The sequence below is a fragment of the Rhinolophus ferrumequinum genome, chromosome 3 (assembly GCF_004115265.2).
Source record: "Rhinolophus ferrumequinum isolate MPI-CBG mRhiFer1 chromosome 3, mRhiFer1_v1.p, whole genome shotgun sequence".
NCBI lineage: Eukaryota > Metazoa > Chordata > Mammalia > Chiroptera > Rhinolophidae > Rhinolophus > Rhinolophus ferrumequinum.
The window spans coordinates 100,537,967-100,610,055 of NC_046286.1; the positions used below are offsets into that span (position 1 = coordinate 100,537,967).

The following is a 72,089-nucleotide window of genomic DNA, read 5'->3' on the forward strand; positions in this document are numbered from 1 at the left end:
TTAATTTATTTGTGTTTTTCCAGGACCCATCAGCTCCAAGACAAGTACTGCCTTTCCCGAAAATAAGACCTAGCCAGAAAATAAGCTCTAACGTGTCTTTTGGAACAAAAATTAATATAAGACCCATTCTTATTTTACTGTAAGACCGGGTATACTATACTATACTATACTATACTATACTATACTATACTACTGGGTATAATATAATATAATATAATATAATATAATATAATATAATATAATATAATACCGGTCTTATATTAATTTTTGCTCCAAAAGACGCATTAGCGCTGATTGTCTGGCTAGGTCTTATTTTCGGGGAAACGCGGTAGTTGTTTCAGTCTAGTTGTGGAGGGCGCAGCTTAGTGGCCCATGTGAGGATCGAATTGGCAACCTTGTTAAGAGCACCGCAGTCTAACCAACTGAGCTAATCGTCTGCCCCCCAGTTTTGGCAATTATTAATAAAGCTGATACACACATCCATGTGCAGGTTTTTGTGTGGACATAAGTTTTCATCTCCTTTGGGTAAATATCAAGGAGTATGATTACTGGGTCACATGTTAAGAGTATGTCTAGTTCTGGAAAAAAATCAACAAACTGTCCTGCAAAGTGTCCGTATCATTTGCAGTCCCATCAGCAATGAAGGAGAGTTCTCGTTGCTCCACATTCTCACCAGCACTTGGTGCTGTCTATGTTCTGGATTCGGGTCATTCTAGTAGGTGTGTAGTGGTAGGTAGGCTGTTGTTTTAGTTTGCATTTCCCTGATGATATACGATGTGGAACATCTTTTCATATGCTTATTTGCTGTCTGTTTATCTTCTTTGATGAGGTGCCTTATAAGATCTTTGGCCTATTTATTAATCGGATTGTTTGTTTTCTTATTGTTTAAAGAGTCTTTTATGTATTTTGGGTAACAGTCCTTTATCAGACATGTCTTTTGCAAAATATTTTCTCCCAGCCTGTGGCTTATTTTTCCATTCTCAACTGTGTTTTGCAGAGCAGAAATATTTAATTTTAATGAAGTCCAGCTTACCAACTCTTTCTCTCATGGAATGTGCCTTTGGTGTTGTATTAAACATTATCACCAAACTCAAGGTCAACTAGATTTTCTCCTATGTTACAGAAAAGCTTTATAGTTTTGCAATTTACATCTAGGTCTGTGATGAACTTGGAGTTAATTTTTGTAAAAGGTGTAAGGTCTAGATTCATTTTTTGCATGTGGATGTACAGTTGTTCCCACACCATTTGCTGAAAAGGCTAGGCATCCTCCGCTGTGTTGCCTTTGCTCTTTATCAGGATAAGTTGACTGTACTTATATGGCTTTATTTCTGGGCTCTCAATTCTGCTCCATTGATCTATTCTGTCACCAATACCACACTACCTTGATCACTGTAGCTTTCTGGTAAGTCTTGAAGTCAGGTAGTGCCAACTTTAGTCTCATCCTTCAATATTGTATTGGCTTTGCTGGGTCTTTCGCCTCTCCATATAAACTTTAGAATCAGTTTGTTGATATACACAAAATAATTTGCTGGGATTTTAATTGGGATTACATTGAATCTCTAGATCAAGTTGGGAAGAACGGACATCTTGACAAAATTGAGTCTTCCTCTCCATCAAAATGGAATGTCTCTCTGTGTATTGAGTTCTTTGGTTTTATTCATCAGAGTTTTGTCATTTTCCTCATCTCGATTTTGTACATATTTTGTTACATTTTTACCTAAGTATTTCATTTTTGGGGGTGCTAATGTAAATGGCATTGTGTTTTCAATTTTGAATTCCACTTGTTAAATGCTGGTATATAGAAAAGTGACTGACTTTTGTATATTAACCTTGCATCTTGCAACCTTGCTATCATTGCTTATTAATTCTGGTCTGGGATTTTTGTTGTTGCTGATTTTTTTCAGATTTTCTACATAGACAATCATGTCATCTATAAACAAAGGTAGTTTTATTTCTTCATTTCCAGTCTGTATACTTTTTATTTCCTTTTCTTTTCTTATTGCATTAGGACTTCCAGTATGATATTGAAAGAGGTGACATCCTAATCTTGTACCTGATCTTAGTGGGAAAGATTTCTAATTTCTTCCAATTTCTCACAATTAAGTGTGTCACCATAATGTTAGCTCTAAGTTTTTTGTAGATTCTCTTTATCAAGTTGATGAATTCCCCTCTATTTCTAATTCACTGAGCATTTTTTTTAATAATCATGAGTGGGTGTTGAATTTTGTCAAATGAGTGGGTGTTGAAGTTTATCAAATGTTTTTCCTGCATCTATTGCTATGATAATGTGACTTTTCTTTTTTAGCCTGTTGATGTGATGGAGTACATTAATTTATTTTCAAATGTTAAACTAGCCTTGCATACCTGGATAAATCCCACTAAATCAAAATAAATAATTCTTTGACTATATTGTTGGATTCAATTTGCTAATATTTTGTTGCAGATTTTTGCTCATGAGAGATACTGGTCTGTACTTTTATTTTCTTGTAATGTCTGTGTCTGATTTTGGTATTTGGGTAATGCTGACCTCATAAAATGAATTAGGAAGTATTCCCACTGCTTCTATTCCATCATCTGAAAGAAATTGTAGAGAACTGGTATAATTTCTGTCTTATGTTTGGTATAATTGAACCCATCTGGGCTTGGAGCTGCTGTTTTATTATTAATTATTGATTCAATTTCTTTGATTTAGGCCTATTCAGCTTGTCTATTTCCTCCATTTTAAATAACAGTTTTGTTGGATATAGAATTCTTGAATGGCAGCCTTTTTCTTTTAGCACTTTAAATATATAAACCCGTTGCCTTCTAGCCTCCTCTGATGAGAAGTGAGCTGTTAATCTTATTGAGGAGTTATTTTTGTCTTGCTGCTCTCAAGAGTCTCTTTATCTTTGTCTCTTGACAATTTGACTATGATGTGTATAGTTGTGGGTCTCTTAAGTTTATCTTACATGGAACATTTTTCTTCAAATTGAGGAAGTTTTCAGCATAGTTTCTTTGAGTATTCTTTTTGCCCCTTTCTTCTCTCACCTTCTGGGATTCCCATTATTTGTCTGTTAGTATGCTTATGATATCCCACTCATCTCTGAGGCTTTGTTCATTTTCTTTTTATCACTCATTTTTCTTTCTGTTCCTTTGAGTGGATAATCTCAATTGACTTAACTTCAATTTCATGGATTCTTTCTTCTACCAGATCAAATCTGCCTTTGAGGTTTGTAGTGAAATTTTCATTTATTTTACTTTCCAACAGCAGAATTTCTGTGGTTTGTTTTTATGATATCTATTCTTGATATTCATTATTTGGTGACACATCATTCTCATACTTTAATTCTGTAGACATGGTTTCCTTTAGTTCTTTGAACATATTTATAATACATGATTAATGTCTTTGTCTAGTAAGGTCAAAATCTGTATTTCCTCAGGAATAGTTTCTATTGACTGCCTTTTTCTTTTGCATGGACTTTCCTATTTTTTGTATGTCTTGCATTTTTCTGGGTTAAAATGTGGACAGTTTAAAGAATTAAAATGTATGGGGCCGGCCCGGTGGCTCAGGCTGTTAGATCTCCATGCTCCCAACTCCGAAGGCTGCCGGTTCGATTCCCAGATGGGCCAGTGGGCTCTCAACCACAAGGTTGCCAGTTCAATTCCTCAAGTTCTGCAAGGGATGGTGGGCTCTGCCCCCTGCAACTAGCAACGACAACTGGACCTGGAGCTGAGCTGCGCCCAACACAACTAAGACTGAAAGGACAACAACTTGAAGCTGAACGGCACCCTCCACAACTAAGATTGAAAGGACAAAAACTTAACTTGGAAAACAGGCCTGGAAGTACACACTGTTCCCCAATAAAAGTCCTGTTCCCCTTCCCCAATAAAAAAAAAATTTAAAAAAAAATGTAGTAAGTCTGGACATCAGATTCTTGCTCCACCCTCCAACCTGGGTTTTTTGCTTCTGTTTGTTGTTGTTGCTGCTTGTCTGTTTCATGGTCTTCCTGACCAAATTCTGTAAAGTCTGTATTCTTTGTTGTGTGCTGCCACTGAAGTCTCTGTTCAGTTAGCTTAGTTACCAGCTAATGATTAGACAGAGATTTCCTTAAATGCCCTGAATCAGTAAGTTTTTCACACTTTGCTGACAGGCTGTATGTGTGTTGGGACATGCCTTCAATTTCAGGCAGTTTACAACTCTGACTTAGCTTTCAATTCCTGCTTATGAAGAGCCTTAAGGTCATCTAGAAATGAGAAATTAGGGTCTTCTCTGGTCTTTCCTGGGCATGCACACAGACCTACAAAGCACTCTACATATAGATTCCCAGGCCTGTATTAAAGCTTTTCAAAGCCCCCTCATGAACATCTCATTCCCGATTTCCCTTTGAAGGTTTTTGGCCAGACTCTTCTTTGTTCCAACTGGTAGTTATCCCTCAGGCAGTTGTGATGTTAAACAATTGCTGGATTTATTTTTTATTTTATTTATTTTTTTTAATAAATGCCCTAGTGTTAGGACTTTCCTCACTGAACAAGATCTGAGTCAGGTCAAATAAAGATAAGCCCTGTAAATGAACTTTCCCAGGGAGCTGCCAGATAGGTCAAATAGTGATAATTTTCTGGGGATGTGGCTTTTTGGGGGAGCTCTAAGCCTATTTTGCTTTCTCTAACAGCTGTTACACTGCTGAAACCTCAATTACTATGGTTCTCAGTCTGTTGTTTTTCAAGGTTATCATGGAGCTGGAAAGACTGAGATAGAAATAGCGTGAGTTAAAATACCACAAAGCTTATTGTTCTTACTGAGATTTAGCTATTTTTCTTGAATAAGTGCTTTTCATTGTTGCAAACCTTTGGTTAATTTCCAGAGTTCTGAAAATGTTGATTTTTGACAATTTTGGTGTTCTTATTGCTTTTATGGAGGAGCAGATATTCAGAGGTCCCTACTCCACCACTCTAGGAGTGCTCCTCCATAAACATTAATTTCTGTACTGTGCTATAAAATAATGTATTCAGGACCTGATGAGAAATATTCAATTTTGGCCTCAGACTGCTGTGCTTTTTGAATATCTATTTTTACCTGCTTGTTTTCTGCCTTTTTGTTTAGAAATGTTAGCTTATGGGTCTTCCCATAGCAGTCTCTCTCCTTGTTAATGTGCTACTTCTAATATGCTGTGGGGTTAATAATCAAATAGCTAAACTGGTTAGCAATATGTTAGAATAGGATTGGATGGTCCGCTGCAAAGCATGTGAACTTTGTGACACTGTGACTGCTCAGAAGTGTTTTGGCTTCTTCTCTCCTATGTTCTGAAGTTTCTATATATCTGAATTTACAGGAAGTGAGTTAATGATGAACAATGACAGTCCAACAATATTCCTTGCTGAGTCAGATTACATCTATAGAAGTATACCTAATTCTGGGAAATGTTTCAAGATGACTTTGACCAAATAGGAGTTTCAAGGTAACAGTAACCAGGATAGAGAATGCGGAAGTTCTGAAACTATGCCATATAAGGAATAATTGGGAAGAGTGGTGATATTTCATTGGGAAAAAGAAAAACTTAGAAAAAAGGAAAAACTTATTGGAGTATAGGACAGGGCTATTATAGTAATAAAATTATTCTGTCTCCCTCCACCATAATCACGATTATGACTACAAAACATAAGTTATAATGGGACAGATTTTGACTCGGTGTAAAAGAAATTTCTAATAATGGGGACTGTCCAACAATGGAATTGATTAAGCATTTACCACAGCCCAGGCCTGGGAGACAAAACTAAAGATAGAATCGCTATTCTAGAGTAGCTCATGAAGTCAAAGCTCTGTCCTTAAAGGAATTAGACAAAGACTAAATGATCACCTGTTAAGGATCCTATATTGGATGAAAGACTGAAGAATATGACAGGTAAGGTCCATTCTGAGTTACAGGCTGGAGTCCACTAGCACCTCTATGGAGCTGCAGATGACTTTAGGGAAAGATAAAATATTCAGTGTGAGGCTAGAGACTCCCAGGAGTACAATCTATTTTTGAACTCTTTGTCTACCACGGTCTCTCTATGGTCATTGAATTATGTGTGAAGTTGGAGGCAAGTTAACTTTACTCTAGGGTTTTACTGACACCTAGTGGTAAATATGGCTATCAATGTAATCTAAAATGTTAGAAGATAATATATACAATTATGAAATAAAATGTTCAATATTTATAAAAGTTATAAATGCATATAGTGATACAAATTTATTCATTTTGAACTCTATTTTCAAAAGGATTTAAAATTGTTGAAATGTTATCTTTAAGATATCTTTATCCTTCAACAAACAAGTGTTCGCAAGGATGTGGAAAAAAGGGAACTCTTATGTACTGTTGGTGGAATTGCAAGTTGGTGCAGCCACTATGGAAAACATTATGGAGGTTCCTCAAAAAATTAAAAATACAAATACCTTATGGCCCACCAATTCCACTCCTGGGTATTTATCCAAAGAAATCCGAAACACTAATTTGAAAAAATATATGCACCCCTATGTTTACTTCAGCACTATTCACAATAGCGAAGATATAGAAACAACCAAAATACCCATCAGTATACGACTGGATAAAGAAATTGTGGTACAATGGAGTATTACTCTGACTTAAAATAAATAAATAAATAAATCTTATCATTTGCAACAACATGGATGGACCTAGAAGGTATTATGTTAAGTGAAATAAGTCAGGCTGAGAAAGACAAATATATGATCTCACTTGTATATGTGGAATCTAAAGAACAGAATAAATGAACAAACAAAACAGAAATATACTCATACATACAGAGAACAAACTAATGGCTGCTAGATGGAAGGGAGGTTGGGGGGATGGGTGAGAAAGGTAAAGAGATTAGGAAGTACACATTGGTAGTCACAAAATAGTCATGTGAAATAGAGTATGAGGAATATAATCAATAATGTAAAAACTATGTATGGTGTCAGATGGGCACTAGACTTATTAAGGGGATCACTTCATAAATTATATAAATGCCTAACCACTGTGCTGTACACCTGAAATTAATATCAAATAATATTGAATGTCAAGTATAATTAATATACGAGGTCAGACAATTAAGTTTGCGAACTCATCCTAGAAAAAATGCTACATATACCATTGCTGAATGTCACTACGGTGAGGACTCAAGCCCAGGTGGTCTGGCTCAGGTGTCTGTGCTTTTGATCACCTGTGCCGCTCTCAGGGACTTCTCGGGCCACGCCAACAGAAGTCAGAAGGGCTTAGGTGCCATGATGCCCACACCACAGAAAATTACTTCTATCTCTCTGATTGATTTTAGTGACATGGGAATTTATGTCAGGGATGACAAGCTATAAATTTATTACATTTTATTACTATTTAGTTTCTGTTAGCTTAGTGTTAAACAACAGAAAGGGACAGTAAGAAGAATATTAGCAAATGAGGGCAAAGGCAATAAAAATATGAAGATTTTTATGCATTCAACCCATTTGCAGTTGCTTAGTTACAAAGGATCTAGACATATGGTACCTAAGCATATTGCCTTATGATTCACCATACAATCTTTCATATGCTTGAAGAAATTCTTCATAAACTTTGATAAAATTTAAAGTTTCTATTCAATATATATTTTCTCCAGATAATAATAATAATAATATATATATGTATATGTATATATATATGTGTGTGTGTGTATATATATATATACACACACACACATATATATATCCTATTTATTTCAAGTTTTTTCACAGGGACAGTGCCTTAACCTCTCAATAACTTTTGTTTCTCTCTAGAATGGAATAGGATGGCAGTTAGGCTTAACCAATTTCAGTGTGGAGTCTACAGATTTCTGCATATTTTAACAAATTGAGTTAACTCATGGAATTAGAGAGCACAGGTCTGGATGTTTAGCAAAGCATCCACGAAGTGCTTAATGGACTGGATTATTGCAAAGAAGAATTAGAAGATAATCTCAAATCGATTTTGAAAGCATTCTTAAAATTGTAGGTATCTTTAAAATCAATCATAATGATCAGCAACAATCTTAATTTTAAAAAGTTTTGGTCTTCTTGCCAAAATTAGTATCTTATAAATTTTAGGCTTATCATAAAGATTGATTAACAAGATGGAACTCAACCAACAATGGATAACAGGTGCAATTCCATTTTTTAAAATGCTGTTAATGCAATTTACTGAAAGTTATTCTTTAGCGTTAGTCAGGAAGACTCCAAGCCTGTTAGTTAGATGCCCCTGTGTCCCACTGTTTGAGCTGCCCAGCAAGAGTTTCCCTGCCATGTATGTTCAGCTCTTCCTCAACCACCTGTAAGTCGCTCACTCTCACTTTTGAAATCTAATACCTCGTCCCCCTACTTTTTTCCTTTGTCCAAAAATGTCTTATATACCCAATGTTGCCTCACTGGTTTTGGAATTTGCATGCTTCTGTGAATTCCTCACGCACATGTATTAAAATTTTGTCTTTTTCCCATTAAAAAAAAGTTATTCTTTGTGCCTTGCAAGGGCTCAAGGGTGTTTAGAAGATAGTACACTAGATTAGAAGAAAATTTGGGTTCCAGCTTTCATCCTATTAGCAGGCTTGCCACCTATGGCAAATCACTTTAAATCTCTGGGCTGTGGTTTCCTCATTTACACCCCTACTTCTGTATCTGCAGCCTCGTGCATGACCTGACACAGAGCAGGCACTCAGTTAATGCTCGCGGGCTAACTGAACTAATGACTGATTGAGAATAAAAATTAAAATATTGTCACACATACCTCAGAAGGGGTGCCATGAGGTGCAAATGATACCGTGATATGATATATGGAAAAATGGTTTGGAACCGTATAATGCTATATTATCATACAGTACAAGTCCTTTTTGGACTGGAGAAAAGATATTCTTTCTCCATTGTTAAAATGTGGATACATTTTTGTTACCTAACTTAAAAAGAAATTAAGGTAAAAGTGTTAACAATGGCAAGTTATTTCAAATTACTACAGTTTATGTATCTAGAAATATTCTGAGACAAATAGGCTACATCAACCTAAAGTGTCAGATTCCGTGATTGCTTAAGATTAACATGACTTTAGAGATAAATATCTGTGATTTTCAATAGTGCAAGTAAATCCTCCAAACAAGTTCAGATTAAAAAGTCAAATGTGAATTCCCTATACTATAATATAGTCACAATATAAAACATCTTACCACATTTTTAAAAGATATTTAAATGTACGAATGTTGAAACGTCTAAGATATACCGTTAGGTGAAAAATGCAAACAATACATTTTATATTTATATAAAGAAAAGTCAACTCATGCATTTCTAGGTGTTCAAATATATACATATATAAATATCTTCCAAAAGGCATAAAAGGTACTCAACTAATTATTAACAGTGGTTATCTTTGTGGAAGGGAGTGGACTTGCATAGGGTGAGTATGGATTTTAGCTTTATTGGCATTGCCTGAAATTTTTTAATAGCAGAAATGTGAAAAAATAGATGAGAGCATATTACTAAGTCACAGAATCTCTTGTGCTTTATTTGAATATTGGAGATGGAAGGGGTAACTATTTGTTTAATGTTATACAAATACAAGTATATTTTTCTTGGCCCTTAAAAGAGGGTGCACTACATACAGCTTTCAGTAACTATGTTTAGGAATTCTTTCATAGAGTGAGTTACGCAGTTTTCCTATAGAGAAGAAAAGCTCAGTGGCTGATAGCACTGATAACAAAAAAAAAATAACTAACCCACAAATTAGAAAGATTAAGGAAAAATATATTTGTTAGTTGTATATAGTGATAATGGGAAGCGTGTAATTAAGCATAATTCTCAGAGTTACAATATAGCGTCTAGATATTCTATTAAATAAACGAAGTACGTAAGTTTCACTTTTTATTAGTTTTATTATTTCAAACTATTTGATTTGCCCAGTCCATGACACAAAAAAGACATGTTGACTAAATACAACCTAATTTCCGTAGCCTGAGGGGATTCATGCATCATTACCTGATTGCCGGCAATACTGTTGATAGGTTTCATGGCTCCCAAGCTTCCCTCAGTTGTGATAGTTCTTCCCTCCCTGAGAATTTCTTCATTTCTATTGTTCCTCATCTTCTTCTTCCATAAGCATCCTTTCTTGGGGTGACATTTTCTCTATATAACTTTCGTCATATAGTGTTCTTTGCAGAGGGTCTCTATCCGGAAGTGATCTCTGTGACTGGGATGCATTTTGTTCTGGGAATTCATAACCCACCAGTGGATCTCTCATCGCTCCAGGACCACCGAGCCCACTCTCAGGTTTTGGAGGCTGGCGCTTCTCGTTATGCTCATACATAGTCAGTCTCCTCTCAATCACCTCACGAATTAACACTGAAAAATTGTATTACAGAAGTCACTGTGATTTTGGTTTTGTAGTTTAGTAGTTATAATGCTGACTTATAGATGAGTATAAAACATTCACCAGACCTCACCCCTCCCCTATATCATAACCTTTTATATAAAGTCAGCATACTTGACTTCTGTGCCACTTAATGAATATGAATTATAGTCAATGCCTGTTTTAACAAGATATCATTTATGAAGTAATGACAAAAGATATTAATTCTGATCAAATTATAGAAGATCCAAAAATAATATTGAGGATAAAAATCTGCACCTTTGTTAATGTAATTGATATATTGGAAAATTAAGAACTAAAACTGTAAAATTAACATGTTTCTTCTATTCTTTCTACTGAAAAATTTTAGAGATGACTTTTAAATAAAATAAAAGAACATACTGTCAAGGACTGTTCTTCCCACCATGGTGTATTCCATCGTTTTGTCAACTTCATTCATTAGCCATGGAAGGAATCCTATCTCAATATCTATGATAAATAAAAAGTTAATTTTAATCATTATGTAATTTTTATGAATCATTATAGACAGGAAGAATCTGTGATGTCCCCCTAATGTTACAGATACATCAACAATTGTTTTCTTAACACAAAATGCTAAATAGACTCATGCAGCATTACTTTTGCTATATTCTCTATATATGTTCCGGTCCATTTCCTTTCTATTGCAGTAGAAATAGTATTTTAAAAACTGGCCTTCGTTGGAGCCAAAGCCTTTAGAGCTGACTTTATAGGTGCAATCCGCGATGGGTCAAGGAGGTGGGGGGTGGGGTGGGGATGTGCAATCTAAATGCATTGCCAACCTGGGATTGAGTGATGCCTGCAAAAAGAATGCCCCCACCTGAAGCCTGGGCCTTAACAACAGCTGATCAAGACTCAGGATACAGGTCAGAGGGCATCTGAGAGCAAGGCTATCCAGAAATGGGTCAGAAACCAGGTGTTTCCGTTACTGATAAAATTTGTTCAAACTGAACTAGAAATCTACTCTACTACTGTACAAGCCTTTTAAAGATATGGTCCATTACAATATACATTTTAATGTTCCCATAAAAATGGCTTTTTTTGGGGCAAGCATCTAATTTTTATTTTTCAACAGGTGACACAGTGTGATAGAATATTATATTCACTACTATAAATAATTTTTAGCTACTGTGTTTCCCCGAAAATACGACCGGGTTTTATATTAATTTTTGCTCCATTAGGGCTTATTTTCATGGGATGTCTTCTTTTTTCATGTACAACAATCTACATTTATTCAAACACAGTCACGTCATCTTCTTCTGGAACATCGTCATAATGTACTAAATGCGTCCGTCGGGCTGAGATCTTAATTGGGGTTATTTTCAGGGTAGGTCTTATTTTGGGGGAAACAGGGTAGGCATGAATCTCATTTACAGTCTTTTAAATGATCTATAACTTTCAAAAATTCATGAGAACAAAAGGTTCCTGGTGTCTGTGACTAAAACAGCAAGAAAGTGTTCAGGCAGCACGGCAACAGCACTGGGCCTGAGTCCAAGTTCTGGTCGGTCTGAGAACTAAAGGCTTCCCTGCCTGAGTGAGCGTTCAGGAGCAAGGCGTTTAACTTCTCTAAGCTTCCATTTCTACTTCTGAAAAATGGGCATTAATCTGTCCTATCCACTCCTCAGGGTTACTGGGAGGGCCAAATGGCATCATGTACGAAAAACACTATATAAATTAGGAAGTACAATATAATATAAACTAATAATATTTGTCTGTAATCTGACCTCTATGTATTGAATTGAATACGTAATCAGTGAAAATTAACATTACTAACATCTGCCCCCAACTACAATAGGACCGCCTGAAATAGGACCCGTGCACAAAGCATTGTGGATTTAAGCACTTTTGAGTCCGACAAAGGAGGGTGGCAATGAGAAAATGGCAACCCTTACCCTTCATTTGGCCAGACTAGCTGAGGAGAGGTGGCTCTGAGGGCACGCTAACAGGCAGCTAACAGGCAGCTAACAGGTGTGGTGTGGGTTCTGTAAAGGCAGAGATCAGCTCTCCAACAGCTAGAACAGCCCATGGATCACGTAAGCCTAATTACTAAAAACAACCTTGCTGGCTGCCCCCAGAGGGTTTTTTATTAGAATAGTTAATCAGCTTAGAAAAAGTCACAACTGACACATAATAGTGCTTTACAGCTTACAAAAGTTTCCTATATAGTATGACAGTTAATTCCTTAAATAATCCTCATTTCACACATAAGGAAACTGAAGGTCATAAAGCTTGTTAATGATGAAAGTAGGACCCAAACTCAAAGTTTTTGACATGAAGTCCATATTTCTTTCTACTATCCAATGTTGCTTCTCAATAAAGACAAACTAACATCCTAAAATCAAGATCTTTATAATACACTTATTAGTAATAGCATTTACTTAAAACAACTATAATTGGCTTTTTAATTTGCTTCAGAGACAGAAAGATTCCAATTCAAAATAAAAAAGGTCATGAGATAAATTTGAACTGTTAAGAGGATGCTTATTTTAACAGAGTTAATCTAATTAAAAACCTCCACAAACCTCTTTCAATGGGATCAAAAAAGTAGCCACCATCCCTGAGGCTGCCAAAGACAGAAGGGAGCAGGTCGGCCAGGTACCACTGCGCGAACGCTCGGGCTGCGATTTTCTGTGAGGTCTCGCTATGCTTGTGCACTGTGTCCCACTGCTGCTGTTTCCGACGTTCCTGCCCAGAGAAAAACACCCTTACCGATGGTTACTGAGCTATGACGTCCTCCCAACTACTGACGCTAGTGAGTGGAAGGCCTTTCACTGGCATTTGTATCAAAAAATGGACAGCAAGGTGTCTATCTATTAAAGATTCATATTTTTCATCAAGATTTTAATGAATTCCAACAACTAGTCAGTACTGAACTCAGGAAAGAGCTGGAGCTTAAGGTAGAATGCATCTCCTGATCCATTTTCAAGTAAAACAATTTCAAGGTATACATGTTTGACTATAAGGATGGTAGCAAAGGATTATAATAGTTATATATGTTTTTACTTAGCATCATAAACTATTGCTGATAAGAAAATTATAGTTGCTTAGACGTCTTCAGTAAAGAACTTGGGCCAGTGAATTGTCTCATTTGTAACGATTCTTTAAATTCAGAAAGTCCTGAAAATTATAAAACCTCTCTTTTTTTGTCGTTTCTTCTTGTAGACCATATATATCTATAAAGCTAATGAACCATCTTCTCTACTCCCATGTAGAAGTGGGAGCATTAATATATTTTCTAATTAAGTCTATTTTCAAATTTTAAGCAAATATAAATCTAGATGATTTGTATTCTTTTTTTCATAATATATTTCCTAAAAGTAAATATACTAACAAATAAGTATTGTTTCATAAAGATTTCACTGATTAATTCAACAAAGCTAATTTTGTCAGTGTTCATTTTATATTGTAAATAAATAGTCCTGCATTTGTACCATCTTTACCATAAGCTTTATGCTCTTTACACAATTATTCATTTTGGAGGAAAACTGAAAGTCCATTTGAGTAGATATTGAGTAGGATATCCCAACAACTAAGACTTTCTGTGTAGTAAGTTGGACTCTTTGGGAAGTTATTTTAATTCTTTTAGGTATTCAGGCACTTCTTTATAATTTATTATTTCAGTGTAGAAGATAGGGTGACAGTTATTGCCAGACTTAGAAAGACCCTTAAAGATGACTGAGCCTAGTGGTTCCTAATTAGACGTTATTGGTATATTTAAAAACTGGATTCTAAAACTTTTCTTATTAAACATTCTAAAAACGTATAATCTAAAAAATATTCTATAAAAACCCAAGTGGTTCTGGTGTATCCTTACGGGTATAGAGAAAGGCCCGGCCACTGAGAAAAGACCCAGGATTCTATCCAGACCCTCTTCTGCTTATCCCTCACCTCTCTCAGATTTATTCCACTTTTTCCTTCCACCTTTCCTCTCTTTTCTTTCCACTCATGGCAAACTGATGCATTTCTTTCAGTAGGACTCTTGATATTTAAGAGTCCTTTTCAGTTGGGACATATGTAATTTAAATTATTCCATTTAGGAACTTTTGGGAACTCTGGGTACATTTATATATGCTGGAATTTAAAAGATGTAATTCGTTTCATGAAATATCTATGATCTATAGAACAGGAGAGACCTGAACAACAAACACTATAGGTCTTTTCTAACATCTTTCCAAAGATCATTAGCTCTATGACATGCCACATGTAATTTTGAATACAATCTGTTAAATACCCAAATGACTGTCTAAAAAAGAAAAATAGAATTCTATACTTTTTCCTCTCGGTGTCGTCTCTCTTGCTCTTCAAGTCTCTGAATTTCAGCAAGTTCGATATTGTATAACTCTTCATACACAAACTGACTGATCCGCAGATTAGCCAACTCTTCCTCTTCCATTACTTCCAGAAGAGACTGCTCAATAGTCTTTCCCACCAAAACTTCTAACATTGGTCTAACTTCAAGGTCAAAGTCAAAGAGCTTAAATGCACAAAACAAAGCAAATTTCAAATTATAATCATGAACCGAATGCTCAATGAAAAAATATCCAGAACAGTAGCAATAACAAGATACTATATATTCAGTGTCTTTTGTGTATGAAACACCATGCGGGTGCTTTATTTATGGTTTCCAATCCTCAAAACAGCCCTGCAAAGCACACAGAATAGTATTTTGTTTACAGGTAAAAATTGTCAGTTATAAAAAGACTTACACAGTCATCAAATAAACCCTGATATTCAACAATTTTAAGATCAAATTCTGAAACCCAAGGGAAATGTCCTTGTCTTTCTTATTCCTTGCCTTTCCTGCTCAATTTTTACTCGCTGTTTTTGGTAACAGTTTGAAAAAACTAAGGAACAAGAATAATGGCTATTATGGCGATTCATCTCTACGATTTAGAGGCAAATACACTCTTCTGTGTAGTTTATGAAGACTTATTTCTCATTATCAATGACAGTTCTTTCAAGTTCCTTCAAGTCGTAAACCTCATTTAAGTCATTATACACATAAGCATTGCCCTCTCTTCTTCAATTTCATAAACTGGCCAATTTATACATTCCACATTGATTATGAAAATGTAATTATTTTAGAATTTCTTAAACGCAGATTATCTTCATAAAATTTATGTAATCTCTAAGCAGCTAATAATATAATCTTTTCTACCAGAGGTATTATTTTTCCTTATTTGGTACAAATCTACTTATATTCATACATTAGGCAAGTATGCAGACACATACATTTCAAATGTATAAATACTCTAAAAACATTTCTAATGATTTTCATTTCTGATCAGCAAAGAGGGGAAATCAGAACATGGTATTTAAAAACATTTCTGAGTATTTCATGATAAAACTTTTTGAGACCCATTTGGAAAGAAATCTAGTAAGTAGAATCTTTTGGAATTGTATACTGGTTTGCACTCATATTAAGCTTTTAACTAAACCTAACTTTACTTATTTATAATGAAGATAGAGGGAAGTCCAAATAATATACTGTACCTCTCCTTCTAGTATTTGAGTGGCCACATCTTTGCCAGTTTTGGCAGGAATAAAGAGTGGTGTTGGTGGTCTGTCCAAAAACGCATCTGTTTGGCATTCCACATCAACTTCTATTATGCGGTCAGCAATTTCTTCAAGGTATAATTCTAAGAGAATACCATATACATTGATTTTGAAATTCTGGTCTATTTCAACATTATGTGTGTAATTGAAACTTCAGTGTCTTCAAAACAGAATTAAATGGATCAGAAAATAAGTCTTGGGAAGAAAGTACTCAAATGTGGGGTTCAATTCACATATTGTACTAAGCATTTTTATATATTTGGAAGACCATAGAGTCAGTCAAGCTAGAATATTTATTGAATGTCAAGAAAGCACTGAGCTTTGTATTTAAAAATGAAACTAAAGAAGAACTTAAAACCATGTATGTAAGATGCAAAGTGTAATAGGGAATGGAAAGTTAATAATCTATGTAATTGAGTCCTAAGAGAGTAAATGTATAAAGATTTGAAAATTCCTGGATACTTAAAAAAATTATGCACCACGTTACCATGTTGCTTGATGCTCCCTCTAGCCTATAGATTATAAATAGATATATGAAAACAAATTTCACCTTAGGAAATATATATGAGGCCAGGGCAGTATGGTATCATGCAAAGAACATGAGAACTGCAGTCAGATGTGGAACATAGGACCTAGCCAAATTACGTCCTCTTTGGGCCTCAGTTTCTTTGTAAATGGGATCATAATTATCTGTCATGTGTTTGAAATAATAAAGGAGATACATAGGTCCAGGACCTGGCATAGTCTCTGAGATACAGGAAATAGTTAAAAGGCAGCTGCTCTTGTATCACTTAATATTCTGATGGTAGAAATAAACATTAAAATTTAGCTCTCACAGAATTACAACTATACTGGCTAATCACAGACACACTCATTCGAGGCTTGGCCTCAAGGTAGAGGAAAAAGCATGGCATGGTTCTTTTCCTTTCACTCTTACTACTCAGAAATAACTAATGAATTCACTCACCATCTTGGCAGGGAGCAAGGTGAATCCTGAGTAGTTACATCGGTCCAAGGAAAACACCAAGTACTGTGTGACTATCAAGATTTTGTTAACACAGCTAGACTCTATAGGTCCAGGGAAGCCTCGCTAGCTGAGAACAGTTAGACGAGTAGGAAAACTGGCCTAGAAGAGCCTGAGTGGCTCTGGGGAATATGCAAAGTGAAAGGAGAACAAAGGAGAGAACCGCAGAGGCCATGGTGAGAGAAGATGAGGACCTAGAGCTGAAGGGTTTACTCTTCCCGAAAGATAAGTAAAATGCCAAAATAGAAACTACATTGCTCTCCTCTCCTGGAAGTCCAACCGTGATTCATGCTGGGCTATAAAAATGAGAAATAATCCCAGTTTGAGAGTAACTATGTGAAAAGGGCTAAGGGAGAATCAGGTCATAAAATTATTATTATTTTTTTAAAAACCAATCTCACACTTCCTGGTATACCCAATATAATAATAGTAATACATAGTCTGAATTTTTTAAAAAACTTTTATTTATTTTAAGTGTGTTTTTCCAGGCCCCATCAGCTCCAAGTCAAGTAGTTGTCTCAATCTAGTTGTGGAGGGCGCAGCTCAGTGGCCCATGTGGGGATCAAACCGGCGACCTTGTTAAGAGCACCACGCTCTAAACAACTGAGCTAACCAGCTGCCCCCTAGTCTGAATTTTCTTAATGAATGGACTTCTTCTACCAACTCACAGGAGAAGTACTGGATAGCATAATAGCTACGTACATAATGAAAAAGGACTTAGAAACCCGAGCAAGCCCAGGAGCCACGATGCCAACGGTCACACACCTGTTTGCACATCCACGTGCTTTCTGCCTTCCACAGGTTCCGGTGTTTGTGGTCTGAACTGCTCTTGGATTCGTTTTCTGGCAAGAGCCCTCTTCTTAGCTTGCTGTTGTCTCTGAATCTCTATACTCTCAGGCTGCCCAGACAGAGTGACAGAAAAAGCATCTCAAGTTTAGAAGATATTTCTCTTATATAGAGCTGTCACTCCAAAAGTGATTCCTGGACAGTGTAAAAAAGCTCCTGCCATCTTTGGCTTCCTCATTATCAGTCACCTGGTGATTAAAATTTTATTTGAGCTAATGCCAGATAATTATAAAGATGTCTGCCAACACATAAAAGTAACTGCAAAGTATGACTGTTAACTGGGATAAATGGACACAGAATCTTATCTAATTAACTATTCTTCCCCATTCAAGTATTTTTACCATGAATCCCTCTCGTGCCTAGTAACCTAGTATACTTATGTCACCATTTAGTTACAATACATTTTAATATGTAGTTAAGAAATTGAAAAGCATTAGTTTTTTTTTAAATCTGAATTTCACTTGGACAGAATTTCCTTAAAAAATGTTTTAGCTCACAAAGAAAATATCTTTAGTCCAAACAAAGCCTGTCCAAGTGCATGAAACAATAGCTAAGGGATTAAAAATGTAATTATTCACAGTAGTTCGGCACTATTTGGAGGTCCTTGATTTTGTATCTGTATCTCATTTTGAAAACATTCTCTAGTAAATCTGTCTTATTTCAAGGCAAATATGAAAACAGTGGGGAAATATGAAGGTACTTTAATATTTAAAATTAGAATTCTAAGAACATTTTACCTGAAATGACAATGTAACCCTATAATCACATACCCCTAATACAATGGCTATTGTCATTTAAATGTGTAGTTTTTTAAAGTTGTGATGATACCATGCTTTTTATACTATTTTTCTAATGTAACATTATCTATCACAAACTCTCCCCATATTTGCATTAAATAGTGGAAATAAGAGCACTGGCTCTGAAGCTCAAATTCCAAGTCTTCAATTAATTAATTACTAGGATTAGTAAAGCTTGGACTAATAACCTAAGTTTTCAGATATTCAGTTTTATCATCTGTACAATGGGAATACGGATAACACCTATCTAAGGTTTTGGTTGGAAGGAACAAATCAAATGATATGTAACAAGCCTAACAATACCTGACATGGAATAGCTCTTCCCATACATAATCAATCATTTCCTTTTATTTTAAAATAATATAGCCACATTACCCCCCACCCATCATGTATAATTCCATTTTTCTAATACAATTACTAGTATCATTTTGGGATCATTTTGTGAAGGCTTTTTTTTTAAACTTTTTAAAATTTAAGTGTGTTTTTCCAGGACCCATCAGCTCCAAGTCAAGTAGTTGTTTCAATCTAGTTGTGGCCCATATGGTGACTGAACCGGCAACCTTGTTGTTAAGAGCACCTTGCTCTAACCAACTGAGCTAACCGGCCACCTGGCTTTTTTTCTTTGTGTATATATTCTACATTATTATAAATATGCTTGATTTATTTCCATTTTCTTAATGGAACAGAATTACAGTCATGCGCTATAACAACATTTTGGTCAATGATGGACCACATATATGATGGTGGTCCCATAAGATTATAATGGAGCTGAAAAATTCCTATCACCTAGTGACATTGTAACATTGTCACTTTGTAACATTGTAGTGCAATGTATTACTCACGTTTGTGGTGACGCTGTTGTACACAAATGTATAGCACTGCCAGTTGTATAAAAGTCTAGCACAATATATACAGCACATAATACTTGATAATGGTAATAAGTGACTGTTACTGGTTTAAGTGTTTACCACACTATACTTTTTATCGTTATTTTAGAGTGTACTCTTTCTACTTACAAAAAAATGTTTGGTATCAGCCCTATATATCTCGTGTTTACAGTGTCTCTTAATTGCATCATTTTCCCTTGTGCGTGACTTAATCTCGTGTTGTTTCATATAGTCACGTGCTCTACAGGCTTGTATGTAGCCCAGGAGCAATAGGCTATGCCACATGGCCTGGGTGTGTAGTAGGTGCTACCATCCAGGATTGCATGAATGCACTCTGTGATGTTCGCACAATAATGAAATCGTTTAAAGATGCATTTCTTAGCACATACCTGTGGTCAAGTGGGGCATGTTAAGCATCAACTCTTGAATGATTTGGGAGTAACATAAATACAACAAGTTCAGTTTAGAAACACATTGCCCAACTTAACTATTTCAGGGTCTAGTTAAAATATATGTTTAAAAGTTTTATTTTGAAATAACTCACAGGAGTTTGCAAAAACAAGAGTCCTGTGTACCCTTCACCCACTTTTTTCCAATGGTGACATTTTATATAATTGTAGCGTTAACATCAACATCAGGAAATTAACACTAGTAAAATATTAACAGATCTTATTCAGTTTTCACATTTTTTCCATGCATTGATTTGTGTTTGTGTCTGTGTATATAGTTCCATGTGATTTTATCCCTAACACAGATTTGTAACCACCACGAGTCAATATAGAGGCCTGTTTCATTCCTTTATACAAGTCCCACCTTCGTCCCTGTCCCCTGGCAACCACTAATCTGTTCTCCATCTGTAGTTTTGTCTTTTTGAGAATGTTATATACAAGGAACATAAACTTTAGAGACTGGCTTTTTTCACTAAGCAAAATGCTCTATCTGATATCCATCTACGATATTAAGTGTATCAATAGTTCAGTCTTTTTGTAAGGGAGTAGTAAGTACTTGATTGTACAGATGTGCCAGGTTTGTTTAACCTATTGAAAGGCACTTAGGATGTGTTTTCAGTTTTTGGCTATATGAATAAAGCTGCTATTAATGTTCAATCATGTACAAATTTATATGTTAATGTAAGTTCCCATTCTCTGGGATAAATGTCTAAGAGTGCAACTGTGGAGTCAAATGGTAAATGCTTGTTAGTTTTAATAAGTAGCTACTGAACAATTTTCTAGAGTGGATGTGCCATTTTACTTTCTCATCACCGATGTATGAGAGTTCCAGTTGCTCCACATCCTCACAAGCACTTGTTATTACCACTATTTAAAAATTTTAGGGCAGATGGATGGCTCAGTTGGTTAGAGCACGAGGGTGGCTGGTTCGATTCCCACATGGGCCAGTGAGCTGCACCCTCCACAACTAGGTTGAAGGACAACGACTTGGAGCTGATGGGCCCTGGAGAAACACACTGTTCCCCAATATTCCCCAATACAATTAAAAAAACAAAACTTTTTTTTGTTTTTAGCTTTTCTCACAGTTGTGTAGTTGTGGTTTTAATTTGTATTTCCCAAATGACTAATAAGGTTGATATATTTTTTTAATGTGTTTATTTGCCATCCACATCTCTTCTTCGGTGAAATATATGTTCACATCTTTTGACCATTTTCTAATTGAATTATTATTTTTACTTTTGAGAGTTGTTTATATATTCCAAACACATATAAGACCTTTATTGTATATGTGGTTTGCAAATATTTTCTTCGTTTGTAGCTTGTCTGTTTGTCCTCTTATAAGGATTTTTCACATCACAAAAGTTTTTAATTTTCGTGAAGTCCAATTTATCATGTTTTCTTCTCTGGATTGTGCTTTGGGTGTCATATCTAAGAACTTTCTGCTTAGCCCTATATACTGAAGATTTTTTCCCTTAAAAGTTTATAGTTTTACATTTGAAAATTAAACCCATGATCCATTTGAATTAATTTTTGTACATGGTGTAAGGTTTAGGTGGTGGTTCACTTAATTTCCCCAATTTGTCCAATTGCTCCAACACCATTTGTTGAAAGGCAATCTTTCCTCCACTGAATTGCATTTGTCCAGTTGTCAAAAATTAGTTAGGTATACCATGTTTCTCCAAAAATAAGACCTAGCTGGACAATCAGCTCTAATGCATCTTTTGGAGCAAAAATTAATGTATAAGACCCAGTCTTATTTTACTATAAAACCGGATATAATATAATGCCAGGTATAATGTAATGCCAGGTATAACATCATATAATATAATAAATATAATATGACATAATATAATATAATATAATATAATATATAATGTAATACCGGGTCTTATATTAATTTTTACTCCAAAAGACGCATTAGAGCTGATTGTCCGACTAAGTCTTATCTCCGGGGAAACGTGGTATATGAGCTGGTATATTTCTGAGTTCTCTATTCTGTTCCATTGCTCCATGTATCTGTTTTTCCACCAATACCACCCTGGTTTGATACAATCACTAATATTATATACAGTAAGTCTTAACATAGGATAGAGTGGTTCTTCCCATTTAATTATTTTACAAAACACTTAACTATTTTAGTTCATCTTTCCATATAAATTTTAGAATAAGCTTGTTTAAATCTACATAAATCTTGGTGGAATTTTGATAGGAATTGCGTTATGTTTATAGATCAATTTGGGGAGAATTAACATCTTTACTGTGGTGAGTCTTTGCTATGCTATGTGATGAGTCCATGCACAGGCTATGTCTCTCCATTTCTTTAGCTTGTCTTTAACTTCTTTCATTAGTATTTTGTGATTTTTATCTTACAGATCCTATACATGTTTTGTTATAACAGATTTATGACTAGGTATTCCAGGGTTTTGAAGTGATTGTAAATGGTATTGCATTTAAAATTTTGTGTTCCACTTGTTCTTTTCCAGTATACAGAAATATGACTAATTTTTGTGTGTTGATCTTGTATCCTGCAATGTTGCTCAACTCAATTATTAGTTCTAGGTCTTTTTGTGGATTCAATGGGATTTTCTATGTAGACAATCACATCATCTGCAATTAGAGTCAGTTTCTTTCTTTCTGATCTGGGTCTAACAGTGGCTAGAACTCCTAGTACTATGTTAAGTAAGAGTGGTGAGAGTGGACATCCTTGCCTTGTTCCCAGTCTAAGGGGAAAGCATTCATTCTTTCACCATTAAGTATGATATTTGCTGTAGGTATTTTGTGGATGCTCTTCATCAAGCTAAGAAAATTCCCCTCAATTCTTAATTTGTTGTGTTTATTATAAATGAGTGTTGAATTCTGTTAAATACTTTTTCTGTATCAATGAATATGATCATGGGATTTTTCTTCTTTAACCTGTTGATATGGTGATTTACAAATGCTGGAACACCCTTGCATTCCTGGAATCAATCCTGCTTGGTCATGTTCTAATATATACCGTGTTTCCCCCAAAATAAGACCTAGCTGGACAATCAGCTCTAATGCGTCTTTTGGAGCAAAAATTAATATAAGACCTGGTATTATATTATACTATACCCGGTTTTATAGTAAAATAAGACTGGATCTTACATTAATTTTTGCTCCAAAAGACGCATTAGAGCTGACTGTCCAGCTAGGTCTTATTTTCGGGGAAACACGGTAGCTCTTTTTATGTATTGCTGGATTTTATTTGCTAGTATTTTGTTGAGGATTTTTGTGTCTACATTCTTGATCGCTATTAGCTTATTGTTTTTTTTATCCCCTTCTCCTTGCACCCTTCTCCCCTTCTGCCCCCCCCTCCAACTCCGAGTCAAGCCATTGTTCTCAGTCATGTTGTGGAGGGCGCAGCTCACTGGTCCATGTTGGTATTATAAGCATTGCGCTCTACCCACCTGAGCCACCCGGCCACTCCTCTTAGCCTACTGTTTTGTTATTATTATCTTTGTTTGATTTGGGTATCAGGGTCACTGGCCTCATTAAGTAAGTTGGGGTGTGTTCCCTCTTTTATTTTCTGGAAAAGATTGTATAGAATTAATGCAAATTCTTTTTTTAAATGTTTGGTAGAATTCTTCAGTGAAACCATCTGGGCCTGGAGATTTCTTTTTGGGAAACCTTTTAAATAAGAAATTCAATTTCCTTAACAGTTATAGAACTATTCAGAAACTTTCATGTAAGGTGAATTTTGGTAGCTTGTAGTTTGAAGAATTAGTCCATTTCATCTCTGTTGTTGAATTTATGTGTGTATATTTGTTTGTAGTATTTCATCATTATCCTTTTAATCTTTTAATAGATGCAGAATCTGTAGTTATACCCTGATATTCATACGTGATATCTACTACTTGTTTCTCTTTTTTCTCTGATAGTCTTACTAGAAGTTTATCAATTTTATCAATCTTTACAAAGAACCAACTTTTGGTTTCATTGATTTTTCTCTATTGAGTTTTAAAATTTAATTGATTTCTACTTTTATCTTTATTATTTTCTTTGTTCTGCTAACCTTGGGTTTATTTTGCTCATCTTTTTCCAGTTTATCGAGTTAGGAGCTTGGATTTTTGATTTAAGGTCTTTTTTTTTCCCCTCTCAGCACTCCTTTGGCTGCATCCCACACTTTTGGTATGCTGTATTTTCACTCAGTTCTAAGCATTTTTTTCAAAATTTCCTTTAATGCTCCTCTATGGATTATTTGAAAGTATACTGCTTAATTTTCAAATGTTTGAAGACTTTCCTGTTATCTTCTATTACTGATTTCTAGTTTGATTCCAGTATCGTCAGAGAACCATATTCTGTATGACTTCAATTATTTTAAGTGTATTGAAATTTGTTTGATGACCTAGGGTATGTTCTCTCCTGGTGAATATTTCCACAGGTGCTTCAAAGAAGTATGTAGTCTGTTGTTGTGAGGTGAAATGCTCTATATAGAACATTTTGGTTGACAGTGTTGTCTAGTTCTACATCCTTGCTGATTTTCTGAGAAGACATTGAAGTCCCCAACTAAAACTGTTGATTTGTCTATTTCTTTTACTTTTATCAGTTTTTACTTCATGTATTTTCAAGCTCTGTTGTTTGGTGCATGCACATTTAAGATTGCTGTCTTCTTGGTATATATTGTGACCCTTTTACCATAATGTCCCTCTTTGTCCCTGGGAATCCTGTTTTCCCTGAAGTCTACTTTATCTGATATTAATATAGCCATATTACTTTTTTTTTTTTTTAAAGATTTTATTAGGGAAGGGGAACAGGACTTTATTGGGGAACAGTGTGTACTTCCAGGATTTTTTTTTCCAAGTCAAGCTGTTGTCCTTTCAGTTGTAGTTGTGGAGGGCACTGCTCAGCTCCAGGTCCAGTTGCTGTTGTTAGTTGCAGGGGGCACAGCCCACCATCCCTTGCAGGAGTCAAGGAGTCAAACAGGCAACCTTGTGGTTGAGAGCCCACTGGTCCATGTGGGAATTGAAGCAGCAGCCTTCAGCATTAGGAGCACAGAGCTCCAACCTCCTGAGCCACCCGGCCAGCCCTAGCCACATTACTTTTTAAAAATTAATGTTTGTATGGTATATCTTTTCCTTTCAATCTACCTACATCATTGTAATTGAAATGAGTTTCTTGTAGACAGTATATAGTTGAGTCAATTTTTTAAATCTACTCTGCCAAACTCTGTCTTTTAATTGATTTATTCAGATAATTTACCTTTATAACAATTATTGCTATGTTAGGGCTTTGCCATTTCACATTTTGTTTTCTGTTAGTTTTTCATTTCTGTTTTCTTTTTCTTGCCTCTCTATGGGTTGTTTGACAATATTTTAGAATTCCTTTGTGATGCATCTATGATATTTTGTCTGTACCTCTTTGTGTACCTTAAAAAAATTGTTGTTCCAGGTGCTACAATATACTATGTACCTGATCAGGGCCAACATTTAGTACTGCCATTTTACCACTTCAGGTGAAGTGTAGAAGACTTGCGTCCATTTAGATCCCCGTATGTGCCCTATTTTTAAAATATAATTTTAACTATTTCATCTACATACATTAAGCATTACAGCGGATGATGTTATAACTTTGCTTCAACCATGAGTAATTTTTAACGCTCATGAAAAAGTTTTCCATATTTACACTTATTTCCCATTCCACTGTTTTATCTTCTTTCCTGAAGGCCCACACCTCCTTCTGTTAACATTTCCTTTCTTTTGAGAACTTGCTTCATTCAGTTCATTAAGGGTTGGTCTGCTGGTGACAAATCCTCTTTTGATACCAACCATCTCAGCAAAGTAGGGCACCCACTTGTTTTCCTTCATCTGAGAATGACTTGACTTCCTTTTGATTCCTAAAGAATATTTCCACTGGATTAGAATTAGGGCTTGATAGTTCTTTGCTTTCAGGACTTGAAAACTATTGTACTGCTTTTTTCTGAACTCCATGTTTTCAGATGAGAAATCCACTGTCATTCAAATAATTGTTCCCCTTCCAGTACTGTGTCCTATCTCTATAATTGCTTTTGAGTTTTTGTTTTTAGAAATTTGAGTTTGATGTGTCTTGGTGTGAATTTCTTTGGGCTTATCTTGCTTGGGGATCGATCAACTTTTTGGGTCTGTAGGTTTATGCTCTTTGCCAAATTTGTGGTATTTCCAGGCACTTTTTCTTTAAATATTTTTTCAGTTACACACTTTTTCTCCTCCTCTTCAGAGACTTGGATAACATGAATGTTAGTTTGCTATAGATCCTCATCTCTCTGATGCTCTTTTTTGTTTTCTATCTGTTGTTCAGACTGGGTAATTTCCATTTATTTGTCTTTGAATTCATTGTTTCCTATGTCACCTCCAAGGAGTATTTTATTTTGGTTATTGTATTTTTCAGTTCTATATTTTCCATTTGGTTCATTTTTATATCTTCTATTTCTTTACTAAGAGTTTGTTTTTTCATTTGTTTCAAGAATGTTCATAATTATTCACTTTTGATTAAAACACTTTTTATGATTGCTGCTTTAAAATCCTTGTCAGGTTCCTACATCTGAATTTTGGTGTCATCTCTGGATTGATTTTTCTCATTCAAGTTGTGACCCTGGTTCTTGGTGTGGTATTTTTTTACTGTATCCTAAACATTTTGGGTATTATTTTGTGAGACCCTGGATCTTATTTAATCTTTTTAGTAGGAGGTCACCTCTTTTTATTTTAGCACGCAGGCATGGGTGGAGATAGAAGTTCAATATCCTGTTGGGCCCCAGGGACATCACCCCAGTGAAAGTGAAGGGTCAATGTGCATTGCCTTATTGGTGCCTGGTGGGGGTGGTATTTCAGCTCCTTGCTATGCTCTGCTGATGCTAGTGTTGGGGGACAGGGGAGTGGAGCTCTGACTAGAACTGCCTTATATCACCTTGTTCCTCCCTGTTGCTGCCAGATAGTGTTGAACTTCAGCTTCCTCCTGGCTCTGCTGACACCATGCCATCTCTTACCACTTCACTGCCCCTGGGTGAGGATGGAAGTTCAAATTCCTGTTCCACCTTGTTGGCACCACCTCAGTGGGTGAATCAGAGCACTGATTAGTAGTGCATTGTTGCTGCCATGTGGGGATGGAAGTCCAGCTCCCCAATGCAGCCTCATTGATGCAATGGGGAAGGGCAGGGAAGTTTTTCCATTGGTGCTCGGCTGGAGGAGGGGTAGTATTGTAAAAGGGTTTCTGTTCTGTTAGGCTGCCATTTTCCCAGTCTTTTAGATAGAGGGAGCAGGCTTTTTTTAGGATATGCTGTTTGGTGGTTCCAGGTTGCAGGCTTCTCCAGTGCTCTGAATGGGACACAGGGAAGCAAAAAAAAAAGCCAGGGAACTCATCACCATGTTGTTCAAATCCTGAGGTCCTTAGCCAGGCCATTTTCTTCTTTCCACCTTTCAGAGTCTTACTATGTTTGTTGTGTTATGTCCAGGGTTTTTTAGTTGTAAGAGGAAGGAACTGGTGAATTCCTGCTTGTCTGGACAAAGTCTCAGTGTAGACTTTTAAAGGTGTTCATTGCTACTGCCACAAGAAAATACATGAAACATGTCTATATCACACATTTGAGCTGCTGTTTCCAAACGCTGGCCCCTAAACTGACTGTACCAGAACTGCCCAGAGAGGTTTATTAATAATACATATTCCTGGATGCAACTCTTGGAGGTTCTAATAGTAGATCCAGGGTATAGCTGAAGCACACATATTTTTAATGAGTTTTCTACGTGGTTTTTATGTACACTGCTTTGGAATGTCTAACATTCCATGTATCATTCCATGTAGTTTTAAGCACTTATGTTATATAGTGTTTACAGATTAACTATATTTCTTTTCTGTGATAAGAAATCATCACTCTTAATATCATGTCACATCTTACTCATCTCTGTATACTAGGTACCCAGCACAGGACCTAAAACTCAATAAATATTTGTTGAGTGAATTAAAGAAAGAAGCAAAATTCAGAATTTTTGATTACATAATGATAATAGTGTTGGAGTATAAGATAATTTAAACAAATCTAAATATGTAAGATCAGTGCTACTTAAAGTATGGTCCTCAGACTAGTGATATCTGTGAACTCTTTGAATTGGTCTGTAACAATTTAATTATAGAAGATAAGAGTAAAAGTTTAGAAACTTATAAAGTAGTTTTCCAGAGTTCTATTAATCTAAAAAAAATTGAGGCCCATATTTTTAATTTGGGGTAAAATATACACATGAAACTTATCATCTTACCACCATTTTTAAGTGTACAGTTCAGTGGCATTAAGTACATTCACACTGTGGTACAACCATCACCACCATCCAGCTCCAGAACTCTTTTCATCTTGTAAAACTGGAACTCTGTACTGTATTAAATAATAACTCCCTATTCCCCCATGCTGCCAGCTGCTGGCAACCACTGTCAGGCTTGTATTTTGCATGTCTTTTTCTGTGTTTTTTTTTCTTCCTAGTAATCCATATTCATTTTATTTTATAAATGTTTTAGTCTGCAACAGATTAGAAATTTAAAGAAAGAAACTAACAAGCTGGTCCTTCATCACGTGTAGTGTAAAGCTCTGTGTTAGGCTATTTGAATTCTACTTACCAGTGGTGCTGTTTGTAGAGCGTAAGTGTTGCCTCGGATCACCCTTCTGTCATACATTATGTTTCCATATTGCATAGGTTCTTCAGCTCTGTGAAACAGCAAATTCTAAATAACTGCTCTAATAGACTATTGGTATCTATGAAGTCAACTCATTTTTAATAAGACTTAGACTAAGATGAAAATATTTTAAGAAAACAGAATTGTTTTAGCACAGTCCATAAAATAAATGATAGCCATTTATGGAGTGTTCATTATATGCCAGACCTTTCACAGGTTATTTTATTTATTGCTCACAATAAGCTTCAAGTCGGGAACGATGTCCATTTGACAGAGGAGAAAGTAATCTGCCGAAAGTCACCTAGCTAGTAAGTGGCAGAGCTGGATTTAGGCTGTAAAATATTAACTACTTAACACTGAAAATGGCCCACTGAACACTGAAAAGGGGCCTGCCCTAAAGAACTGACAAAAGTTTGATTCAAGGGTTGAAAAGAATTACATTAATAGAATCAGGCTTGGTAAAAACACATTTCTCATTGTTCTTTAACCTTAAAGATCTTCTAAAATTATATTGTTTTAAATACAGTATTAATACAATTTTAATTTTGGGCATCATAATGATCAATAGTGAAAAATACAGTTGTTATTTTCATTTAAAGTTCTTTAAATGATATCCTATTTATGGTTATGAAACCAAATATTGAACTATACCAAGAACAGTACTCTACAGAAGTGATTTCAGAGGGGTAGGAAGTAGCTTATTTATCATATATTGAAATCAGTATTGGATAATCAGATTTCATACTTAAAACGCAGGCATGCTGCACTGCTCATCTTACTTGACCTCTGGGCAGTCTTCAGCTTAGCTGGCTGCTCCTTCACTGAAGCACTCTCTTTTCTAAGCCTCTGTGATACGACCATATTCTTCTGATTGTTTTCCTCTAACTTGTCTTTCTCAGCCTGTGTTTGCTAGCTCCTTCTCTACTGGAGGATTTCCTCAGAGCTCAGGCTTCTCTTGTCCTCAGTCAACCTCATCCATTCTCAAGGCTTCACTTATGATCCACATACCTAAAACTCCCAATTTTATCTTTAGCTCAGAAGTCTCCTTTGAGCTCCAGGCATGTATATCCAATTGATGTGCTCAATGATATCTCACTAAGGTATCTCAAAGGCAACTTCAAAATTGAACGAAGTATCATTTTCCCACTCCAACTTGTTACTTCTTTACTGCTCCCTATTTCATTAAATGGTACCACTAACCACCCAATGGGCTTAATCTAGAAGCCGTGGAGTCATCCACGATTCTTCTTCCCTACTCCCTACATCCAGCAAGTGCTATTGATTCTACCGGCTGCCCCCCCTCCCCCAATCTTTCTCACATCTATCCATTGCTCACTGCCCCCACTATCTTTTACCTGGATTACTGTAAAAGTTTCTTAACTACCTGGAACAAAACTTCTCCCTTAATCTGTTCTATACATTGTAGCCAGTGATCTGTTAGAACGGAAAAATCCAAACATAACCCTTACTTGATTAAAGCCTCCCAGTATTAATTAATAATGAGGAAAAACTCTGGTTTAGTTTTTATGCTATCAAAATCCAAAAAGAAAAAAAAAACCCATTAACACCTATTGCAGGTGAGGCTGTAGAGAAAAGAATATGTTTAAACATTCCTGGAGAAAAGGTATATTGTTCCATCTGTTCATATTAAAAATATACATGACCTAAAAATGCCACCCTGGAAATCTAACTCAAAAATAAAGAGGCCAGTACATAAAGTTATTTATTGGAACCTCCTTCTTTGTGGTAAAAACTTGAAGCAAATTGAGTATCTATCAACAGTAGAAAATTTTAATAACTTATGATATATCCATACAAGGGGCTATAATGCTATTAAAAATAATTAGAGAGATTTCCACACAGAATTAAGTGAGAAAAGGAAGATGTTGAGAATTGTGTATGTTACCATTGCTAGGAGGTAGACAAAGCCCTTATATGTGTGTATCTGTATGTATATATTAATACATTTGTACATAAATTGGTGGAGAAAAGTACAGAAGCATCCATGCAAGGTCATTAACCTTGACAGCAGGAGAGGAAGAGCAGGTTTGCAAGGGAAGTGGATGGGGCACTTGCTACGAATGCACTCAAGCATGAATGGTAAGATAGGTAACGAAAAATGATAAACATATTTCTATAAAATTAAATATGTATGCGTAGGTATACATAAAATTAAAAAGGAAATTAGAACTTGTAGAACGGGAGAAAGCCAATCACAGATTAATATGTGTATTATGATTCTATTTTGGAACTAAACCTTCTATATAAATGTATGTATGCTCGTGTGTGTGTGTGTGTGTGTGTGTGTGTGTGTGTGTGTACAGGCAAGGAGGTTGTAGGATAATAATATAAGACTGTTAAATTTGGTTACAACAAGGAAGTGGGAGTAGAGGTGGGCAGGAGATAACTAACATTTCCTTTATTCAATCTTATTTTGTATTTTTCATTTGCTTCATGCATATATTACTTTTCGTAAATTGAAAATCACCCCTAAGGATAATTTTAAACTGAAAAATCAAATACACATATGTATCCCACTCCTTCCAATGGCTTGAATCAACAGATTTGCTAAACATAAGCAAGGTCCTGCAACCTGCTTATCAATTCATACTATAAAAAAAATAGTTCCTAATGAACCACCATTACTTCTTATTTCATCCGTTGGTCAGATTTAACAGTAATGATTAGTACACAACCACTTAAAGGCACCAGAAAGCATTTTTGAAAGGAGTCCCTTTTTAAATCGAATCCTTTTATAATATAAATAAGCCCTCTCAAAATTTTCTATTTTGGTTTTCTTAAAAGTGATAAGTATTTATTTTAAAAAAGTCTTGCAATGTCCAACCATTAATTCAACAATTTGTGTTGAGTGCTTACTAGTGTGTCTCAGGCACGGTCCTAGGTGGACCAGACACACAGGCTCCTGCTTCCATGGAGCCTGCATTCTCGCGAAGTTCTGCTGATTCCAACACTTGAGGCTTACAGAAAGAACTTCAAGAGAACCATGTTAGCAGTCCTTTCTAATATGGATATTTGAATACTTGCAAATATTCATTAATGTAAAAATACAATTTGGGGTCCAGCATGAAAGGATAACCCGATTCCTGATCAAAGACTGGTGTGCAAAGAGCTTTAGTTGGCTCCCATTCTGGACGGCGATTATTGTGACACTTTTATACCTCAGTTTTCTTATTTGCATAATGGAATTATAAACTAGCTTCACAGCACTGTGGACTAAGTAAGAAAAGCATGTAAACGCCCCTAGTAAAGTGCCTGGCACATAGTTGGCCAACAATAAACATTAGTTGGCTCCAACTTCGTGAAATAAGTCGGTTCCGTGTAAATGTTATCGATCTTGCCAGCAATTCATTGTCCCTAAATGTCAACTAAGGGAGGCTACCCAGGCCCCTTCTTGCTTCATTCCTCCACACGAGAGAGTTCTTTAGGGAAGAAATTTTATTTCGGCAGAGTAGAGAAGGGAAAGCAGCACAGGCAGATTTTACCAGGGCGAAAGGGCTAGGTTTCCGAGGCCCAGGATGGGGGACTCGGTGGAGACCGCACATGGGCTGGTAGGCTCACTCACGGCTGCGTCAGGCTGTCTCGGTAACGGCGGCGCTGGCAGGGCAGCGGCCGGGGCCGGCTGGTGTAGGTGTAGGTGCCCGCGGGCCGAGAGGCGTGGTTAGTGAACATGGAGGCCACGACCAGGATCGGACAACCTAGCTTCCGATGGAGTTAGGCTTTGAAGCAGGTGGGCGCTAAGGCATCGTGGGAGCCAAAGAGGTTTACGTCGTGCCAAGGGCAGGGATTCCGGGACGCAAGGAGAGGCGGCGAGAAGGGAAGCGAGCGGCACCGGAAGTTGCCAGGGTGAGCGGGGAGCGCTAGGGTCTCCAGGAAACAGAGCGCTCGCCCGTGGCCCGCACCAGTTGCACAGCAACCACGACTTCCGCTGGGGGCGGGACCTCCAGGCAGCTCCTACGGGCGGGTGTCTGGGCGAGGCCCGCGCGCCGGCGCCCTTCCGGCTCTTGACTCCGCCCACCTGCGCTTCCCCGGGAGATGCGCCTGCGCTTTAGGAGCACTGTGGTTAAGTAGGCGGTCGCAGCGTCCTCCGCGGTGGCCGTGGTAACTCACGGCCGCGGTTCTCGTCCCCAGTTTGGAGTTTGGCTTTGGGGGCAGATGTTGACGCCATTCCCCGCTCGTTAGGGGTCTCCTCGGCTGTTTCTCCTGCTGCCCACAGACGATTGCACACGTGTGGCACCCGGGCTCCCAGCTCTGTGACGTGCCGGGGCGGGCGAGGGCTTCCCCGGTGTCTTCCAGCACCACTGCCTCTCCCGCCCGAGGCGCAGGCTGCCCCGCGCTCCACAGCCTTGTCTGCATTTCTGCTTAGCGCTCTGTTGCTGGCACCTCCGAGGGCACTCGGTCCACGGAGCGACAAGGGCTTCCCCACAGACGTAATTTGGGGAGTGGGGTGGGCGCTTTGTTGAGTCTTTTAGGCCCCCTATAACCAAATCTGTCAGGCCCCAGACTCTGAAGAATTAGGTATGATGGGGTGGGTTTGCGCTTAGAAACGCAGAGGCTTTGGTTTTTGTATTAGCAATGTTAAAAATATTGTAGTTTGTGTAAGTCAAGTGTTTGTATCCCTGAGCGATCAATTATTCGCATTTACTCCTTCAGTTACGCTGTATGCTGCCTGGATTTGAATCCAGGTTCCACAGTGTACTAGCCCCATAACTTTCCTCAAGTTAATGCTTTTGTGCTGCGTCATCTGTAGAATGGGAGTACTAGAATTCATCTCGCAGGGTTTGTCATGAAGATTAAAAGCGTTAAGAAATGCGATATACTTAGAAGCCATTATGTTGAGATCTAGGTTCCTCCTGAAGCTGGTGGTCTAAAGCAGATGGTAGGCATTGTATACACAGGACTAATATAAAGGTGTATGGTATGTGCCGGAGGGAAGAACACTGCATGTGATCACCATACTGATTTTTACAAAGCCTTTCTATTGTAGTTGCTAGGTTGAGAATAGACTGACGTGGAGCAAAGGCAGCAGCAGACACCACATAGAGGGCTGTTAGGCAGTAAGCCTGGCCGAGAGAGTGTCTTGGCTCGGACCAGGCGGTGCAGGGGTGACAAGAGGTCAGAGACATCCAGATCTGTTTTGAAGGCAGAAACGGATGGATTAGAAGTGGGGCATTAGCGAGAGAAAGGTGTCAAAGATCATTAAGGTTTTTGATGTTCAATGTTGGATATTGTGTAGAAAAAATGGCAGAGAGGCTCTGGCTGGTGTTTTTTTCAGAGGATTTAATTTTATTCTGGCTGGCAGAGTAGGAGCAGATGAACTTTAATCAAGAACTCGTACTTTGGGAGGGCTAATCACTTTGTGGTTTTCCATTATTCCAGAGCATAGGCCTTTAGGAATCTTAACAGAAAGCCTGGGGTCAGAGGTGGAGGGGGACTGAGGAGTAGCATGATGTTGGCGAGGAGGGCCGGCTGGGCTCTTGCCCACAAGTGGAGGTGGGCCTTGTCTAGAAATGTGGACGTCCATAGCAATGGGAGGAAGGGTGGCTACATGACCACAAACACAGGGAGATTGATAGCAATTTTTAAATTTCTTACTAATTAATGGGTGTTTCTGATACAGCAGGCACTACGCTGAGCACTTTACATACATGATTTCATTTAATTCTTACAATGACCCTGTGAGGTAGATTCTTACACTGTTTCTCTTTAACTTACGAGGAAACCAAAGTCTAAAGAAGCCAGTGGGGGGCCGGCCCGGTGGCTCAGGCGGTTGGAGCTCCGTGCTCCTAACTCCGAAGGCTGCCGGTTCGATTCCCACATGGGCCAGTGGGCTCTCAACCACAAGGTTACTGGTTCGACTCCCAGAAGGGATGGTGGGCTGCGCCCCCTGCAACTAGCAACGGGCAACTGGACCTGGATCTGAGCTGCGCCCTCTACAACTAAGACTGAAAGGACAACAACTTGAAGCTGAACGGCACCCTCCACAACTAAGATTGAAAGGACAACAACTTGACTTGGAAAAGAAAAAAATCCTGGAAGTACACACTGTACCCCAATAAAGTCCTGTTCCCCTTCCCCAATAAAATCTTTTAAAAAAAATAAAATAAAGAAGCCAGTGGGACTTAAACCCTTGTCTGATTCTAGAACCTGTGGACTATCAGCTTATGGTGCTCTTTGTCTTCCTACTCCTAAACCTCTTTTGCTGGGTTTCTCTCTCACTTTCGCCCTCACTTTCTCATCCTCCATATCTCAAATACCAAGTCCTGCCCAGTTGACCTCCTAAATCTCTTGATTCTGCGTCCTCTTCTTTGCATTCATACTACTCTTTCCAGCCTTTGACCTGATCCAGACAGCCTAAGTTGGATCTCCTGTGCAACTGCAGAATCATAAAACTGAAACGCAACTCTGATCATGTTAATTGCCTCCTCGATTATTTCTATAACTGCTTTACCCTATGAGCTCAAGCTCCTTAGACATGCTAAAAGCCCTTCTGGTTACTGCCTGTTTTTCTGGTTCAAATCTTGTTAGTTTCTCCTTGAACTTTTTTTTCCCCCCCAGCAACGCTGAATCCTTGTGGTCCCCTGATAGAAAAACTATGTTTTCTACCTCTGTATCTATGATTTATGCTTTCCTCTTATCCCTTCTCCTGGATGATTTTCTGCTCATCCTTTAACCCACAGCTCCTGTTTTCTCCAGGAACACATTTCTGAGGCCTCTAACTAGGGCTCACATAGTCCTCTGTCATATTTCCATTTTGTATTTACCATGTGACATTTATAATGACTTGTTAACACGTTTACCCCCACAACCAAGCCATGAGTTCCTTAAGCACATGGATTTGTCCTATTCATGTTTGTAGCCCAACCACATAACTTAATGTTTGGCTGGAATAGTTTGTTGAATGAATGAATGAATAACACTGGTTTACGTTTTATCCAAGGAAAAGAAGAGGGAGTATCTTTACCTCTTAGACTGTGAAAAAAGTGAGGGAATGGCTATGGTTTCTGAAATATTTCTAAGCATAGGTAAGAGAATGCAAGAGAGAACTTAAGACAGTTCTTTATTCAACAAACATCAAACACCTTTCTTATACCAGGCCCGTTAGTAAGAACTAAGGATAGATGATGCTTTCATCATAGTGAAAAAAGGCAAATAATACAGAACTAAATCAAAAAAGAAAGAAGAAAATTTTAGTGAATGATAAAAGCTAGGATGAAAACGAAACAGGCAGTTTTGATAAGGACTCATGAGCGACTGCTTTAGATTAGGTCATAGAAAAGTCCAGAGAAGGTAATATTTAACTTGAGACTGTATGACATAAGAAGGAACCCACCACATCAGCTTCTGGGGAGAGCAGCACAGGCAAAGGGAAGTAGCTTGTGTACTGTCCTGAAGGCAGGAGCAAGTCTGTCAAGTTTAACCAACAGAAGGAAGGCCAGTGTGGCTAGGACCTGGAAAACAAGGGGGAGAGTGGTTGGAAGTGGGGTTTTAGAGGTAGCTACCATGTTTCCCCGAAAATAAGACTGGGTCTTATACTATATTTCCCCAAAAATAAGACCGAGTCTTATATTTTTTGCTCCAAAAGACGCATTAGGACGTATTTTCAGGGGATGTCTTATTTTTTCACGAACAACAATCTACATTTATTCAAATGCAATCATGTCATCTTCTGGAACATTGTCATAACGTACTAAATGTGTCCGTCTAGCTGACGATCTTAACTGGGGCTTATTTTCAGGGTAGGTCTTATTTTCGGAGAAACATGATAGGAGTCAAATCATGTAGGGCCTTGTAGGATAGGGAGACTTTGGGGTTATGGGGAGACATCCAAGGGTTTTAAGGTGGGAGGAATGATACAACCTGAGTTATCTTTTACAAAGGTCACCAATTGCTATGCGAAGAATGGATTGTAAGAGTTGAGTAAAACTAGTGAAGAAGGTGTTAGATATGAGAGAGGATGTGGCTTGAGTTAGGGAAAATGGAGAGAAGAAGTGCATTTGGCATATTTTGGAGAATGAATTTACATAGCTTACTGATTGATTAGATAGAGGGGAAGGAATAGAGGAATAAAGGATGGCCACGAAGTTTTTGGCTTGAGCAAAATGACAGAACCATGCTGTTTACTGAGATGCAGTGGACTGGGTGGAAGGAGTGAGAAACCGAGACTTCTGTTGGGGACATGTTCATTTGAGATGCTATTGGACATCAAAAGGATGTGTCAGGTTGGAGGTTAGAGATGTGAGTCTGGAGTTCAGTGGAAAGGTTGAGGCTAGAGGTATAAATTTGGTACTCAGGAGCATTTAGAGTGCTTTCAAGACTTGAAAGGTAGAAGGGAAATGGTCTTGCTGAAACCAAGGGTTTCGACAGTCAACCGGGTCAAATGTTATGAGAGGTTAAGTAAGATGAGAATTGAGAACCACTGGTTTTGCCAACATGGATGTCAGCTGTGAACTTGACAATAATAGCAGTTTCTGTGAAGCGGTGAGGACCGAGGCCCAAATAATTTGAGGAGAGATCTCTTATGAGAGGAAGAGTGCGCAACCATAGATGATTCTTCCCAGGAGTTTTGCTGTTAACTACTTAGTGAAGTGCATAAGTCCTTTGGACAAGCCTCTCACTGAACATGCGTGGTAGCAGCACATGAATTAATATGTTTCTGCCAGAAGGTGTCACTAATTATTAGCTTTTAGTGAGTAAAATAATTGCAGCACAAGTGTGTACCTTGCATTAAAGAAATACTATTCTAAAAAATCACGTTACAAAATAGACTAATTAGAAGGCAGTTATTTACATGGTGGAAAGGTCTCTTTTCATGAGCCGGCCTCTCTAGAATATTTGACACGTGTATATAGGTGTAAAGGGATGACGCATTGAGCACTAGTCAGCAGACCAGGGCTTAGAACACTGGATTTGGAGTTAGGGACTGGAGGTGAACTCCAGTTTTGCACTTACTGGCTGTGTGGCCTCAGGCAAAATTTAAATGGTTCTCTGTCTTATCAATAAAGACAACCTTTTTTGCTGTTATTTTAAAATAAGACAGATAGCAGATGCTGCTTTACCCATCTCACCCAATTATTTTTACATATCACAAGAGATAATGTGTATAATAATGTTTAGAAAATCATGAAGTGCTATGTAAATTATTTTACCCAACTTTATAAAAATACAGGTATTACATTAAACAATTGTACTGGTGGACTCTCGGTTGCAAATGGTTGAAACCCAGTTTGAACTTGCTTGGTAAGAAGGGAATGTTTTCAAGTTTATCAGGGTAGTTCATGTGACTTCCAGAATGGCAGTGTTTTAGGGAAAGGTTGGGGTGAGCGGCTTCAGGCATCACTGGGATCGGGGGCACCCCCTGTTTTCTTCTTTGCTTCTGTCTGAGGTCTTCATTCTCTTCGGCTCCAACTTGCTTCCTCCACCTTCCTTCATAATAACATTTTGATACTATGAAGGTTATAGGACCTCCACATGACAGCATCCTATAGACTGAGAAGGTGCAAAGCCAGAGATGGAGAAGTAAACACTATAGAATTACCTTGATTTGGTGAGGAAAATACTAATATGGAATTTATAAAAGCCATTGTCAGTTAATACTAACCTTCAAATTAAAAAAAACAACAACCAAATGTTCTGAAATAATCTAATATCCTTGGGTCTGCATCTCTTTATTTAAAAAAAATAATGTTGCATTACTATTTTTCTTCAATAAATTAACATTGTAATGGGTTAAGATAAAGATACCTAATTTAAAGAAATCAAAGATGCTTAAAAAATGAAAATTTACCATAAAAAATAGGTATAATTTTTTTTTATAAAAGGAAGCTTCATTTAAAACATTTCACAGTAGTATTTTAAAAGGCATCTGATCTGGAATATGCTAATTTTAAACCTTTTTTTTACATAACTCTTCAGGAGAGTATGTACCACAATATTGTGAGGGGCACATGCTAATTATAGGTGATGTATTTAACTTCTTTTAAAACCCAACAAATATGCTAATTGCTTTCAACAAAAAATCTTAAATAGAACCATTCCTGAATGTTTTTATTTCTGCATATGCATTAATCAATCACAAGTCACTTTAGTTATCTGTGCGATTTTATCTGAAAATACATTCTCCTGACCTGAATTCCCTTAGCAGGAAGAAGAAGCAAGTTTTTATAAATTTTCTTATATTGAGGGGATGGAATCTTTCTTCCTAGCCCTGAGATTATACTGAAATCCAGGAGATGGAGACACTGGCCGTTAAGCACCCTGCCTGCCAACAGGGAAACATCTGGAAAGTAGAGACCATCCCCTCTCCTGGGAGGCTACTGTTCTCCTCCTCTCCGTGCAGCTTAACTGGTGTCTGAAAACACTCATATTGGTAGACTTGTGCTTTATTATACATATGCCTCAGCTATTTGTGAATATTCTTTTTTTTTTAAATTTATTGGGGTGACAATTGTTAGTAAAATTACATAGATTTCAGGTGTGCAATTCTGCATTACATCATCTATCAATCCCATTGTGTTTTCACCACCCAGAGTCAGTTCTCCTTCCATCACCATATATTTGATCCCCCTTACCCTCATCTCCCACCCCCCAGTGAATATTCTTAAGTATTTATGTCTCTTCAATAAGAAACTAATACAATATATAGGATATAACTAGGGCTTCTAAAGTGTCCAAGGATTCTACCCCAAATTACTATCTAATTACCGTGTTTCCCCAAAAATAAGACTGGGTCTTATATTAATTTTTGCTCCAAAAGACGCATTATGGCATATGTTAGGGGATGTCATCCTGAAAAAATCATGCTAGGGCTTATTTTCCGGTTAGGGCTTATTTTCAGGGAAACACAGTAGTCTCTGAGATTTGTTTCAATAGGCAGGGTCAGGGACTCCTGCTTTAAAATGGCACTGACTGAAGTGGGAATTTCTGACTTTAAATACCCGTGGCAGCAGGGGTACGGGATGTCCCCTGTCTGTCTGGAAGAGCACAGTAGACTTAGGCAAGGGGGAGGGGACAGGAGTTGGGCACAGCGGTCTGTGTTCCAGCCTGGGAAGATTTCAAATGCACCCAGGTAGACAAAGAATGAGGCCAGAGACAATATGATGCTGTGTTTGTTCGCAAACACCAGGTCTGGATTTATTTCTCTTACTGGAGGAGAACGGTGAGAAGGAAGGGGAGGAGGAGAAAGAGGGAGAAGAAGAGAAACATGAAGTCTGAAAACAATGCTGTCAAGCAGGAGAAAGGGAGCATGCATTTGAATAGTCAGTGGAAGACCGGTCTCTAGAAGTGAAACTGGCATCCCTGAAAATACACATTGCGCATGAATAAGAGCAGAAAGCCATAAGGAGAAGGATTCTTGAGAGTAAAAAAGACAATTAGATATGATTGAAAAGGAGTGCTATTATAGGCAAAAATGCTTTCTGAGTGTCAGTGATTGTGGTAGGGGCTGAGAATATAAGATAAATAAAATTACCATGGTTCTTGTCCTCACAGTTTTAGTTGGGTAGCCAGAGGGAGAACAGGCACTTACAGTTCAGTGTGGTATGTGTGACAATAGGGTGAGACAGGACACAGTAGAAGCACAAGGACCCCTAACCCATACTAAGGAGTGATGGCAAGCTTCCAAGATGCTGAAGCTCAACTCACATGAAATTGTAGAAGTTTGCCAGCTGAAGTGAGGGGGAAAGTGTTGAGGAAAAGAATACTGTGTGTGAAGTCCTAGAGGTGAGGGGATGTCTAGATTTCTGAGGAATTTAGAGCTCAATGTGCATGTATCAGAGTACAAGGAAGGGAATATCAGGAAATAAGGGATTAAAAGGAGGTTAGAGATGCAATAACAGCATTCAAATCCACATTCTAGAGAATGTTGAATGTCGAATCAGTGATTTAAAGAACCATCTTGGATCTGGAGTACAGCATAAGGAATAGAGTTAGTGGAACTGTGACAGCTGTATACGATGTCAGAGGGGTAGTAGATTGGGGGGGTGGTTATCATTTTTTGAGGGGTGTAAATGTCTAACTATTACATTGTTTTTTACACCTGAAACTAAAAAAACAAACAAAAAAACAAACAAACAAACAAAAAAACATTCTGAGAAATGTTCCCAGAATCTAGAGGAAAGGATTAGAAACATTGACCCATCATGGGAGATGATAAATATATAGGAGAGGGAATAAAATTAAATCTAAGACTCATATTCCTGCAGGAAAATAGAAGAAACAACTGAGATTTAATTTAACAAGTTTTTCCTCTGTTGAAAAAGTACTTGAATACATAGAGCAAAAGGATTCACCACACTCCAAGAAAAACCAATGATATTTTATATGACAAGGATATAGGAAACAGATCTTATGAGCAGTAAGGCAAGAAGAAGCAAGTTACTTGCAAGAATAAAAGTCCACTGGCTTTAGGCTTTTCTGCAACACCCAAGATCAGAAGACAATTAAACATCTAGTAGAGTTTTTAGGGGGCAATATCGGGAACAACCTCACACCCAAATAAGGCCATTGTCTTTCAAAGCAATAGCATGGTTTCAGATTTGCAAGAACTTATACTGTAGACAATCCCTCTTCTCAATAAAAAATACTTGAAGACTTCTGCTACCCGAAAGAGCAGTCAAAATGAAAAACTCAGTAATGAGGAATTTCTGATCCCCAAGGACTTAGAAGACCAACCTGTTGACTTTGGACCAAAATGCAGGTATTCCATTATCCTTCATGCGGTCTGGTCAGTTCTGCTGCCCGAGGATGAAGCTTCACCTGCAGAGCTACCCTGAGCTGTTCTTACTAACGTTACTCCTTTTCCCAGAAAATATACTCGTGTTTCTTGCACCACACGCATTACCCCTTGTTTCAGAAAAAATGTCATATTTGATGACCACTTAAAACACTTTGGTTCCAGTGTCCGTTAATGTGGGTTTCACTATTTGCCTGGTTGAGATACGATGCCTAGAGGAATGAACACTCCCCCTTTCTCAAAAGGAGAGCTGAAGGGCACAGTGTATGGGTCCTTTTTATCAGCAGGGGCCTCATAGTTTCTGCGTACTTAAAAGTCTGGTGTCTGCCTGGCTTGTGACACACCATGTATCAGTCCTTAAGCTTCACTTTATCTTTCTTCCACCGGGACTTATGAACATCCCCATGTCACCTATGGGTGGAGGCCGTATTTCATTATGTACATAGGATGCTAATGTTTAGAATGGAGCTGATGTTTTCCTATTCCTCAAAGAAAATCTCAGAATCTCGGATAAACCATGTTTTCCTCTTGGTCTAAGATGTTAGTGACTCACTTCAGTAAGAAATATATTCTTAAAGGTACAAGAGAAAAAAAAAGTTATGGATCATAACATTTCCAGTTACTATTGCTGTGTAACTAGTAGTTTGCCCAGAAATGAGGGGATTAAGTCATAACCATTTTCTTATGCTCCCAGGTTCTGTGGGTCAGGAACTGGAATAGGGTTTGTCTGCTCCATGAGGCCTGGGGATGACTCAGCTAGTAAGATTCAAACTGGGGATGACTGGATAGCTGTGGGCTAGAAACATCTGGAAGTTCTTTTACTCCCCGGTCTGGCGCCTGGGCTGTGAGTACTTGAGTACTAAGACCACTGAGAAGAACAGTTGCCAACTTGCCCCGACTCAAGGGAAGAAGACACAGATACCACTTAAAAAAAAAGTTAGTTTCAGGTGTACAAAGCAATGTACTAGTTAGACATTGACACCCGTCACAAAGTGATAACCATCCCCCGAATCTACTACCCCTCTGACATCGTATACAGCTGTTACAATTCCATTGACTCATTCCCTATGCTGTACTCCACCTCCTGTGAATATATATATATATATATATATATATATATATATATATATATATATATAAAATTATAATTGACATTCAATATTATTCAACTTCAGTTTCAGCTGTATAGCACAGTGGTCAGGCACATAGATATCACTTTCAATGGGAGGGGTGTCAAAAGAATTCATGGCCATATTTTTAAAAACTAATCATAAATTACTAACATTGGTTTTCTTTAGCTCATAGGTTTTGGAATGGTGTTATGGGTTGAGTTGTGTTCCCCCAAAATCCATATGTTGAAGACCCACCCTTACTACCTCAGAATGTGACCTTATTTGGAAACATCTTTGCAGATGTCATTAGTTAAATTAGGATGAAGTCATACTAGAGTGCAGTAATCCAATATGACGAGTGTCCTTTTAACAAGGGGAAATCTGGACACAAACCCACACACAGGGAGATCACTCTGTGAAGATAAAGACAGAGATCGACGTGATGTTTCTAGCAGCCAAGGGATGCCAAGGGCTGCCAGTGAACCCCCAGAAGTTGGGAGAGGGGCCTGGAACAGACGCTCTCACATCGCTCTCAGGAGGAACCACCCTGACTAACACCTAACTTTGGACTTTTACCTTCACAATGATGAGGCAGGACATTTCTGCTGTCTAAGCCACACATTCCGCTGTGTTCTGGTACAGCAGCCCTAGAAAACTAATACAAATTGTTTTCAGTTTCTTTATACTTTTCAATATTTTTAATATTTTTGACAGGCAACATGTTTCTTTAAAAATGAGGAAAAATATGTTTATTTAATGAAACAATTTCAATTTCTATGTTCCATATAACATGAAAATATACCAAAATCGTATTATGGTTGTGTCTAGGTAATGCAAGTATGAATAAATTAAAAAAAAATTATTTCTACTTCTCTGGACTTGAAATGTTTTCTCTAATGAGTATGTGGTTACTTGAGGGAAAAGAGACAGTAGGAAGCAGCCATCAAAAGTAGAGTAAGGATTTCAGGGAGCTTGCCCTGGGCTCTGCTCTACTACTTAGTAATTCTGAGTCTCTTTCCCAATCTGAATGTGGGGGAAATATTTCTCAGTGTTGCTGTGAGAAATAAATGAAAATATACGTGACACCACCTAACCAGTTGCCTGATGTCTGTGCCTAATAAAAGTACTCCACCTCCACCCTCCACAATTTGTTTGACAAGCCCCATGGCTGCGATTTTGGGGGTGGGTGGGTGGAAGACTGAAGTACTTTAAGAGCTCATGCATCTTTTTTTGTTTTTTGTTTTTCCACTGATTGTTAGTGTGAGACTAAAGGCGTAAAATAAACTAGGGAGCCCAGAGGTAGGTGCTTTTACTCTGAAGCAACAGCAGCTTGAGCTAAGGGCCTCTCACCCAGATCCCTTCCAAGGCTTTGGGGAAGGGTCAAGGTCAAAAATAGATCCATGTGGTCATGTGGCCTTGCAAACTTTGCAAAAGATTTTACAGTATAATCAATTAAGATACCTGTCTCTTTCCACTCTGTCCCCTGCTTGGAGTGGCCTTGGGGATTTTCGGACTGGGCTAAGGGAAAGGTGACTTATGGATACTTTGAATTTGGGCTCAGTGAGATTTATTTGTGTGGTTTGCAGTCACTTCCTTGAATAGGTAAGCTATTAATATTAGCTGAGCTGAGTGGGAGGGGCTTCCAGAAATATTCCTACTGGCTACTGTGCCTACACACCTAGCTTTCCACATATCCCAGAACACGTGTAAGAATACAGTCTACAGAACCTAACAGTGAAAGATGTGGGTTGTGGAAGAGAAACAAGATTTTGAATATATGAAGCTAGAAAGTAGTCTGTGGAAAATTCTTTCCTTGATAGCGATTTCTTCAAATTTGACAATCTTAAAACTTTACATGATGTTGCAATAATGAGTTGAGAAGCTGAAGTAAATTTTTCTAAACTATTAATGTTGATGAGAACCCCAAATTTTAATCAAGTAAGCTAAAAGAACATTTTATTTTCTCTCTAGAAAATATTACAAAATCTTTATTTATAGGAGGAAGTGACTAAAAAGGGTATGCAGCCAAAAACTAGAAAAATGAGCATTATTGAAATGTGTCAGGAGGTTGTTAATAAAAATACTATGTAATTTTGAAGGGAGATTCTGTTATCAAAACAACTACAGCTTCATTAAATTTATAATTCATTTAATGTCAGCTTCATTACATTTATAATGTGATTTTGTTTTTTGTTCTATATAAATATTTGTGTTCATTCTTAAGTTTATCTTGTAAGTTTGCATTCCTTTTCTTATAGGGGGCCTCTAAAATTTTTTAAGTATCAAGCCCCTCAAAACCTGGATCTGACTTGAAAGAGCCCAAGTTCCAGATCAATCCTTGGTCTCCAGCAAAGTTGTTATCTGAATCTGAGGCTAATATTTAGGATTGTAACTTCTCTGTTTTTCCATTTCCTATAGAAGAACGCAGAATCGGAGAAGTGTTTACCAATCATTTCCTTTTGATCTAAGAGGTTTCAGTGGCTGTCACTAGTCAAGAGTTTGAGGATGCTGGTTGTGTAGTCAGAGTAAAACCATGACTCAGAGTGTGAGAAAATGGCTCTCAACTTCCTGGGAAGTTTTCAATATCAAAACATGTTGGGCTTTTCAATAAAAAGTAAAATTTAAAGCCAGTGGATGGAAATTTCTTGTAAGAACGTATAAAAACCCCCTACCTCTTCCTATTCTTAAAAATAAGAGTTGTTTTTGTCAAAGAATCAGACCAAACAGATTTTTTGAGATGAATTTGGTAGATGTGATCAGGCCCGGGAGTCTGTGATTTCATTCCTTGGGGGCAGCCCGTCAACTGCCTTCCTCTACACTCGCTGTGCTTGGGTGTCTTACAATTTAAACATAGGAAAATGGACTTGGCTAATAAAATTACTTTCACATCTATGTGGTTTTAATTTAAAGCCCCAAGTTTCTTTGCCTTTATCTCTGATCAAAGATAAGCTTCACCCATTTTGATGGAACTACTCTGTGGTTTTAAAAATATTTCAGGTCTATGAAATATAGCAGATTTATTACAGAAAGGACATAAAACCAGCATCCAGCCTAGAATATTTGCCCCTTATCCCCCATGCTGGAATGCAGAAAAGAGCATGTCTTTAGAATATGGCATATCAAATGCCAACTTCATCTCTCATTAGCTGTGTGACCATAGGCAAGTTACTTAATTTTCTCATCTATAAAAACATGGATATTAATATTCACCTCATGAAGTTATGAAAATTAAATAGCAGTGAATGAAAACAAAACAACTCCCCATCTAGTAATAGCACCTGGCACCAAGACGGAGCTCAGTAAATGCTTGAAGTGAAAAAGATGATAATGCCTTAAATCTCCTCCCAAGGAGTTTGGAATCTAGAATATAGCAGAAAAGAAGGATCAAAGGGAAAGAACAAAAATCCTGCAGCTTTTGAAGTTGATGAATATTGGAGGAAGTGGTAGAAAGATGAATGATTGTAGTGTGGAGAAATTCTAATTCAGAGAAAGTTTTGTATGAAGTCTAAGCAGATGAACTATGTGTAGGGAACCACTGATTTTTTTTCTGGTTGAATTAAAGACTGTGTTTATTTTTATAAAGACTGTTTATTTTAGTTCTTTCATTAACTAAACAAACATTTAACCTGTGTCAGGAAGTTTTTCAGGGCTGGGTACTACAAAGAGAAATGCGACCCACTTTTGCCTTCAAAGAAGTTATAGTCTACTAGGGAGAGAAAAACATGAAAAAAATAAGGACATTAAGATGTGGGGTACAGAAGAGGAAGGGTCAGTTTTATGGCAGAGGGGAGCTAGGCTCAGTGAGTGCTTCGTGGAAGAGGTAAGGTGTCTGCACAGCAGTGGAGGTGGGGGAGTGTGGACTGACAGTCCAGGTAGAGGAACAGGAATGAGGCACAGGTGTGGGTGTGGGAGCTGCAGGTAGGGTACCACCTGGAGCAGTGGACTGCGGAAGTAGGCAGGGTCGGATGATAGAGGGCCTGGCCTGCCTGTCTTCGCTGGCAAGGCGATGAGGGGCCGTGTCCGTGAGTAATGACACTGGGTATGGAGGGGACTCTAGGAGCAGCTAGACATCCACTAGCACCAGAGAAGAGGGTGTGAAGGTTTTGGTAAACACGATGAAATGGGGTTTGAAAGATGAGGCTTCTAAGCATTGTATGCTGGATCAGTTGCATGGGGAAGACAACTAAGGCAAGGATATTAAATAAGACATTTTTAAAAGTAGGACATTTAATGATGAGCTTGGACAAGTAGATTGTAGTTTAAATTTTGCCTTTCTATTTTCTAATTCTTTAATCTCTAAGGGATGGCTGGAAATTTTGAAAAGTTACTATCTCTGCTGTGGGAATGGATAGTCAGGTACCAATGTTAACAAGTTAGACTTGAAACCTGACTCAAATAACTTGTTTAAAACTGATGTAGGACGAGGAATTTTACACATGCAAATGAACACCTGTGAAAATTCTTAGACAAGAACTTCTAGATTTAGCAACACCAGTTTAGCAATTTAAGGATCTCTTTGGGGGCTAAATGCCTAATTTTACAGATTGTTTTGCTGCTTGGATCTGCTATAGTGTTCATTGAATAGACAAACAACTCCTATCTTTAAAGGAGTTATTGAACTGTCTTTGTAATTAAAAATCCTGAAAGGAATGAATTTAGATTGTATGTATCTCAGTGTGCTCTGGGGCCTGTAGGTGTTTGCAGTCCCTTTAAGCTTTGGATTTAGATATCTAAGTCTCGCCATACAAAATTTTTCTTAGAAACTAAGTGCATGCAGTTCAAGTTCGCACCACCTACGGATTTGCCAGGAAGCACCGCTACGCTTTGTCTGATTTCCAATCACAGGGAAAAACCTCGTCACTTTTGGCTACAGATTCACAGATAAAAATAATTGGGGTCATGAATGAAATGACCAGATGGCTTCCCCCCAATCACCCTATGGTAAGAGCATCCCACTTGACATATTTCTGGTTCCTTAAGACTTTAATATATGTGTTTGTTGGTTTTTTAACATTTGTTTGAAAACGTTTGCATCTTTGGACACTAGTTAGTTTCTATATATATCAAAATGCCTCCTTATATACTTGACAGTACCTTTAACATGCTAAAAGAATTTTTCAAGATATAATCACATTTTATGCTTTTATATGCCTATTGGGAATCAGGGACACCAGTCCATGGCTGAGAACTCGGTATTGCATATACAGTGTTGAAGAAGACACATAACCAGTGGAACAGTGGAGTAGGCTCCTAATAGACCAATTCGTCTACAAACTGCAACTGTAAACTCTAGACAAACTACAAAAGCAGCTCCCTAAGGGATCTGGAGAGTTAACAAAAGCAGGCAGAGGGGAGTTGAATCTTGGGGGAGGGTATGAGTTTCCTGGTATTCAGCTTTGGCCAGAGGACAGCCCATAGTTGCAAAGTGTGTGTAGGTGGCTAATTATGCTCCATGGGGTAAAAAAAAAAGTGCTCCAATAAATGAGAGGACAGGAAATTTCATAAGAGAAAATTGAAAATACATACATTAAAATGGACATTTTAGAACTGAAAAACACTATGAAATAAAATTTATTGGATAGGTTTTAGTAGCATAATGGAGACAAAGAGGAAAGAACAAGTGAATTTGAAGATAGTACAATAGAAGTCATCCAATCCAATCCAATAATCCAAGAAGAAGAAAGAGGCAGAGGAGGAGAAGGAGGAGGAGGGAGGAGAAAAAGAAGAATGAAGAGTGAAAAACATTGTAGAGAGCCAAATGTGTGGGACAATATAAAGAAGGCTAGCATATGAGTTGTCGAAGTCCCAGAAAGAGAAGGGAAAGAATGGGATGGAAAATATTGGAAGAAATAATGGCTGAGAACTTCCCAAATTTAATTAAACATTTAAATTTACTGTTTTAATAAGCTCAGTGAATCCCAAACAGGAGAAATACAAAGGAGAGCAGCCTTAGACATGTCACAGTCAAACTTCTGAAAAAGAAAGACAAAGGGAAAATCTTGTAAGTGGCTAGAGAAAAATGACACATTACATACAGAGAGCAACAATTTGAATAGTAGTGGACTTCTCATCAGAAACTATGGAAGTCAGGTGACAGTAAATAAATCTTTCATGTGTTTAAAGAAAAAACTGTCCCCCTAGAATTCTATATCTAGCAAAAATATACTTTAAGAATTGAAGCAAGACGAAGACATTTTCAAATAGAAGGAAAACTAAAAGTATTTGTCACCAGAAGTCTTACACTACAAGAAGCTAAAGGAAGTTCTTCAGATTGAAGGGAAATGATATGTGAATTTGGATATGAAAGCAGGAATGAAGAGCATAAAAGAGATAGATATTTGGGTAAACACAAAGACTATGTTTCCTCTTAATTCCTTTAAAATATACATTACTGTATAAAGCAACCATTATAACATTGACTTATCGGGTTTATATTGCATGTAGATGGAATATATATGGCAGCTACAGCAAAAAGGATGATGATGGTGGTGGTGGGGTAGAGGGACCTATACAATTATAAGCAGTCCATGACAAGTCAAGGATTACGTAGTAATCACTAGGAGAACTGCTAAGAAATAATGCAAAAAAGCTAAAAATCCAATAGGTAAATATAAATGAAATTATAAAAATATTCAAATAATCCAAAAGAAGGTACAGAAGAGGAAAGAAAGAAACTAAATGCAGAGGAGACAAACATAAAATAAATAATATAGTAGACCTAAATCCACCCCTATCAATAATTAGAAACATGAATATTATTAGGATGGAAAAAAAAAGACTACTATATGCTGCCTAGAAGTAAAACACATTAAATATGAAGACACAAAAAGATTGAAAATAACATGGATGGAAAATGACATATCGTGCAAAAAAATAAGCATGAGAAGATTGAAGTGGCTATATTAGCATCAGATAAAATAGACTTCCAAACAAAGATAATCAGGAATATTACATAATGAATAAAAAACCAATTAGGATGATATAATAATCATAAATATGTATGTGCCTAAAACAGAGACTCTAAACAAAAATTGATAAGACAATATCATAATTACAGTAGAAGATTTTAATATCTCTTGCTCAGCAGTTGATAGAACAACTAGGTAAAATACCAGTAAAGATATGATCTGAGCAACATCAATCATCTTGACCTGATTGATTTTTTAAAATTATTTTTATTTAGACATTATTTTAACTGATGAACCCACATTGACACATCAGCACCCAAACTCCACAGTTTACAGTTCACTCTTGGTGTTGTACATTGAGTTTGGACAAATGTATAATGTCGTGTATCCATCATTAGGTATCAAACAGTGTATTTTCACTGTCCTAAAAGTCCTATGTTCTCCACCTATTCATCCTCCCCTGCCTCACCCGTGGAAACCACAAATGGTTTTACTGTCTCCATAGTTTTGTCTTTTTCAGAATGTCATATAATTGGGATCATACAGTATGTAGCCTTTTCAGACTGGTTTCTTTCACTTAGCAATGTGCATTTAATATTCCTCCATGTCTTTTCATGGCTTGATAGCTCAGTTCTTTTCCGTGATGAATAATATTCCATTGTCTGGATGTATCACAGTTTATCCATTCACGTATTGAAGGACATCGTCCAAGTTTCAGCACTCTGAGATTGTATGGGAATTTTACTTTCTTTCTCCTAAAACTTTGATTTTGTTCACTTCCACATTTAAATCTTTGATCCTGCTAGGATTCATGCTGACATATATCGTGAAATATGGTTCCACCTTTTTTTCCCACATGGCCACCCATTTATATCAATGCCATTTATTGAATTACCCTTATATTCCCCACTGCTTTGAAATCCCACCTTTATATACTCAAGTCCTGTATGCTTTTGCCCCTGTTCTTGGGCTTCCCATTCTGTGTTGTTCGTTTGCTGTCTGTTCTGCTCCAGGCCCCACCTGTTCACGTACTGAGTATGGCTCAAATCTGTAGGGCTAGTTCCCCCTCACTGCTCCTTCTTTCCAGAGCTCTCTTTCCTGTTTGTGTGTACTGATATATATTTTTTTAAAATGTAGTCTTCAGATTCAGTTTGTTTAGTTCCAGTAAGCAACAAAAGCAACCAAAACCCCTGAAAGCTCCAGTTGGTTCTTTTATCATGGTCACTTTAAGTTTATAAAGTAACTTAGGAAAACTTGACATAATTTACGATATTGCCTCTTACTAAAAATACAGTAAGTTCTATTTTTATTCAACTCTACTGCTTTGTCCTGGAATTTCATATAGAAGCTCTTTCAAATAAGAAGTATGTTCTAAAATTGATTAGAACACGAAGAAATCATTCATTTTTGCTGTAGCACTTTATGTTGTTATCACTCATTTGCAACTTAACTTTGCCTTCAGGGATGTCTTATATCTCTACTAGATTGTAAATTCCTTATACAAGTACAGTATCTTTTATATTGTAGGAGTTCAATCCATGTTTGTTATTAATTCATTTTACTTAAAACTACTCTTGCATAATTATAAAATCTCATAATGTGCATATGAATAATTGAAATACTTTATGTTATCCCATTTCATATTCAACATTTTCATTTGTCTATTATACTAAATAGATAATCTGTGCTTTATCTTGTTTTCTATTAGGAGAGCAACTAAATTAGTATGTGTTGTACTATATCCACGGTGTCTTTTATTTGAGTTTTGTGTCAAGGCCTAATAGTTCCTCCCTGCTATCCATTGTTCCTTTCTCTTTTACTACCTGATTTTGTTGGGGGAGGCAATGTGCCTATGAAAAAAGCTGTACTTCCTAGAGTAGCCATGTGACTAAGTCTGGCCAATGGGATGTAGGCAGACATTACTGAGCAAGAAAGTTCCTGCCTGGAGTTTGGAGGGCAAGGCTGCAGGAGCAGGAGGATGCTCACAGAAAGGATGATGGACGGGAAAGCTAGAAAGCGTAAACAGTATTACTTACGTAATTTGCAGGGGGCAGCACAGAATGAAAATGTGCTGTAACAGCGGAGCCTTAACCCTGGTGCTGGGCCCTTCTAAGCGTGGGGCCCTAAATGACTGCATGGGTCACATGCCCATGAAGCTGGTCCTGAGCATTAAGGAACCAGGGGCATAGTATGTCATGAAGCCACCATGTCAGCCCTGGACTGCCAGTCTGTTCTTCTTTTAATAGAGAACACAACCCCCTTCTTGCATAAGACTCTCATCTGGGTTTTCTGTTATGTGTAGTCCACAACTGATGCAGTGTTATGATTCTCCCCATTTTATGGATGGAAAGACTGATGCTCAGGCAGACAGGTTAGTACCTGGACAATGGTAGGACATTTAGGGTGTAGACTCAGGCCCTGTGCATTTGTGTCTCGTATTCTTTCTTGTGCCAACACATTGACTCTTTTTCCTATGGAGATGTTTTCATTTTGCATTTCCTTTTTGCATTCTGCAGGTTTGTATGTCTCAAAATGCCCTCTCTTCGTAGCCTATTAATAGCAGGAGGGTAGCCCTTCATCCCATGGGTCTTTCCTCCTTCACATTTAATTTGTACTCTGGAGTGGACAAAATGCAGGGTCTAAGTCCACAATTAAAATACTGCCAGAAAGTGAGTTGTTCCCATCTCTAAACAAAATGTTTATACTCTGATTCCTCAGTAATTCTCCCTCTGCAGATAGAGTTAAGATCGTACATAATTCAATTAAAAAAGAAACTTAAAATACGTGAGATCCCATCTGATAGGGGTTTCTGTCTACTTCACCCTTCAGGAGGAAGGCAGGTACTGGCGGTCCTCCCAGTGAGATCACAATCAGGAAAATTCAGCTAGAATTTATTATTTTAATAGTGCGTTAAGACAAATGGTGGTAATCGCCCTGTGGATGATCTTATCCACGGCCATGGGGCCATTAACTGTTATTTATTTTATTAGCATTACCATCCATGGCTGCTACTTCAACTGCTCAGGGACCCCACTGTCACAGTGGTGATATATAGAACTCTGAGATGACCGCAGTTTTGCTCTTCTCCGGCACAAGCACCCAATCTTGGTTAACATCCATGCGTCGGCATTTCTGGACCAAATCCTGGGCAGTGTTGGGGTGGGAGTTAGGCACAGTGTGTCATCACTGCTTGTCACAATGTATCACGTGGGATGCTGGCAATGGCATCTGGCAACCCACTCCTCCCCACTCTTTATAGGAGGAAAGACAATTTCCTACCTTCCCCAAGAGAAAGAAATTCTAGTCTGTTCTGTCAGATTCCAAGACATTGAATGCTGAATGTTTGCCAGTGGGCACATTGACTGAAGTGTTTCCCCGTCTCTCACTTGGGAAGAGGTCCAGGCAGTTAGGCCTGGGCAGGTTATGCCCAGGCCTCTAAGTTAGGCCCAGGCAGGTAATGCAGGAGTGCTGAGCAGGCCCAGTGGCTTGGAGACTAGGGATCAGGCCTGCATTTAGGTTGAAGCCCTTACTTAGGCCTTGACTTCCAACCTGGTTTTACCACACACCTGGCAGAGTGCTGTCACGACCATTTATGATGGTCCCATTTGTGACCTTGTGGCCCTTCGGAGGACAGAACTCTGGTGTTCCTGGGTCTTTGAAGTATCACTCTACTATCATTTAAATATCACTGTAAGCTTGGATCCTCTGTTTATGGTAAAGTATTAAAAGTAGTTGGTGTAATCAAGGTAGCATGCGACTTGGTGTTATAGGTTGAATTGTGTCGCTCCCAAATGAATTGGGTGCCCAATTCATTTGTTGAAGTCCTAACTCCTAGTAGCTCAGAGTGTGACTTTCAAGAGGTAACATGAGGTCATTAGAGTGGGCCCTAATCCAATATGACTGGTGTCTCTATAAGAAAGGGAAGTTTGGGGACAGACACACATAGAGGGAAGACAGTGTGAAGAGACACAAAGACAAACATCTACTAGCTGAGGAGATAGGCCTGGAGCAGACCTTTCCCTCACGTCCCTCAGGAGGAACCGCCCTGCCGATGCCTTGATTTCAATTCTATCCTTAGAACTGTGGGACAATACATTTCTGTTGTTTAAGCCACTTTTTTGAAGTGCTTTGGTATGGCAGCCCTTGCAGATTCATATGCTTGGCAACCAGGCTGGGCAATCCTGTTTTAAAAGACCAGAATGATGTGGATAGAATTGGGAATACCATACTGCAATATTTCAAACAGGTACCATACCTTTTTCTCCCCTGTTCAAAGACTGTAACAATAACGACATTTCCTTGACTGCAACAAGTTCATAAACGTTTGTCAGCAAACTGTACTACTTACATGTATCTGGTAGAAGACTTCCAGTCTACTCCCACTTTTTGCAAATAAGGAAATTTGGGGTAGGGTTTTCATGGTCTGAGTTGGGTCAGGTGGAGGTCAGGTCCATTGCAAAGTGGGATAGGTTGGAGGCTTCCTAGTATACAGTCTTAGTCATCTATTGATGAGAATTCTCTGATTCTCAATAAAAAAAATTGCTAAAAACATGATAGAGAGTTATATTTTGCAGTCCTGAAATACTTACTTAGCACAGTGCTGGCCACGTGGTAGATGCTAAAAATGATACTCTGGAAAAGGATTGCTTTTCTTAAGTTAGCAGTCAGAGGGCCAGCGTCTGCCCCTTGAAATTTATACATTATTGGTGGTGCTTACCAAAGTATTTTTAGTGATATTATTGTGTTTGAACATGCTGCCTCGGGCAATCTGAGTTACAGCATTTTTAACTTTGTGTCATATTATTAATAAATCACCTCTGAAGAGAATAGGTTTTTACCATCTGGTAGCTAGCCAACCCAAAAATATGTCTTTAACAAATCAGAAACATGCACAGTGTTTTATGAGAGAAGTTCATAAAATAAGGAAAATAGAAGTCCAGTATCTCCAAGACCCTGGATAAATATCTTAACCATTGAACATTAAAGTTCTAATATATGACAAACATTTTACCATTATGTTTGCTAAATACCAAGCAAACTGAGCATGTTAAAAATAAAAGTTTTTAAAAAGTGATGAAAGCTTAGTTCACTGAAAATGAGAAATACTATATTTGCTATATTACTTGTTTTGCATTCTATATTGTCTGGCCTCTGAGTGACCATTTGCTGAAAAAGTGGCTTGAAGTGGGTACAGTTTTATGATTTTACAAATGTCTGGAGAATGGAGATTGTCTCTTTCTAAACACAAGATCCCCAGCTTTGCCTATTAGTCTAGAATAATAAATATATATATTCAATAAGTGTGGTTGAATAAACCAATGTGTGAATGATTTCCCTGATGGGTTTCTAGGAACAGAGGGAAAGGAAGCAACATGTCAGTAAAGAATGACCATTTTTACTTTGAAATAAGGCAGGCAATTTATTGTAGTGACATTACACTGAAGTTTTACATACTACAGTTTTATACTCTTCAATGCATATAAAGTAATTTCCTCCACACTACTGGCGAAGAAATTTCTGAGCTACAGAGAAACTCAAAGTGCTATAAATCAGTTAATATTGATGTAATGCATTTTCACTAATCTATCCCAATTTAAAACTAGATGATTAAAAGGACATATTTAAGTATTTTTCATACATTTTAATGATGGCCTTTTCTTTTAGTGGAGTTTGTAAAGCTCTTGACAACTCAAAACACTCAACTCTATCGCTTGCAGGCTCTCTCTTCTTATCAGCATTAGTTATCCCATTGCCTGCTCAGTAGAGGAAACTCCTAACAGAGAGTTAAACATTTGCCCCTAAATGGAGCTTGTGGAAAATACGAAAACGAGCATGACATATGAGGAAACATAAAAAAAAGAAAAAAATATTTTTAAACACTAACCAGTAGAAAAGTGCTCCAGGAGGCAGAGAACAGCAATGCAGTTTACTGCAAGTTCACAAACATATACACATCTTTATGTAGGATCTTTGCACTGAACACCTTGTCTAGAATACACTTTGTAAATTTATACATGTTGCACAAATTCAGGTGCACACAGATACGACCTGAGTACCATTGTGTAGCTATCCTCTCTGAGGAAGTCCCTACACAACTCTAAAGGAGCTTATTCTCGACTTTTTGAAAACATGAGTCTAAAAGCAGTTCTGTATGCAGTCACGCTTTGCAGAGTTGCCACACGCTGTGTCATGGCATCTGGCCTGCCTTCCTAAATGTAGGATTCTTTGGCGTATTGGAGTTGGTCAGCCTCAAAGACCGGCTGACTACATCGCCGCACCAGGTAGTCCCACTTACTCTTCTGTGTGGACTCGGACACAGTTCTTAGCCGGTGCAGCGTGGGTCTCCTGAGGACAGTCACTTGTTCTGTTGTTTCCACAGAAGCATGGACAGTCCTGCCTTGTTTCCAACTCTCAGTCCTGGGTGTGAGTCTGTGCCCGTCAAGTGGCCCTTGACTACACGTATTTCTTGAGTCCCCGTCGTGATGAAAAGGTACAAGTGGCAGCTCCGTGTCTAGGCTGAACATTCTGGCCCGCATGCTACCAACTGTTTGGCTCCCGCAGGCAGGGAAGCCCGGGGCCTGGCACCGAATGGCCTCTTCATAAGATGGTGGCCTTCCCGGGCTTCTCTGGGCACCTGAGAGGGCATAGGCTCTCGAGCTAGAGTCTAGAGTTGTGTGGCCGTGCATTTCAGACACGTTTTCCTGCACAATTCGTCCAGCAAGCTGGCTTTCTTTTTTAAAATCTTTCCTTACTTGGTCTGTGGTAAAGCCTTTGGATTTCACAGATGCAAAGCTGGAGGTTTTGCTCAGCACTTTTTTGTGAGAGGCAAAGGAAAATGACATGGAGTGTTTTTTTATTTCTCTGTTGGGCTTACTTTTGTCAGTCTTGGTGAAAGACTGATGTCTGGTGAAAAAATTCTTTTTGGGACTGGAAGGAGAAGCCATGGGGGAGCTGTCAGAGGAAGCGTCCAGGGAGCCACTGGAGAAGGCTTTGGGCACCAGTCCCCATGGCGACACCAAACCCTGAGTCCAGCTCTTCACCTTTAGGTCCTGTGGTCTCTGGTTTTTGCCTTCAACTGCAGGAAACACCTCCTCTGGAAATGGGTCCTCAGCTTCCTCACTTTCAAAACCAGAGCCTGGCTGGGCCCTGGTGAAGTCATCCTCACTTCGTGTTAGTTTTTGGTTAGCTTTCCGACTCTCGAGGCACTCTTGTGAGAAAGCCATGTTGGGTTCTGAGTACCTCCTGTCCGTGTCGCTCAGGGAGCTTTTCAGCTTGGCTACCGTGCTGACAGTGGGCTCCTGGCTTAACTCCCAAGTGTCCTGCAGGCCTTTGGGCCCCAAGCCAGCGGCGGTCTCTGAGGGCACCTGGGGCAGTCTGCTTGGAGAGCTGATGGCACTGCTAGACTCTACATCAGGGTCATTGCTGTCATAGGCTGAGTCGTTATGCAGGGTTGACACGTCTGTGGAAATTAAGGACAGTTGAGCTTTTTGTTCAGATTCTTTTAGAAATAAACTTTAGTACCATCACCCCACTTAGATCAATTTGGCACTAAGTTAATTTGGTGAAGCTACTTTGGGGTTTGATATGAAACAAATTTGCCACATTAAAATTTCGTTTCTTTCCAAATCTAAATCTATTTAGAAGTGGAGAAGAGAAGTAGGAAAAGGAAAGAGAGAGAGAGAGAGAGAGAGAAAGAGAAAGAGAGAGAGAGAGAGAGAGAGAGAGAGAGAGAGAAGCATTTACTGAAAATGTATTGATCTTAAATTTAAAAATTGATCCTGTGGATGGCTCTTTCATTGGATTCATTTCTATTTAATGGACCTATTCCATTACGTGGAAGCAAAAGTTTATTACCCCAGCACTCTAGCTAAAGTTAACTCAGTAACATTAGCAGTTCTTCATGATTGAGAATAGGAAGGGGAAAAGTTCCAGGCTCAACCTGAATGCATGTCCACAGTCTGAGGAGATATTCATGTTTAATGACTTCCCGACAGACCTGAGTCTACTTTCATTTGGTGATATGTTAAGGTAACTCCTGCTTCAAATACCAGAGGTAATCATAATTAATCAACAGCACGTTCTGTACCTGAACTGTCAGTGTGTTCCAGGGAGTCCTCAGAAGTGATACTGGAATGTGCCGGAATGTTCTCCCCGAATATTTCAAAGCAGTTATCAATGAGGAATTCTACCAATGTCTTAACCTGAGAGGACAAATGAGCAGATTGTCAGCTTAAAGATATCTTCATTTTCTTTTTTTAAAGGGAGGGGCACAGAATGGGGACAGAGTGGGGGTCAACTATTTGGGAGGTACCAAAATGAGCATAAGAGATCTTTATGTGTCTGAAAATAGCATATAGAAATTTGGTAACAGTCATCTGTATTAAAGTTATTTTTGAGACATGCATCTTTTATTTGAGAGTTAAAAAAATTATTTTACTTTGACTAAATTTTTCATTTATGTAAGGAGTTTCTCAAATTGGTAGTTGGACTGACAAGAGTGAGATGCACAAAAGGAAAAAAAACTGAAAGGACTTTTCTATACTGGGAGACAGTAATGTAAAAATTGGTAGCTCTTATGCTCTGCCTTGTAGGATGACAAAGGACACGGGCCTAGGTTTATTCGGTTTCATTGCACGCACACATCTCAGAGGATGGCAGTATGACAACAGCATGCTGCATTTCATATTTTCCCTGTGATCTTGAATCAGAGACATTCACAGTCATTTCATTGCTTTGATTTGCAAACACATGGTAAGGTCATAAATTGGGAGTTTTTCAGACATAGACTGGAACTAACCTTATTGTTCAAGTCTTTCTGGGCTTCGAATGACAAGGTTTGGTCATTCTCTCGGGTCAGCATGTTGGGTCCCACGCAGATAGCTAGATTGCTAGCGTCCATCTTGTTGACCTCGGAGTTCTTGCTGATCAGGTAGAGAACTGAGACCAGGTTTTTCAGCAGCAGATGGTTGGGCCGCGGGAGCTTACCTGCAACCCTGGAATGAAGTTCAGGGAAGTTAGTTCCAGAAGATAATTTTTTTTTTTCTCTAGCTTGAGTGTAACAAGCTGAAACTTTTTGGCTAACCCAGGCTTCCTTTAAAATGAGGAAGGTGCATTTTCATAAGTAATGTTGTGAAATACTCATTCAGACACTTCCAATGGCAGTTGACACAGAATGAAACTGGTTAACCACGAGATCTTGAAGACTGAAGTAACTGGCCTTTGTAAGCAGGACACTAGTAACACAACCCTTTATTATTTATATAGATCTTAAATCATGAAGCAGTAACTCCTGCAATAAACGTTCTAGTTTAATATTTTGAAAACTGTTTTGTTGAGTAATCATTTAGCCATCTAGAATGGTTTTTTGTTTCTGACACTGCAAGACTGTTCTTTTTGAAAACAATTGTTTGCCTTTTTCTGAACTGTGATCATCGAACAAAGATGACACATTTTCATGCCATTCTGAGAAATCTTTATGGAGAATAAATCAGTTTATAAGAGCATGTTCATAAATATTAAGGTAGCATTTAAATGGCAACCTTGTTACTAACAAATAATAAATTAGATTTCTAAAGCCTCACTTTTTCAATAAATGAAATGGTGACTCTAATATAGGGATCACTTTCATTTTTCATAAGAAGTTATTGTTATGAAAGAGCTTTATGTCTTTGAGTAGAAATTGATTTTCATTTTTAGACAGATACTCTAATGTCTTCAATTCTATAAATATTTCAGTGAAAATATTTAGCCATGTGGGACAATAATAGTAGATAGATAGACTTTCATAGGATTTGGCAAAAGTTAGGCATTTTATTTTAAAATTAAGCATTTAAAATTCTCTAGTCACTAACAGGTCGTACTTTCATTTATATATGTAATTATTTTTGCTGTCACTGGAATTTGTTTTTGTATAGTGTTCATTTTGGTTAATTATAAGAATATGAAATATTTTTGTTATGGAATTTTATAAACAAAATAATCCTTTCCAGATTGTTCCACTACACTCTAAGGGATGTTTTAGGGGAGAATGGGTGGCCGTATACCAATCCATGTAGGTTAAGGATACCCCAAATTCCTGCACTTTGCTGTGTAGCCTGTTTTGAAGCTTTCATCTGTGGTTTTGTCTCAAACCTTCTTGAATGACTTAATGTTTTTGGACTCCCCTATCTCTTGTGATTTGTATTGAAGTTCACTTTCTATTTTTGGAGAAGCACTTCCTTTTATTTGGCTAAAACATTTCTTGTAAATGTCCAGGATAGCTCCTGATTTTTATTCTAGGAGTAGATGAACAACTCCACTCTGATCCCTACACATTACAATTTCCAGGAAACACTTCGACAGTGACGTAACAAGTAAAAAGATGGAGTCCACGTGGGCTTGGCCTCTGGGAATGACTCTGACGACTTACTGTTTCAGGGCCTCTATCCTGTCCTCCTCATTCTGCTTCTCCAGGGCACCCATCCAGTCGTCAAATAGGTCACATGAAAGTAGCTTCAGTGGGATACTTCTGAGGAAGTCCTGGAGAATGAAGAAAGACGTACGGTTTGGCCTATTTGTGTTTACAATGGTGTCTTTATCGTCACCCTCTTTGTTCTGCCCAGGGAACCTATGCTCATCCTGCCACACACAGGCTGCTTCCCCGTCCTTCCTGCATTTGATTTGTCTGAGGTAAACTCTCTCTCTCTCTCTCTCTCTCTCTTTCTCTTTCTCTCTCTCTCAAGTTGTCTCTCAGCCACTTCCTAACAATGGGCACAGTAAGGTCATCAGACGAGGGGCAACCAGATTCAGAGGTTTGGACTTGGCCATGGGACAACCCAAGTGCCTTTCTCATCAAAATTCTGGGGAGAAATATAATGCATCACTTTCTGGTGGAATCTGGGGCCGTAGAAATACAGATGCTTATATAAATAAATAAAAGGCTTAACTAAAAAAATTAGACCCCAAGATCATTTTGCTTTCATCTGTGGGAGAAGAGCCCAATTCTTTCTTCCTAAGAGTTAACGCATCAGAGCCCGTTGGCAGGTTCATGGGCGCCAGTGCTGTGAGCTCACCTTGAAGACCACTGCCAAGAGGTGTACAGGGCGACTTTCCAGGTCTACCATGCCTCCCGAGTTGAGCTCCTCCTTGAGCTCTTTGCGGGCTTTCTCGTTGGCTGCTTTCCTGAATATCCCTTCAGTGGAAGGGCCTTTAAGGCACAGAATTGTGAGAATATCCTGTCAGAAAGAGCATAGGAATAGGAAATGGTCACCCTTGGTTTAAAGACACACTTTGCTACCAATATCCTAAAAATCTATGTTTAGGTAGGAGAGAGAAAATTTAAATAATGCATATGCACAGTAACTATCTTTACCTGTCATAAAAATCCTCTCCATAAAAGTTAGTTCTCCTTGGTACTAAGTTAGTCTTCACAAGAGACTATTAAGGCCAGTTTTTCCTTTCAGTCTGGTTGCTATCAACTGTTTTCCTCAACCATGCCATTTTTCTAAGAGGAGGTAAATTGTGAAAGCTCTAATTTTGCACATTCTAAAATTATTTCAGGCCTCCCTCCCTTTGAATCATTCCATATAAACATCGGATTTCTGATCATATACGTTATACCCCATCTCTATCTCCTGGTTTTTCAGTAGCCATACATTTTCCAGCATTCTTAACTCCATGAAGTCAGAAGGAGAGAGCGACTCAATCTGAGCTCATTTGCAAGTACAACTAATTTCTAGAACGTAAACAGCCAGATATTCTCCTGACTACACTTATAGGTGAAACCACTATTTCTAAAAGTGGAAATAAGCTAAAGATTGGCCCCAACAAGTTCAGCGTGAGAATGACATTCAGATTTCCCAAGGATTTTTTACATCTGATAGAAAACTGAAGTGGGTTTACAAGTAAATGTGTACCTACCTGAATGGGTCTGGGGAGCGTGTCATCATCACCACAGATAACTGACAAGGGCTGATCAAACAGTGATGTTTTCAGTTCTGTCTCTGAAGCCCCAGAAAAATCTGACAAAGGAGAAAGCCTTTTCATGAGAGAGGGCCAGGACAGCACCTTCTTTCTCTTCTTAATTTCTACAGCCAGCAAAACAAGGCAAAGAGAAAAATTAGGTTAAAATATTAATAAACAAAGATCCATGTAAGACAACAAATATCCTCAGCTATACAGGGCCATCTATGGTATGCCATGTGGGGGAAACGCTTTTGAAAAACTGAGAAAGCAAAGGGCATGAATCTTAATCTAGAAAACAACTACATTGTTACCAGAGCAACCAGCCCCTAAACATCAACAGCAAGGTTCCTCAAAGTCTCCACCTTTCCTGTTTTTACCCTTCACTAGCTGCTTGCTACAGAAAGTTGGCAAAATCTAACTGCAGGTCATAAACAACCATGTTGACATATTGACCTTCATAACTGTGGTAGACATTTTTGGTGTGAAATATATTATTTTAATTTCCTCCTTGGACTAGTGAAGAAAACGAAACTTTTACGGAGAAGTGACTTGCTCAAGATCCTTTTGAAGATACTTAAACCTCTGCAGCCACACTAGCACCAACCCACCACTAGAGGGAGCTCCATTCAGCCTGTCTACAGTCACTTTCTGTAGGGTTTGGGGATGGCTGCTTTAGGACAGAGCCGGCTCGAATTGCTGCAGGAAGGCTTGAGCCTAGACTTGGCAATTGCAATTCTTAATAAACATTACCAAGATATTCTGTCCTTGCAAAATGCTGAAGATGTGTGTGCAATGGGTACCGCCTCTCACAAGTTTCCTTCTTTCTTCCTTTTCTCTCTCTCCTCTTTTTTTTCTAATTATAAAAGCTATATTTTCTAAATGCATTGGCATATGTTTCTCTACATTTTCTACTAGCAAGTGGAAGAGATGGGCTGGAGAAATAGCTTGTCCTTGTAGTTCAGGAGAGCTGGGTCAGGCTTATGTTATAATGAAAGGCACAATGAAAAAAATGAAGGGTGAATGGTGGGTTCTTTGAAATTTGAGACCAGCAACAATTGCTTCATGGGCTCTCAGAGTCACTCTCTATTAGAGCAGGAAGGAAATGGAAACGGCATTGTGTAGTTTTCATGTGTATGCGTGCTTTAATTGTCAGCACAGAAGTGGCCAGGAGATCTGTAACCCCACTAAGAACGGAGGGCTGGGGGTTGGCGACACAGAGGATTTTTCTCTCCCAGGACTCGGATGCTCTGGTGAGCTGAAGCCTACCTGCCATTCAAGTGTTAACTTCCTGTGGTCTTTAAAAGAACATGTATAAAACAAAAATTCCTAGTAAAGTACTGTGGTTTTGCAAACCAAGAACATTTGTTGTTAGCAGTTATGCAAAAGACCAGTATGTTTTCAAAACTCACCAGTTAGCTGGCAGATACTATCTTCACTCTCACATGATGCCAACAGAGGATGGTCCTTGATATCACCCTAAAAATATGTTTATTTTAGTTAAAAATAATAACTGAAGAAACCTACCCAGTTTTTCTCCACAAAATACACACATGACATTTTATTCATATTAAAAATGAGTCAATAGAGTCCACTGATTTTTCTCTTAGCTTCTAGAATCAATATTAAAGTCTTGACTGTCATCATATGAGATCCTCAGTGCTGTGTTTAATTTACTGCATTTATGACATTAATTTTCTACTCTGATAATTAAATAAACCAAACAATATTCAATTAAAACAAAGCTTTCCATCTTCTCACAGTGCAGATAAAAACTTTTAAAAATTGCTTTCTTACCTCTGATTGACATTCAATTAATGTCTCCATATCATTGGCATTTAGTGTTTTTGACTACAAGAGAAAAAAAATTAAATTAGGTAAACATCTTTGACTCTTGACTCTAGAAAATATGAATTAATAAAAAAAAGAGGGGCACATACAGAATTGCAGCTGCTTATCAACTTCATCAGAACTTTCGCTGACTGTCCAGTGATGAATTTCTCTCCCGCGTGGCCTCGGCTCTGCCTACGAGAAATCATAAGTGAGGAGGGACACACATGGTAAGTTGGCCAATTTCAGTGCCACTTGGCCAAAACACAAAGTTTGAAACTATTAGGTAGAAAAGTTTTCGTTTAAAGTACAGTTGTATGTTACCAGATGTCCTGTGCTCTAAGAACAGCATCTGAATGAATATCCTTCTAAATTAGTTAACCTGATATCATCACCATGACAAACTTTGTTATTCATTTATTCCATTCCCATCAAGAGAGAATCTGAATAACAAGAACAATAACAGCTAACATTGTTTTGGAGAGCTCACAGTGTGTCAGGCACTGCATTAAGAGCTTTGCACGAATTTGCTCATCTAACCTGAAAAGGAAAACACCTACTCCCAGGACGCGACTTATAGTAGACATAAAACAAAGATAACATTTACAGAATTCCTCTACCCCACAAGTGCAGGCTTTACATGGAAACAAAGCTTCCCGCGTTCAGAGTCTTTATAACACTGTTTGCTGACTATTCTACGGTGTGGCTGTTTTCTGTTGGCTAGGATCTGAAAGACCATTGACCCTGCTGGGCAGCTGACTTTCTTGTCACGTTAATTTATGGTACTTACCCTTGGAGGGTCTCCAGCCAGAGTTCTTTTACCTCCAGTAAGCGGTGGAAAATGGAAGAGACAGCATGCCACTCTGCTCCTAGTAATCCACTGGCAGAGTAGACTGAACTGCTGTGACTTCATGTGTTCTGCATTATAAGCGAGGGGGCGGGCAGGTGGAAATTCAGAATACACTGGGGCCGGAAAGAACAGCATGGGCTGTCACAGAGACGCCATAGAGCTCACTTCCTCATTCCTTTTAGGGCAGATCTGGTGTTTTTTTTTTTTCCTTCTACTTCAAAGTAAAAAGTCTGTAAACTACTAGGGGTGGAAAAGATGACATATGGCCATAGGTGAAGGCTCTGATTAATGTCACAGGTGGGATGTGTGAATAGAAATTGTATTATTCTCTACATAAACATCATTTTATTTTCTAAAGTGGTAATTTCAGGTGCCCTTTCTTTGATTTCTTTTTTGTATCCTGTTTGTGTGCTGTCTTCCTTCTCACCCACCATCACCTCTGATCTTTGGTCAAAGAGGGTGCAGGATGTTGTCACCCCAAGAAACCCAAGACATGCCGTGGAGAACTGGTCTCCATCCAAAGCCAAGTCTTGTTTCCTTTGGAATTAGGAAGAGAGTCTGCTACAGCCAGCTGTCAACAGGTTAGCCTCTCCTCCTTTCCCTAACTACTGGTCAAAATTATTAATATTTAATTCATAGATCAGCTCTAATCCTGACATGGAGGGAAAACAAAAAATTCCTTTGATTGGACAAACTTCAAATAGAAAGGAGATGGTGAATTTCATCTGTGACTCCCTCTTTCTGGATCAGAGAATGGTCTTTTCTATGGCTAAAAGACTATATACGAAATGACTCAAATACCCCAAAAATAGAATGGACACATAAATTGTGAAATGTTTTATAGCACAGAGAATGCATAGCCTAAAACTACATTCAACAATATGCTTGGAGCTCACAAAATTATGTTGAATGAAAGAAGCCAGACCCAAAAGACCACATCTTACATGCAAAGCACAAAGACACAAATGCAATCTGTGCTCTTAGAAGCTAGAGTAGCAGGTTCCCTGGGGGGCAGGGAGTGACCCTGAGGTGTGCAGAAGGCCTTTGTATTGGTCCAGCTCTTGATGAGGCGCTGTTGGTCTTATGTGCACATTTCTGTGTGTATGCTATTCTGCAACCCCAAGTTTAAAAATACCCTGACTTAATTCATTATCAGCATCTTTCATCTAAGACTTTTTCATATTGATAGCTCTACTGTCTTTATACAGAAAGGAGGTCATGATTAGGCATAAATTCGGGAAACTGAGGCACAGAGCAGTTAAAATTCCCCCATAACTCACTGTTTCAGTGGGCGACCTAAGAACAGATCCTGGCTTTCAGACTCCAAGGTGGAGGCGACCTCTCTTAAAACTGCCACAGTGCGAGGTCACCCAATGTCCCCATAGCATCTGGACATGTTACTGTCCTTTTGTTGTCCCTCTCTTGCCTTGACAAACCTCCAAAATGAACTCACTATTTTTTTAACAATTAAAAATGGCATTTATGCTGTATCTAGTCTCAGACCAGGCCCATAGTACGTATTCAATAAATAATTTCTGAATAAATACATTTACTTATAAATATTACTATATATATATCACTAAAATATATTTTCTTTAATATATATTTCATAAATTTTTTTCATTTGACATGGTTTTTGAGTTCTTCTAAGAAACTTAATGTTTATACTGCTCTTACAACTAAAGCGTGCCCTCAATCGAAATATTTCCCTTTTTTAAAAAATGAAGACCATATTTTCTCTAATCCTTAGGGTTTCTTCTGTTGTGCACTATCCCTGACAATACACATTCTACCAGTGATATAAAAACTGTGTTTTTTTTGTTTGCCATGGAATTCTATATTCAAAGGAAGACAATGAATCTTGAGTTCTGGTAAATGAAATGTAAAAAATAATTTGTTTTTAATGTTCTCTAGTGGGAGAAGGATGGGGAAATCATGGGCCTGTCCATTTTGCCTCTCCTGACAAGCACAAGCTGGGGGGGTTCTTGAAGAAACTTCCAGAATCTCACAGGTTAGGTCTATATCAGCAGTTCTCAAAGAGCATTCTTGGAGCCTGGGGGTCCCTGAGACCCTTTCAGGAGAGTCCAAGAGGTCAAAACTTCTTTTGTAATAATAATAAAGATGCTATTTGCTTTTTTAAACTCTATTCTCTCAAGAGTATGCAGTGGTGTTTTTCAGGGGCTTCATAACATGGAATGTTCCGATATGTGGGAATGCAGCCTTGTGTAGTCTTGCGCTTTAACATTTTCTGTTTTAATTTCTCCTAAGGTACACATTGATAGATTAATTTACATAAATTAAAGCTCTTTAGAGTTATCAATAATTTTGTTAAAACTGGTTCCTGAAACCAAAAAGCTTGAGAACTGCTGATCAACGTCATATTGATGTAGAGATGTAGGATCTGCCAGCAGTTTCTGGGTGTGGGCCGGGATCGTGTCCCGTGAAGCCGAAAGAATGGATGCACGGACCAGGGAGAGGCACGGAGTTTTAAAAAGAGGATAGTTTATTAGAGGCAGGAAAAGAGGTTGCAGCTCCCGAGCGGGAGGAGGTCCCGAATAGGGGTGCCCAGTGACTGAGGCAAAAGCTCTTACTTTTATACCTTCCCTTGCCTGCTGGGGGAAGGAGCTGGAGCCTTCCAATGGACTTCATCCTTCAGGTCTGTCCTGTTTGCTCCTCCTGAAGGGATTAAGGAATGAACCCATTCTTATCTATCAGATCTGCTCCTTTGTCCGGCCAGAAGGGATTTGAGATTATCTATTAACCTCAAGGCGTAATCTCATATCTTTGTCCTGGAGTGAAGGAAACATTCCAGGACCTGGAGTTTCAGGATATGGCTGCTTTTTGTTTGTTCCACCAGGGACCCCACTGTCTACCTAGCAACATGCTAACTAACCTGTCTCAATACCTTTGCATGTGAGAAAATTCTGCCTGCTTGTAGTGTACCATTTACCTATTATTTTCACCCTTATTGCCATAGCCACTTTCAATGAAATTATTTTCAAGGTGTTTGGTTTGACAGCCCGTCCCTGTACATTGTGTACTGTTTATTAATAGTTTTGACAAGTCTTAGAGTGAAGAAAAGATTCTTTCCTGCTTGTTGAAATCCGCTGTGCTGCGGTTTTCCACCTTTTCAGGGCAGCTCTGTGCCCGCAGCTGTGCCAAGTGGTCCTGACCCCTCTGCTCACTTCTGAGTCTCGTGTTCTTCCTGGTGGTCGCTTCACTTCTTCTCAGTTCCTCTAACGGCACAGACGTCCCTCAATACAAACTCAGCCATCAACATGTGGCAATGGGGAAAAATGAGGAAGTCAGTCCCATATTAAGAAAAGTGCCATTTCCCTTTGGATGTGTAATTCTAAAATTTTTTGAACTTTTAAGTGAGATTTTAGTATTGTGAGGGATTATATTTTTTCTCGTGTAGGGGATCATGTCTTTAGATTTATTATGAAATATAATAAGAAATAGACATATAAACATTCATTTCAGTAATAACTCTTTTGAAAAGCAGAATAATGGGTTATATGTTTGTTAATGATGTGATAACTTTGGACAAAATCTGAAAAGGAAGAAGTGATTAAAATGCAAATGCTGTAAATTATATTGAATTAAAAATTCCCTCTCATGTAGTTTCTTTTACTTCTTTTCTCCTTCTTTTTCCTCTTTTCTTCTTCTTTTTTGACACTAAAAAGCAGATTTAGGGCATCGTCCCGAAACTTCAAAATCTCTGTCAGGTTCATTACTAACAATCAGCAGAATACAATTTACATCATCTTAAAAAAACACATTGCACAAAGGTTAAACTGTAGAAACTGTTACATCGACAGGTGAGCATTTCCACTCATTTGTAATTCTTCCATCAACCTACCGTGCCCTACTTTAGCGAGGAATGGAGGTGCCACGCTGTCTAGGATGGGAGATTAGTAAATATGGCAAGAAAAGAGTGAGTTAGGGCTCTGTCATTTTTTAAAGCAGAACTGTCTTGGGACTCTTCTTATAAACTGGACTGTTGATGGGAAAACCAAGAGGGAAGTGCCATTCTTGGTGCTCCTGGGAGATTTTGATGGTCCTCATTTACTTAATAGGTAAGTTTTGTAACTGATGGAAAGCCACCATAAGCACCTGGTCCCGGTGGCTGACTGAGGAGATGGTCTCCGAGCCTTAGTGCTGCCCTGTCTGGCACGTGGCTCCCACTGGGGAACGGAGCGGTGGAGACAGGCCCTGAGCCACTGCTCATAAAATCTCAGAGTAAGTTTGATTGCAGTTTCCTGAACAATAGTAAAAACATTTGTAAATACAGTATGAAATTTGGAGGTAGTCATATATGTGTGTGTGTATATATATATATATATATATAAACACATACCATGTTTCCTCGAAAGTAAGACCTAGCCGGACAACCAGCTATAATGTGTCTTTTGGAGCAAAAATTAATATAAGACCCGGTCTTATAGTAAAATAAGACCGGGTCTTATATAATAACATAATATAATATAATACTGGGTCTTATATTAATTTTTGCTGCAAAAGACACATTAGAGCTGATTTTCCGGTGAGGTCTTATTTTCAGGGAAACACGGTATGTACAGATATATGTATATATACATACACACATATATATACATATATATGATGGAATCAGTTTTACTCTTTCCATAGCGTTACTTCCTACAAGTTCTTTTGAAAAGCAAGTTCTTATCCTGCACGGTGAAAGTTTTCAGAACATGGAAAGGAATGTAAATAGCTTTGTAGGGAAGTAGAAATAGACAAGACAGGCCGTCAGGTTGAAGAAACGCTCACCCGTAAAGGTGCTTCTCACACCAGGGTATATATTACTTTAGTTCCTGGTCATAACCGATGCTTCTCCCAAGAACTGGTTTTGTTTTTACTGTGGCTGGTGTCTGAAGTCAATAAACTCTGTGACAGGGACTGATTCCAATGCTGGCTGTGTTTCCAGAGTGTTTCTGGGAGCAGCAGGTTTCTTCCTGCACCCCTAGGCTGGCTCAGGAACTCCCCTACACGGAGTCTCAGTTACTACTTCAGTGCTGACTATGGTGACAGACTTCTACGTCACTCACCCCATGCTTTCCAGATTGCCGTGTGGTGTTACCCAGCTTGGCTGTGGGAATCCCAACTCGACAACTAGTCTCTTCATTCCAAGCTCACTTTCCCTTTCCCTCCCTTGGACCACCCAGCGACCCAGAGCCCCACATTCCTTAACTAACTCTAATTAACTAGTTCCCACATAAAGGGTTATTTTCCCAAAGACGTCATGATCTCCTCAAGGAGTTCTATGTCACCCCAGTGCAGGGCTACCTAATGATTAATTATTATATGATCTTCTAGAAAGTTCTGCAAGTTACACATAAAAGAAATTAAAAAGGAATCCAGCCTTTTCTCTGATTATGTCTCCTCCTCCCTCCCCGACTAGTCATATGTTTCGGCCACAGTTTGTTGTCATTCCCTAAAAGTGTACCCCTGCATCTCCAATTCTGTGAGAAGGCTGTCCCCTCCTCGTGGGGTGCTGTTCACCACCACATCTGTGGTTCAGAACCCTACCCTTTCTGCCCTCTGAATCCAGCTCCAATCCCATCTGCTCTAAGAAGCGTCCCAGGGGCGGCCAGTTAGCTCACTTGGTTAGAGTGTGGTGCTCTTAACAACAAGGTTGCCGGTTCGATCCCCACATGGGCCATTGTGAGCTGTGCCCTCCACAACTAGATTGAAGCAACTACTTGACTTGGAGCTGATGGGTCCTGGAAAAATACACTTAAAATAAATTTAAAAAGTTTAAAAGAAGCATCCTACAGAATCTTGAACTAAACTTCCTTCCCTGGTTTTGCAGTAGCAGCACACCCTGAGCTTCCAAGAGGCAGGGGCAACTACTCAGCTTTCAACCTCACAAGAGTTTCGCGCAGCACTTTGCACATAGTAGGTCTTTACTGTACTTGATTTTCCTCACTTAATTTGTGTTATTAAATGAAATCTCGCTGTATGTTTATTGGGATTGAAATGTGTTATTGAGCCTTCTGACTGTCTTTGCTTTGTCAAGAAAGACCTTCTCTTTGTGGTGACTGTCCATTGTGGTGTGACTGATGGTGAGGAGGGCCTGGGCCTGGGAGCCTTGCCCACGTGATCAGCAGGCTTACGTCAATGCTGGTGCTTTAGAATTAGGCTCTTGGGCTCTCCAGTTTTGCGTGAAGTAAGGAGACCTCACTTGACTCAGGTTTGAGACAATAGGTCTCAGCATCATGGGTCCTGGACGGCGACTTCTGTCAGTGAACTGGAAGTCCGACCATGACTGACTGTCTCCCCATCTCCCCATCTCTAGCTCCATCTGCCCGCCGGGGGGTTGGGACATCTGACTGTCCTATGTTCCATGTTGTGTGCAGGCTGAGGAGGCCTGGAAACCAGGGCTTAGAATAAAGGACCAAGGGGACAGAGGAGTCAACCATGGCCCAATTGGCTTTTCTCTGCTGAGAACTCCCTGACCAGTCCTCCAGCCAGACGGGGCCAAACCCTCACTTTAAATGAGGGCATGGGTTTCAGTAATCTGCCAAGTCCCTTTTGTATGGTGACTCGGGTTATAGTGAATTAGCAGCAAAACTCCTTGCCTACCTCTCTGCTAAGAAACTTCGAGGAAAGTCTGTAGGTGAGTGGGGTAGGGCTGGACGGGACCTTCTGACCACTCCCAGCCTGGGGGCTCATAGAAGCTGCAAAGGGCAGAGGGCAGGTGGGGACTCAGTCTGGGCTGGAGTAAATCCAGTCCCCGTCCTTGAAGCTCATTTCTTTTTTCCTGCCAGGAAAAGGGCTGTCTTCCAGCCAAGTTCTAAGTCATGCCATTGCATGAGGGTTACCTGCACTTCTCGCTGGTTTGCTGGGACCACAGCATCCCTGAAACATTGCAGAGTGTCTCGGAGACTGATTCCCTGTTCCCGCAAACCCCTTGCATTTTTGCAGCAGATGCACATATTTTAAATCTGCCTCTCAGACCTTTGTGATAATTAATTTATCTTTGTATTAGAATACAAAATAGCCCCTGCATAAAATAATATTTGAAGAACTCTGTTTTCAGAAAGCTGGCTTGAAAACTAGAAAGGCTAGAACAAAATGTTCTTTTTAAACTGCCTTCCCCACTTATTGAGATCAAGATGAAGAATTCGAAATAAAACATCCCGAGATTAAGTGATTAGAATCTGTAAATTGCTGATGATACAATTACCACCGAGTCGTGGGCAATACTCCAACCTACTCACATAGATCACTTTTAGAGCTAAAGACTCTTTCTCTTCTGGTGATATTTTGGCCCCAAAATTTGTACACAGAAAACACAATGTCAAAAAGCAACCCTGAACACCAGTAAACTATACCATAATTCAGCAGATTATTTTTAAAGAGAAAAATTATGAAAACTGCAATTCTTTCTCAGTCTACAAAATTCATGTGTAGCATTTATTAAAAAACCTGAACAAAAAAAGCAGAAACTATGGAAAAATGTTTAGTTAGGCCCATGTTTTTTAAAATGCCTTTTAAAGAGCTATTTATTCTAGTTTAATTTTTAAAAATCTTACTTAGTGCTTTTTTCATTTGTCATATGAAAAAAATTATGCAAGGCTTTTACCTCCCCGTTTCAGTTTTAAAAAAATATTTGTCATTTTGAATGTGTGTGGTCCCTTTCTCAGATACTGTGTCTTATTTTGTGTCTCCTGAGGAAACACTCCTAGGAATGGCCTCTGAGGGTGGCTCTGCCTCCCAGGGGCTGGGCGCTCAGGGTGGTTTGGTTGTAGATGGGCAGTGGGGCCTGCAGCCACAAGGGGCAGGGGAGTCTCCATCCAAACTCCAGCCTGAATGGGCTTGTCGGTGACTGGGAACTATGCTCATTGGGTGGCTTGATCCTTCTCATTTTCGCTTTCGAGTTCAGGTTCAACTAACAACCGCTTAGCACGTTCCTTACCCCTCAGTGGCTGGTACTGTTGAGTGCTTTCTTTTCTTGGTGGTGGGGGTTTTCCTGATGTAGTTCTCCAGACTGGTTCTGATTTAGGCCCCAGGACCAATCCCAGGGGACGGTGTAGAACTTCTATGATCTTCCATGAGACAAGACTTTGGAC

The 72,089-nt window shown here is 38.5% G+C and overlaps 2 protein-coding genes across 2 annotated transcripts; both read right to left on the minus strand.

The window, feature by feature from the left end:
• Positions 1–9,511: 9,511 nt before the first annotated feature.
• RSPH3 (radial spoke head 3) lies at positions 9,512–32,497 on the minus strand. The gene is given in 9 exon segments (XM_033094294.1): positions 9,512–10,076; positions 10,079–10,342; positions 10,752–10,838; positions 12,911–13,073; positions 14,659–14,862; positions 15,882–16,027; positions 17,734–17,866; positions 28,543–28,630; positions 32,183–32,497. Coding segments are annotated over 9 exon segments (1,260 nt in total). The 5' UTR covers positions 32,290–32,497; the 3' UTR covers positions 9,512–10,008.
• Positions 32,498–55,275: 22,778 nt separating this feature from the next.
• Positions 55,276–64,074, minus strand: TAGAP (T cell activation RhoGTPase activating protein). Its single transcript, XM_033103644.1, has 10 exons — positions 63,931–64,074; positions 63,251–63,335; positions 63,108–63,161; positions 62,723–62,789; positions 61,269–61,435; positions 60,422–60,583; positions 59,779–59,888; positions 58,168–58,363; positions 57,457–57,571; positions 55,276–56,829 (listed from the first exon to the last, which is right to left on the minus strand). The coding sequence occupies exons 2-10, from the start codon at positions 63,275–63,277 to the stop codon at positions 55,580–55,582; spliced, it is 2,148 nt and encodes a 715-aa protein (XP_032959535.1). The 5' UTR covers positions 63,278–63,335; positions 63,931–64,074; the 3' UTR covers positions 55,276–55,579.
• Between the last annotated feature and the right edge of the window lie 8,015 nt (positions 64,075–72,089).

Coding starts and splice junctions, on each gene's coding strand:
- TAGAP (XM_033103644.1), bottom strand. CDS start 63,277: ATGAAGTTGATAAGCAGCTGCAATTCT. Junction 62,790..63,107: donor TAATTGAATGTCAATCAGAG/GTAAGAAAGCAA, acceptor ACATATTTTTAG/GGTGATATCAAGGACCATCC. Junction 59,889..60,421: donor TCTTGGCAGTGGTCTTCAAG/GTGAGCTCACAG, acceptor TTCATTCTCCAG/GACTTCCTCAGAAGTATCCC.